Here is a 72089-nt window from a genome sequence, read left to right as displayed (position 1 = left end):
TTTGTTGCCTTTTCTAAGAAAATCTAGAAAACCACAGGTCATCAATTGGTTCACATAAGATCAGATCATGGAACAAAATTTGAAAATTCCAAATTCGATGAATACAAGAAAGGAACAAGGTTTGGATCACAATTTCTCAGCTCCCAGGACTCCACAACAAAATGGAGTAGTTGAGAGGAAAAACAGAACCTTGGAAGACATGGCCAGAACCATGCTAATCGCCAGTTCCTTGCCTAGGAACTTCTGGGCTGAAGCAGTAAATACAGCTTGTTACATTGTCAACAGAGTAATGATTCGAGCAATTCTAAATAAAACTCCCTATGAACTATTAAAAGGTACTAAACCCAACATCTCCTATTTTAGAGCTTTTGGTTGTAAATGTTTTGTCCACAACAATGGCAAAAGAAACTTAGGGAAGTTTGATGAAAGAAGTGATGAGGCAGTGTTCCTAGGATATGCTCCAAATAGCAAAGCTTACAGAGTTTACAACAAAAGGTCAATGTGTGTAGAGGAAAGTGTACATATAATAGTTGATGAATCTAACAAAATTAATGTAGTACAGGAACAAGAAGATTTCGAAATTGGTTTGTCTCGTGTTTCAGAAAATGATGAGGAGTTCCGCCCAACTAGAAAAACAGCCAAAGTAACTGTCCAGTAGAATCAAGCAGTTCCAATTCAAGTGGAACACCCAGAAGATCCAGCCCCAGAAGAACCAGAAACAGCATCTGAACCTGAGGAACTCCACGACATACAACAAGGAACTGAGGCCACAGAAGAAACTGTGGGAGCTGCTACAACACCAGTTGCACAATTCCAACCCAAACCTTGGAAGCATTAGAGTTCCCATCCAATGGAACTCATTATGAGTGACATTAGAAAAGGAACTCAGAAAAAACTAAGGAACTTCTGTGCAACTCACGCGTTCCTCTCCATGATTAAACCAAGGAACCACAGTGAGGCTTTGGAAGATGCTGACTGGATAATTGCCATGCAAGAAGAGCTAAATGAATTCAAAAGGAACAAGGTATGGCACATGGAACCCAAACCAAAACACCAAAAGGTGATAGGAATGAAATGGGTGTTCCGGAACAAGAAAGATGAATATGCAACAATCATAAGGAACAAGGCAAGGTTAGTCGTTAAAGGCTATAACCAACAAGAAGGTATTGACTTTGAAGAAACTTTTTCACCTGTTGCTAGACTAGAAGCCATTAGAATTTTAGTTGCTTTTGCTGCCTTTATGGGTTTTAAACTTTATCAAATGGATGTTAAGTGTGCTTTCTTAAATGGGTTCCTAGAAGAGGATGTCTATGTGGAACAACCTCCTGGTTTTGAAAATCTTGAATTTCCAAACCACATTTACAAGTTAGACAAAGCACTCTATGGACTGAAACAAGCCCCAGGTCTTGGTATGAAAGGCTATCAAAGTTTCCTTTACAAAATGATTTTAAAAGAGGAAGAATAGATAAAACATTGTTTCTAAAATCAAAAGGAACTATAACAAGTTTTTCAAATTTATGTAGATGATATATTATTTGGGGCAACTAGTGAAAACTTGTGCAAGGAATTTGCAAACTTAATGAGCAGTGAATTTGAAATGAGCATGAGGGGGAACTCAACTTTTTCCTCGGTTTACAAATCAAACAAACAGAGGAAGGAATCATGATCCACCAACAAAAGTATGTGAAGGAACTCCTAAATAAATACGAGCTAGAATCTGCTAAGGTGAATCACACTCCCATGGGAACAACTACCAGATTAAACACAGATCCTAATGGGAAAAGTGTAAATCAAACGAAGTATAGAGGTATGATTGGATCACTACTATATTTAACTGCTAGTAGACCTGCCATCTCTTTCAGTGTAGGACTATGTGCAAGATTTCAATCCAATCCAAAGGAGTCTCACTTAATTGCTGTAAAAAGAATACTTAGATATCTTAAAGGAACAGACGATATGTGCCTGTTCTATCCAAGAAGTGGATCATTCGAGTTAAAAGGATATGCTGATGCTGATTATGCAGGTGATTAAGTGAATCGAAAAAGCACATCAGGTATGGTTCAGTTCCTAAGTCCATGCATGGTTTCTTGGGGTTCCAAGAAACAGGACACTGTTGCTTTATCCACAGCTGAGGCTGAGTACGTAGCTGCTGCAACTTGTTGCTCACAAATTCTATGGATAAAACAACAGTTAAGGGACTTTGGTATTATTTATGATTGTGTTCCTATTTACTGTGACAACACCAGTGCAATTTGCATCTCAAAAGACCCGGTTCATCATTCCCGGTTCAAAGATATTCACATAAGACATCATTTCCTCAAAGATAATGTCGAGAAAGGCTTAATTAAATTGGATTTCTGCCAAACTGAAAATCAAATAGCTGACATCTTGACTAAGCCTTTAAACAGGGAGAAACATGAGAAGATGAGAATGGAACTCGGGATGATCAAAATAAGATAACTGCAAATTAGAAGTTCCTCCGAAAACAAAGACAACAACGATGATGCATGATACTGTTTATTTCAAACACAATTCTCGTGTGCAAACACAGTTGAAGCTTACCATTGTAAAGGATCGACTCACTCAACATTTAAACCTGGTAAGCATCTCCCTAATAAATTAGTAAATATTAGATAATTAATCAAGCATTTATTTATTTATTTAAAAAAAAAAATTGTTACGTATTTTTTAAAAATTCAAAAAACAATGTTAATCCTATTTTTCCGTTCCAAACAATCATTAACATAAGAGAAACTCTCCACCTTCCCATTCAACCCCCTTTTCCAAATCCTTCAACTCTCACTCGGTTTCACCACTGACCTCATAAATTCCCTCCACCTATAAAAGGGACTTCTCACCATGATTGCCTCAAGCCAAATCACCAAACACTCCCAACTCAAAAGAAAAAGGAACCCTAACTCCCCAATTCCGATGGAAACCTCACCCGCTTAGTCACCGGCCAAATCACCACCCCCACTCCAAATTCAACCACCTCCTGTACTCGCCCTCACCTACGGCGAGTGGACCGACCAACCAATGGAAATCCAAAGCCCCACTCCTCCACCCAGCCGTCGATCTTCATCAAGAACCAAAAGGCAAAAAATCGACAAGTCTGACAACACCACTGAGGAACCGGAAGCCGATACTCAGGGGGAAGCAGAAAAGTTGGAAGAACAAGCAAAGAATCTCACAGTTGGGTTTGTGATCAACTATGTGTGGTGCAAATCGGAAAACATGGAAGAGCTCGTCGGAATTCTCGACCACCAACGATGGGTAAGACTTTTTGACACACATGCAAGACTTCCAATCTATCCCCACAGCTGTCAATGAATTATGTGAAAAATTCGAGTGCAAAGAGGGGGTAGTTTCGAGTGTGGTAAACGGAACTCCAATTTCTTTTGATGCAAATTATCTGTCGAATTTGTTTGGTGTGCCCAATGAGGGTTTTGAGGAATATGTGAAAAAGAAAACCACCATCACGATTAATGAAGTCGATAGTAATCAAATTGTGGCTAACATAGGGGGAAACCTAAAAGAATCGTCCATCACTAACCACAACCTTCTTTCACCACTACAAAAATTGCTTTTCAACATTGTGTGGAGGGGGGGTAGTTCCTAGGACTCAAAAACGGGATGATGTCAATTTCTATGATGCATGCCTAATTTATTGTCTTGAATAAGACATCCCAATAAATTTTCCGGCCATCATGATCAAACATCTAGCCCATTGCATCCCCGGAAAATAAAAAATTGGGTACGGTTCCTTACTCAGTGCCATATTCAATAACTTTGCTGTTGACTTGAGCACCTATGAAGCTTCACCCCTCACCCCTGCTCAAATTGTCCAGGAAAAATTCCTAAAAAATCTGAAATTAGTTGTGGTGGATAATTTGTTAAGTTTTCCGGGTAAAAATGAGGTAGAGGTTGAAGTTCCTATTAAGGAGGAAACTGTGTCATTGAAGGCTAGGAGTGCTCCTCAAAAGGGTAAAAGGAAAAGCATGAGAATTGCCACTAGACCTCGCAAAGTTCCTGCTCCCCCAGTTTACATGGATATCACTTGTGAGGAAGAAGAAGAAGAGGAGGAGGACACAGGAACAATGTCAGTTCCACAGGAGAAAAAGGGACAGACAAAGGCTCTTAGGACCAAATCACCAGTTCCTAAGAAACCTTCGTCTGTTCCTGTACCCAAAGGAACTGGAACCATTCCTGTTCCTGCAGCTGTTCATGCCAAGGTTCCAGGTTCTCTATGTAATACCTCGTATTTTTATAATATTTATAAATATATTTTATTATATTTATAAAGCATTTTACGATTTATTAGCATTTAAATAATATTTAAATGTATTTAATGTATTTTAATTAATTAGAATATTTATTATTTTAATTAATTACGAAACGAATTTAATTCTTGAGTCGGGAAATTAAATGAGTTGCAAATGATTTTTAAAGCTTCGAGTTTTAAATAAAAAGTCCAATTCATTTTATTAAACGAGCCCAATCAAAAGTATGTAATTCAAGTCCTAAGCTAGCCCAATTCTTTTAATTCCTAAGCCCAACTTAAATATCCTAAACCTAGCCCATCAAGGGATTAGGGAGCCTATAAATAGGACTCCCCATCATTAAATAAACCCCTAAAATTTCATAAAGCCCCTTTTTGATTTCTTGCCCAACACTCCTCTCCTCTCTTTGCTCGGCATACCGCACGCACGCACACAGCCCCGTGCTCGTGCTGCTGTGCTCTCGTGCTGCTCGACCTCACGCCCAGCGCTGCACTCTCTCGCTCGTGCCCTCGCGCGCAGCGCCCACACCTCCCTCACTCTCTCGCTCATGCCCTCGCGCGCAGCGCCCACACCTCCCTCACTCTCTCGCTCATGCCCTCGCGCGCAGCGCCCACACCTCCCTCACTCTCTCGCTCGTGCCCTCGCGCACAGCGCTCGCACCTCCCTCGCTCTCTCGCTCGTGCCCGCGCGCACAGCGCCCAGCCACACTCTCTCCTTCTCTCGCTCTCTCCTCGCGCACAGCGCGTGCCCCTGCTGCCCTCGTCCTCGCGCACAGCGCGCCCCTGCTGCCCTTGTCCTCGCGCCCCGTGCCTCGTCCCTTCGCTGCTGTGCACACACACACGATTGCGTGTGTGTGTGTGTGTTGTTGTTCGTGTTCGTTTTCCAATCTCTTTTCGCCCAATCACCCTAATTCGTGATTGTTCCTTGCTATAGGCCGGATTGGTATAATTCTCTTCTTCCTTACCTATTCTATTTAAATTCCGTATTTTAAATTATTATATTAATATTGTTTTGAGTAATTAAAATCCTGGGAACCGGTTATGAATACCGTGGTTTGAGGATTTGTGTGTTGTGATTCATTAGGTTTGTTTTAATTATTAAAGAATGAATTTTCTGATTTGTTTATTTAATAAAGCATGGATTTTTATGATATTAAACTAGTGTTATTGGGATTTTCAAGTTAGGGTTTTAACCTAGACCTAATGAGTCGATTGATTAGCATAATTAGGTGATGATTTTAATTATGATAATCAATTATATTTTCAGATTTGAATAAAGGTTTAAAGTGTTGATTTTTATTGATTTTAAAGGCGGAAAAAGTATGTTTTTGTACTAGGGATTGATTTTGCAAATTGAGACGACTTTATTAATGAAAAACGATTGAATTCTAAAGTCTAAAGGAAGTTTTAAATTTTATAAAGTTGCTGGAAATTTAATGAACATGGAAATAATTTAAGTTTCATCATTTTGATGATAGGAGGTGATTTCTAGTTGAGTGCTCGTTATTGCAAAGTGGCCCCTACGCTTAGGTATTCAAGGTACGTACAAGTCTAGGGCGACCACACCTTTTTGTCTATGACATTACATGATTGTTGATGATGTGAATTACATTATGTGAAATCATGTTTATTTTGGTGAACGAGCATTGTTGTGTGATGTTGGATTTATTGAATTAATTGTTGAACAAGCATGTTGAAATTATTATGAGTATGGATTTCATTGTCAATCATGTTGTTCAATATTTATGCATGTATGGTTCAATTCACATGCAAGGGATGGATTAATTATTTGTATGCTAGTGTACAGGATGTCTAGCATACTTTGAGCCATTTATTTGTACCTCGTCGTACTATTTATTTTACCACATGTGAAGGGTTAGCTCACGTAAGCCACCGCACATGTAGGGTTCAGTTGGGAATATTATGTATGAAATGAATTAGGATTTGTCGTGCAAGGGAACAACCCTCATGTTAATATGCATGATGTGGAGTCTCACTTTGGTGAGGAGGAACATGGTAGTAATATCACAAGTGTCTTACTTGGTTGATCACAAGTCTTAAGGCATTAAAATAAGATTGTTTTGGTTGTCGTTTATTAATTGTATGTATGCATGTTGTCGAGTCTTGAGTTCGCCTCTATTAAAATATTAATAAACGTAAAGTGCAACCGGAACAAGCTTCAAAACTCTTGGAACGTATATACCTTGAGTATGAACAATGGGGGGAGTCTTGCCGGAAAGCTCGTACTCCTACTAATGATACAAGACGTTGTTTCATTTATATTATGCGCAGGAATTCCGTCGGTATGGCCCGACACTCGGTATGGCCCGATTTTATTATTATTATTATATTTGGTGTTTGGTTGGCTCCCATCACCTTTTTCCCTTTGTGGATTATTCTTTTGGCCCGTTCGAAGCTTATTCTAATTAAATTGTGAGTCAAGAGTCGAGTCAAGAGTCGAGTCTTGTATCTCATGATTGTTTGATTTGTTATTATATGGCTTTTGCATGTTGATTAGTATTTAGTGAGTGATGCATGCTTAGTTTCATTACTCTATGCTTGTAAGTACTCAGCTTTTGCTGACTACGTGCTTTGTGTGTTTCCGGTCATGGCCTTTGCCTTAATGACCTTATGATGATCCACCATTTGCACTTGCATTGTTGGAGAGTAGAATAATATAGAAGGTTGGTAGATCAAGTACGATCGAAATCATGTGGCTTGGGATGATTGAGAGAGTTGCATGTTTTCGTCTTTTGAAACTATTTCTTTAATATTTTAATTATGTTTGAAATGTTTGGATTATTTATATTTTGGGTTTTGGGCCATTATGGTTCCAAATTGTAGGAGGCCTCGATATTTTATTAATTATGGTTTTTAAAAGTTAGTTGACATTTAATTCCGCTGCGTAATTCTGGTAATAGCCTTAGCCGTTATCACGGTGGCGGTAATACTTTAATAATCCCTTTATTTTAAGTTGGAAAATAGTTTTATAAAAGCAAGGAATTATTAGGGTGTTACACTCTAGGAGGATTTACTGGCTTTACTAGTTCCTCTGGGTTTGGAACACAAAATGTCACTGCTGAGAAATTTCAGGAACTCCAGGGTACAATGGCTCGCTTGATGGTGTTGTAGGAAGGAACTGATCATCGAGTTCAACAGATGCAGGCTCAACTGAACGCATTGGTCTCTACTGTTCAAATACTCCAATCCAGTCTTCACCACTACTCCGATCAAGCCAACAACACTCGCTCTGAAATCCTGCAGAAAATCAACAACCTTGAGTCCTTCGAGGAAATTGTGGTGGAAGAAGCAGCAGTCTCAGAATCACCTCCTCAAGCCTAACCAAACAATCCATCCTATCTATCTTGCTATTAATGATTATGGAACATTTTTTTTTTTGGTTATGTACAACTAAACTATGGGAATCTTCCCTTTTTGGTTCGAATGTTTCAAAACTTGCTTGGTTTAGAATCTAAATATTGCTAGTTTATATGGTTGTTGCTTCTTGGATTATTTTGTTGTGTGAGCAGGTACAATACTTTGAGGCTAGCTTGACTTGCCAAACGTTGACCGTAGGGCACTGTGCTTGGGATATATGTATTTGCATTGTTCTTTTTGTTAATGTCAACAGGGGGAAAATCACTTGAGCAAACTTCTTAAGGCGGTCAAAACATGTTTTGATACTCATTCTTCAAGTGTCCTCTCCACTGTAAGGGCAATTTTTTTTAAGTTTATTTATTTATTTTAATCTACACTTCACCCAATCTATGTGGTTAAATCTATTGTGATGTGTTTAAACCTCTTATGGTAAAAAGTTTGCGGATGTTGTCATCACCAAAAAGGGGGAATATTGTTGACCCTAATTTTGGTTGATGACAAATAGCAAACTTCCTGACTAAAGTTCCTTTATGTCTACAGTAAAGTGTTCAAGTTCCAGAGAGGAACTAGAGATGGCTGCTGAAGTTCCTGAGGTGGAATACGCAGAGCTGGAGCAACAAAGTTGACACATATCAGAGGAACTATGGTGCACACTGTTAGGTTATGATTCATATGACAGTTCATAAATCATGCGGAAAAACCATAAAGCCAGGAAACATATTATTTACACATAATCATTTAGCATAGTTTAGATGCATACTCTTTGTTGCGTGCCTTCCCTAGCTGCGCCCGAACCGAACAAGAACAAGTCTTTAGGACTCCAAGTGTCGTCCCTCCGTAGATAGTCCACAGCACGTCCGGATCCGCCTTAAGATTGACCAACTAGAATCGCCCTTAAGGTTCTAATATTTTCGGTTGGGTAGGCAAGAATATTGGCTGATTTTTCTGCTTAAAAATCTTAGTTTTGAATACTTAAAAACTTGTATATAAATAATGAGCCCTAGGCCTTTATTTATAGAGTTATGGAAAAGGAATCGCAATCCTAGTAGGATACGAATTAATTGAAATTAGAATCCTACATGAATTCTATTTAATTAATTTATCTAATTAGGAATAGGAATTTAATCACACACTAACTCTTGCAGTTTTAGGAATCACGCATGAGCACAAACTCACACACACACACGGCAGCCACAAGGGCTGCCCATGCGCATGCGAGCAGCAGCCCATGCAGCGCGACCCACGCATCCGTGGCCTTGGTGCGCGCTGGGCTTGTGGCGTGCGTGCTTGCTGGGCGATGGCCCGGCTTCGTGCTGGGCCTTCGTCCGGCAGGCCTCGTCCGATGCTAATTCGTACGATACGCTTCCGATTAAATTTCCATTTCCGGAATCTATTTCCGATACGAACAATATTTAATATTTCCGATTCCGGAATTAATTTCCGTTTCGAACAAATATTTAATATTTCCGTTTCCGGAATTATTTTCCGATTCCGGTAATATTTCCGATTCTGACAATATTTCCGTTTCCGGCAATATTTCCGATTCTGGTAATATTTCCATTTCCAATAATATTTTCCGATACGTACCATGTTTCCGTTTCCGGCAACATCTACGACTTGGATAATATTCATATTTCCGATACGATCCATATTTCCGTTTCCGGCAATATCATCGTTTCCGGAGTATTCATTTCTTGCCTGTGACGATCTTAGCTCCCACTGAAACCAAGATCCGTCGGTTCCGAATATTCATAGATGGAGTATTTAATGCCATTAAATACTTGATCCGTTTACGTACTATTTGTGTGACCCTACGGGTTCAGTCAAGAGTAAGCTGTGGATTAATATCATTAATTCCACTTGAACTGAAGCGGCCTCTAGCTAGGCATTCAGCTCACTTGATCTCACTGAATTATTAACTTGTTAATTAATACTGAACCGCATTTATTAGACTTAACATAGAATGCATACTTGGACCAAGGGCATTATTTCCTTCAGTCTCCCACTTGTCCTTAGGGACAAGTGTGCATTTCCTAATTCCTTTGTCGCTCGATGCTTGCTCTTGAACATAAGGTAAGAGTTGTCATCCTTATTATGTCCAGAGGTGTTCCTCGGTTTCAGAGTTCAACTGATCAAATAAACAGATAATCATAGCCTATGATTCATCCGAGCACGGCCATGCATTTCACAGTTTCTAGCTCTCCGAGTGGCCTTGTACAACTTTTAAGCATCTCTTCCCGATTTATGGGAGGACAATCCCAATCTTGCGATCTTGAGATTAGACTTCGTTTGATAGGTGATTACCTGAGCGTTGCCTTTATAGCCTCCTTTTACGGTGCGACGGTTGGTCAACGTCAAAGCAACCAGTTCTCAAACAAGTAATCTCAAATCACTCAGGTATTGAGGATTTAGTGTCTAATAATTTAATGAAATTTACTTATGACAGACTTTCATCTCTTACAGTAAAGTTTCATAGGTCTTGTCCGATACTAGTCTTCCCAAAGTAAGTATCTATGCAAATGATTATGACATTGCCATGTCCACATAGTTCAAGAAACAGAACTACTAGTCATCTTGCATTCTAATCGTCTAACGTTTTCTATGCGTCCAATTTTATAGAAAACTCCGATTAGGGACCATTTTCAACCTTTGACATTCAAGTTCACTTGATAGACATTTCTTAGTCACAGGACTGGTCCTGACAGTCTATCTTGAATATATCGTCAAGTTGAAGGGACTCATCATTTAATAAACCACAAATTAAATGGAAAAATGAATTTCTTTCATTTATTGTGAATGATTAACCAATAATGTTTTACAAAGATTTAAACTCTAAAACTTTAAAACATTAAACAGAGACATCAAAGCCATTCTCCAATATGCTTGATTCCCATAGCTGCAGTGTGCGAGTTGTGCTTCGCTTGCGGCAGAGGTTTAGTTAATGGATCTGATATGTTGTCATCAGTTCCAATTTTGCTTATCTCGACTTCTTTTCTTTCAACGAACTCTCGTAGAAGGTGAAATCTACGAAGTACATGCTTGACTCTCTGGTGGTGTCTAGGCTCTTTTGCCTGTGCAATAGCTCCGTTATTATCACAATACAGGGCTATTGGTCCTTTAATGGAGGGGACTACACCAAGTTCTCCTATGAACTTCCTTAGCCATATAGCTTCCTTTGCTGCTTCATGTGCAGCAATGTACTCCGCTTCAGTTGTAGAATCCGCAATGGTGCTTTGCTTAGCACTTTTCCAGCTTACTGCTCCTCCGTTGAGGCAGAAGACAAACCCAGACTGTGATCTGAAATCATCTTTGTCGGTTTGGAAACTTGCGTCCGTATAGCCTTTAACAATTAATTCACCATCTCCACCATAGACCAGGAAGTCATCTTTGTGCCTTTTCAGGTACTTCAGAATGTTCTTGGCAGCAGTCCAATGCGCCTCTCCTGGGTCTGACTGGTATCTGCTGGTAGCACTGAGTGCGTACGCAACATCCGGGCGTGTACATATCATAGCATACATTATTGAACCAATCAATGATGCATATGGAATCCCATTCATTCGTCTACGCTCATCAAGTGTTTTTGGGCACTGAGTCTTGCTTAGAGTCATTCCATGAGACATGGGTAGGTAGCCTCGCTTGGAGTCCGCCATCTTGAACCTATCAAGCACCTTATTGATATAAGTGCTTTGACTAAGTCCAATCATCTTTTTAGATCTATCTCTGTAAATCTTGATGCCCAATATGTACTGTGCTTCTCCTAGATCCTTCATCGAAAAACATTTCCCAAGCCAAATCTTGACAGAGTTCAACATAGGAATGTCATTTCCGATAAGCAATATGTCGTCGACATATAATACTAGGAAAGCAATTTTGCTCCCACTGACCTTCTTGTATACACAAGATTCGTCCGCGTTTTTGATGAAACCAAAGTCACTGACTGCTTCATCAAAACGTATATTCCAGCTCCTGGATGCCTGCTTCAATCCGTAGATTGACTTCTTTAGCTTGCATACCTTTTTAGCATTCTTTGGATCCTCAAAACCTTCAGGCTGTGTCATAAACACAGTTTCTGTTAAAACGCCGTTTAAGAAAGCAGTTTTGACATCCATCTGCCATATTTCGTAATCGTAATATGCAGCGATTGCTAACATTATTCGAATAGACTTTAGCATTGCAACTGGTGAAAAGGTTTCATCGTAATCCACACCGTGGACTTGCCTGTAACCTTTTGCAACCAATCTAGCTTTGAAAACTTCAAGTTTCCCATCCTTGTCCTTTTTCAGTTTGAAAACCCATTTGCTTCCAATGGCTTGGTAGCCATCTGGCAAATCGACCAAATCCCATACTTGGTTTTCAGACATGGAGTCTAATTCAGATTGCATGGCTTCTTGCCATTGCTTGGAGCTAGGGCTCGTCATAGCTTGCTTGTAAGTCGCAGGTTCATCACTTTCAAGTAATAGAACGTCATAGCTCTCGTTCGTCAAAATACCCAAGTACCTTTCCGGTTGAGATCTATATCTTTGCGATCTACGCGGGGTAACATTTCTAGATTGACCATGATTCTCACCAGATTCTTCTAAAGATCTCTGAGTTTCATCCTGAATGTCATCTTGAGCATTCTCTAGAGTTTGTTGTTCGACTCGAATTTCTTCGAGGTCTACTTTTCTCCCACTTGTCATTTTGGAAATGTGATCCTTCTCCAAAAAGACACCATCTCGAGCAACAAACACTTTGTTCTCAGATGTATTGTAGAAGTAATACCCCTTTGTTTCCTTTGGATAGCCCACAAGGATACATTTGTCAGATTTTGGATGAAGTTTGTCTGAAATTAATCGTTTGACATATACTTCACATCCCCAAATCTTAAGAAAAGACACATTTGGAGGCTTTCCAAACCATAATTCGTATGGAGTCTTTTCGACAGCTTTAGACGGAGCTCTATTTATAGTGAGTGCAGCTGTATTTAGTGCATGTCCCCAAAATTCTAATGGAAGTTCGGCCTGACCCATCATTGACCTGACCATGTCTAGCAAGGTTCTGTTCCTCCGTTCTGACACACCGTTCCATTGTGGTGTTCCAGGAGGAGTCAATTCTGATAGAATTCCACATTCTTTCAGATGGTCATCAAATTCATAGCTCAGATATTCACCGCCTCTATCAGACCGCAGTGCCTTAATCTTCTTGCCTAATTGATTCTCTACTTCACTCTGAAATTCCTTGAATTTGTCAAAGGATTCAGACTTATGCTTCATTAGGTAGACATAACCATACCTACTGAAGTCATCAGTGAAAGTGATAAAGTAGCTGAAACCACCTCTAGCATTTGTACTCATTGGTCCACATACATCTGTATGGATTAAACCCAATAGTTCATTTGCTCTTTCTCCAACTTTAGAGAAAGGTTGCTTTGTCATTTTGCCAAGTAAACATGATTCGCATTTACCATAATCCTCTAAGTCAAATGGTTCTAGAATTCCTTCTCTTTGAAGTCTTTCTAAGCGTTTCAAGTTTATATGGCCTAATCGACAATGCCACAGATAGGTGAGATCTGAATCATCCTTTTTGGACTTTTTGGTATTTATGTTATATACTTGTTTGTCGTGATCTAATAAATAAAGTCCATTGACTAATCTAGCAGATCCATAAAACATCTCTTTAAAATAAAACGAACAACTATTGTCTTTTATTATAAAGGAAAATCCCTTAGCATCTAAGCAAGAAACTGAAATGATGTTTTTAGTAAGACTTGGAACATGGAAACATTCTTCCAGTTCCAAAACTAGCCCGGAGGGCAACGACAAATAGTAAGTTCCTACAGCTAATGCAGCAATCCGTGCTCCATTTCCCACTCGTAGGTCGACTTCACCCTTGCTTAACTTTCTACTTCTTCTTAGTCCCTGTGGATTGGAACATAAGTGTGAGCCACAACCTGTATCTAATACCCAAGAAGTTGAATTAGCAAGTATACAGTCTATAACGAAAATACCTGAAGATGGAACGACTGTTCCGTTCTTCTGATCTTCCTTTAGCTTTGGACATTCTCTTTTGTAATGGCCTATTCCATCACAATAAAGACAGCTTGATGTGGACTTGTCCTGCTTTGATTTAGCATTGCCCTTGGACTTTCCACCTTTCTTGAATGGTCTCTTTCTAGCCTTGAGTAAATCTTTGGCTTCACAGTCCAGTACTATTTCAGCCTTTCTGACAAGGTGAATAAATTCTGCAACTGTTTCTTCTCTTGGTTCACTTAGGTATAGTTGCTTGAAGCGACCAAACCCACTGTGTAGTGAATTGAGCAAGACAGAGACTGCCATCCTTTCGCTTATTGGTGTTCCTAGTAGACTTAGGCGATCAAAATATGAACACATAAGATCCACATGGAACCTCAGTGGGACGCCTACCCTCTGTTTAGTGCGAAGGAGCTGAACATGTGTTTCTTGGACCTCCATCCTATAACACCTGTTGGGAGAACTAACCTTTAGACCAGACATTGATTCAACCAACTCATGGACGTTCAGGTCCCTGTCCTCCGTACTTCCACGACAGATATCCCTCAGATTCTTGATGAGCGTAAAAGGTTCATAGGCTACAAACCTTCTAGCCCAATCATCAGGGATATTGTTCAGCATGAGACTCATAACCTTTTTGAGATCCGCATCCCAGGCGTAAAATCTCTCAGGGGTCATGTCTCTGGCATAGTAGCTTGGCATGGGATGTGACAGTACATACTCAAGTCCATTGAGTTTGACTATTTCAACTAGCTTAGCTTCCCATTCAAGAAAATTTGTCAGGTTCAGCTTGACCATAAGCTCAGAACCCATGATGATGTTTTGATTGTTGTTTGCCATATTAAAACTACAATTGAAAAAAATAAACAAATAAATAACCATTCACAGTTTCTCTTAATAAACTTAAATTCTAGCATACATGCATAATTCAATGTTTATTAAGCATTTTATTCAAGTTATGTGTTCCGGCAGGTGTGAATAAAATGATTCCAAGATCCTAAAATCATTGAAGAACTAAGCACAGTTTGTCGACTTAATCCTAGAACATCTTAGGTAAGCAAAAGCCTTTTGCTAATAGTCTAGAAACTATTCTTGGTTGATAGGTACGTCTAAGAACTTATTAGGTAAACCTATCGAATTTGCCACGACATAAAAGGACTCCTTACTTATATCGTTGAGTTTCACCAAAACTAACATGTACTCACAATTATTTGTGTACCTTGCCCCTTTAGGACCAATAAGTAACACCTCGCTGAGCGAAAACTATTACTAGATTGATGTAAAGGATATCCAAGCAAGTGTATATTTTGGCATGGCACCTTTTAACTCAATTTTTTTTTAAGTTTGGAACTTAAGGCTCTTACTATGTTGGTTAGATTTTAAGTGAACTAAAATCCTTAATCATGCAACATAATCAAGCTTTTGATCTCATGCATTTTAAGACATATTTAAAACAATAAATAACTTAAAACATGCATAAGATATTTGTGATCTAGTATGGCCCGACTTCATCTTGAAGCTTTGACTTCAAAGTCCGTCTTGAAAATCTCCGTGGGAGGCACCATTTTCTTCAAATAGGATAAGCTATAACTAATTACAACTATTTGATGGTTCGCAGACCATATTTGAATTGAAAAATAACTTTGGTGCTTTAGACCAATTACATTCAAATTAATGGTACGCAGACCATATTTTCTATCCTATTTGGGCCATACTAGTCACTTCATAACCTGCAAAACAGTACATATACAATATATACCATTCACCCATTCATTATCATGAATGGCCCACATAGCTGGTTAGTAAAACACATTATGCATCACGTAAACATTTGCAGCAATTAATCAAGGGCACCAATAATCTACCAATTATTCAGTCCTTATTAATTCTAATCAAGTTGTTTTAACCTTAAGGATTTGTAGACCTAATCAAGAGTTTATGACTAAAAAGCGCTCCCACTTAAACCAATAAATTCATATGCTTTACTAATTTTAAACATAAAATTGTATTTCTAGTCTAACCGGAAACATACAAATTTAATTAAAATTTAAAGCTCATATAAATTTATAATTGAATCCAAAAATTTAATTTAATTTCAGTCGCATTTAAATTAATTCATGATTTTAATTTTAGTAAAATAATTAGAATAAATTCCATTTATTATAATTATAATATTCAAAATTAAAATCCAAGAAATTAATTCAAATTATTAATTTTAAAATTAATTAAAATTACGTGAACTGAAATTTTCAAATTAAACATTCAAAACGATCTAATCGTAACGCAAACACCCTACGCGTTGCACGCCCATGGGCCGTACGCACACAGCCATTGCTGGCCATGTGCGCGCAGCCCATGCGCTCGTCGCATAGCTGCTGCTGTCCTATCGCAAGCCTCCGCACAGCGCCCCATCGCACGCGAGCTATCGCTCGCAGTGCGCGCGCGCGAGATCGCTCGCAGTGCGCGCGCGCGAGATCGCTCGCTGGGCGCGCGACATCGCTCGCTGGGCGCGCTGGCTCGCTCGCTGTGCGCGCGAGCCATCGCTCGCTGGGGCGCGACATCGCTCGCTGGGCGAGCGACATCGCGCGCTGTGCGCGCGAGTAGTGCTAGGCGCAGCGCTCGTGGCACGCGAGCTTGCGCTCGCTGCGCGCGAGGCTGCGCGCACTTGTGCGAGGCAGCGCGCGTTGTGGCGCAGCTCGCTTGCTGCCCACACGCGACTGCCTTGGCTCGCCCCTCCCCCATGCCCATTCGTTCATTGCTCGTGGCACACGACACAAGGCAGGGCTGCTGCCTTGTGCTCGTGCACTACGCCCTTGCTCATTGCATTCGTGCCGCACGGGCGACGAGTCCCTTGCTCGTCGTCGCATGCCCGCATTATACAACACCCCTTAAGGGTAACATGAAGCGTCCATTGCTTCGTGCGTGCAAGTTATTTGAACGAATCGCATAAAAATTTAAAATTTATATTTAAAATTAATGACAAATTAATAAATAATATTAATTTCATAATTTTAGGGCGAAAAATCGAAAATTTATTATCCAATTGATTTCCGATTGATATGGATTCAAGTCTAGGTCATAAAAATTTAAAATTTATCGTAAATTTACAATTTTTTATGGTGGTTTTTAATCATAGGTTTCTAATTAAATTACAATTAATTATGAAAATCAAATTAATTCTAAATTATTCTAATTTTCAACAAATTAATCATAATTACAAATTAGATTGCATAATTAACAAGACTAAGCATTCAAACTTGTTAAACATATGCAGTAGGTCAATCAAAAATTCAAGATTTATCAACAAGAATCGCAAATATTTAATTTAACATCTTAAATTTACGAAATTTTGCATTCGAAAAACTAAAACCTTCGAAAAGTCATAGTTAGGCTTCGAATTTGAGAATTCTGGGTTCGGCAGAAAAATACTCTTTTTGTCAAAATTTTAGAATGTCTTTTACATGCGGAATTGACACAAAAATCACTCAATTCGGATGAGTAATGAAGAAACTGCCGAAAAACTGCGTACGTATAATTAAATAAACGCAATTTGCAATTAATTAACAATTACGAAAATTAATCACCCCTTTTAATTCTTGCAAATTTGTAATATTTAACCATGTTCATGCAATTTAGATTATGAAAATAATAAGGGGCTCGTGATACCACTGTTAGGTTATGATTCATATGACAGTTCATAAATCATGCGGAAAAACCATAAAGCCAGGAAACATATTATTTACACATAATCATTTAGCATAGTTTAGATGCATACTCTTTGTTGCGTGCCTTCCCTAGCTGCGCCCGAACCGAACAAGAACAAGTCTTTAGGACTCCAAGTGTCGTCCCTCCGTAGATAGTCCACAGCACGTCCGGATCCGCCTTAAGATTGACCAACTAGAATCGCCCTTAAGGTTCTAATATTTTCGGTTGGGTAGGCAAGAATATTGGCTGATTTTTCTGCTTAAAAATCTTAGTTTTGAATACTTAAAAACTTGTATATAAATAATGAGCCCTAGGCCTTTATTTATAGAGTTATGGAAAAGGAATCGCAATCCTAGTAGGATACGAATTAATTGAAATTAGAATCCTACATGAATTCTATTTAATTAATTTATCTAATTAGGAATAGGAATTTAATCACACACTAACTCTTGCAGTTTTAGGAATCACGCATGAGCACAAACTCACACACACACACGGCAGCCACAAGGGCTGCCCATGCGCATGCGAGCAGCAGCCCATGCAGCGCGGCCCACGCATCCGTGGCCTTGGTGCGCGCTGGGCTTGTGGCGTGCGTGCTTGCTGGGCGATGGCCCGGCTTCGTGCTGGGCCTTCGTCCGGCAGGCCTCGTCCGATGCTAATTCGTACGATACGCTTCCGATTAAATTTCCATTTCCGGAATCTATTTCCGATACGAACAATATTTAATATTTCCGATTCCGGAATTAATTTCCGTTTCGAACAAATATTTAATATTTCCGTTTCCGAAATTATTTTCCGATTCCGGTAATATTTCCGATTCTGACAATATTTCCGTTTCCGGCAATATTTCCGATTCTGGTAATATTTCCATTTCCAATAATATTTTCCGATACGTACCATGTTTCCGTTTCCGGCAACATCTACGACTTGGATAATATTCATATTTCCGATACGATCCATATTTCCGTTTCCGGCAATATCATCGTTTCCGGAGTATTCATTTCTTGCCTGTGACGATCTTAGCTCCCACTGAAACCAAGATCCGTCGGTTCCGAATATTCATAGATGGAGTATTTAATGCCATTAAATACTTGATCCGTTTACGTACTATTTGTGTGACCCTACGGGTTCAGTCAAGAGTAAGCTGTGGATTAATATCATTAATTCCACTTGAACTGAAGCGGCCTCTAGCTAGGCATTCAGCTCACTTGATCTCACTGAATTATTAACTTGTTAATTAATACTGAACCGCATTTATTAGACTTAACATAGAATGCATACTTGGACCAAGGGCATTATTTCCTTCACACACAAGATCACCCATATTGGAGAAGTTCCCATATGCTGAGTTCCTCTGTTCCTTTAGAGGAACTCACCTGTTCCAGAGTAGGAACCATTGCAGCTGCTGAGTCGTAGCTCCAGTAAAAGGATTACACGAAGCTAGGTAGTTAAATACTCTTAGATTTTGTGTAAAATAATAATATTAGCTAAAAGATACATTATGGAACTATAGGATATTAACTTGAATTTAGATAAGATTTTATCAAATTATTTGGCAGCAAGTTTTAAGGAAATAAAACTACATAAATGTTTATCTTTTTATTTTACTAAATAAAATCTGATTTTATCTTTTAAAATCAAATCGGTTTTACACTTCCTAAAATTTCTCCTACATATTTGATTTAATTAAACAAACTGTTTTCTAACCTTTTGTACGTTTAAAGAGTCCAAGCCCACGATTTACTATAAGGAGTTACAGGGGAAGCGGTTTTCCCTTGCTCCACAAGTTGTGGATCGTGGAGACCAAGTAATGCAGGATTGTGGGTAGTTGCGATTTGAAGGGAACTAACCCTAAGGATTATCTCTATAAAAGGGTTGGTTGTTTTCTAATAAAAACACACAAATATTCCACAAGATTTCTTACTTTCAAAATGTCTTTAAAAGAGTTTATAAAACGATTTGTGTCCTAGCAAAATTCAAGTTCCTAAGTTCCATAAATATAAAAAAGCTTTATTATTATCTAGAGTCTTCAAAAACAAATTGTAATCTGAGTGAGAGAGGATTGAGTAATCTTGTAGAGACTTTGAGTTAAGTCGAGAAAGAGAGAAACGGAAGAGAGTGTAATCAGAGTTGATTAATGTCAGGAACTCGAGTTAGAAAGGAACTCGTGTTGTTATATTATTGTAATCGAGGAATTATTTTAATATAAAAGAGTTTTGAGGTTTTCTCTTCTTGATTAGTGTCAAGAAGTTTCCTCAAATTGATTAACTTTTGCTATTTTTCTGTTCCTTAAATTGCTTTAAGTTCGCAAAGAAACTCACTCAAGTTCGGAATAAAATTCACCCCCCCCCCTCTTGTGTGTGTTCCTATAAGACTATCACTAATGTATAATTTATACTCCCTCCGAACCTAAATGTTTTTCCCGTTTGTCACTTTACGCGGTTATTAAGGAAAAAGATACATTGTAAGATTAACTTATTAATGTAGTTTTATGGGGAATTGTTGCTTTTTTATTCCATTTTCACAAGAAAACAAAATAGTTGAGCCAATAGAATTTAAAGAATAAAAATGTCAACTCATTAATCCATCCAAACTTAAACCAACCAATGAGATTACAAGGTTTTTTATTGATAAACCAATAGAATTAGGAAAATTTGTCAAATACCACCCAACAAACTTAGCACTTTACGAGTTACAACCTTAAATTTTTATTTTTCTCAATTACAACCTAAAACTTTATACCCTCTTTAAATTACAACCTCAAACCACTTTCCGGCTAAAACAATCGGCAAATGATGTCAATAACATATTTCTCACAATTTTAATTGATTTCCAAAAACTAAAAAATAGATTAATTAAAAAAAATTGAAAAACAAATCCCAGTTATTGCCCCCCGAATACAAATTTACAACTTAACATCAAGCAATTCTCATCATTTTGGGTGATTTCATCGTCGTTTATCAAACATAACACATACAATTAAAAAGAAGTATCCCTCAAATATGACAAATTTTCCTTAGGATATAAAAAACATGGTCTTTCAAATATATGATGCAGGGGAATTAAACAACGGAGGAGGAGAAGGAAGAGGGATAAGTTGGGCTGTGCGGTTGGGCGGAGGTGGTTTGATTATGGGCGGCGGCGGATCTGAGTGGTTCATGGAGGAGCAGCCAGAAGGAGGGAAGGAGATCTGAGAGGGACAGAGAGGAGGCTGAGATGCGGGGCAGTTGAAGGAGGAGAAGAAGAGGGTCGCTAGTGGGCCGCCGTAGGTAGTAGTACTAGTGGTAGAGGAGGCGGAGGTGGTGGAGGTGGCGGTGATAAATAGTGATAATGACGATTTTGATTTTGATTTTGATGATGATGATGAGGAGGATTATAAGCAAAAGGAGTGAGTTTTGATGATAATAAGGAATTTTTTTGAATTTGTTTTGCTTGATTATTTTTTTATTTAAATCATACAAATAATAATAATAATAATAATAATAATAATAACAATAATAATAATAATAATGACATCACATCCCGATGGTATCATTATAATCAGTAAACACGTCGATTATTCTGAACTTTTCTAGAAGGCTAATGAACATACTGAAGATGGTATCATCATAAACCAAGAACCTAACACCAGTTTGTAAGTTCTTAAGGGGATCACAATAATGAAGCTTAATCACATTATCATACCTTAATGAGTTGATCAAGTTTTTGAAGTATTGTGCACTGACATTATTAGGCAAATCATTGACAACCTTAACTTGACCCCCAAGATAAGAAAATTTAGGATCACTCACCCACTTTCCACCATGATGCAATATAAGGAATATCCATATCTACATCAAAGAAAAACGATCATATATCAAGCACCATTATAATTAATCGTACATTTATTTTGAAGAATATACATAAATATCAAATAACCAACCGATCATATATTAAAACACACCATTAAATTAACGTAAATAAATATTTAAAGCGTATACGTAAATATCTAATACAATTGATTTTCTAAAAATAGTTAACAAGGAAAGTGATTATTAAGGCAAACTTAACAGATAATATTTCAACAGATAATAGTTGATGAATGCTTCACACGGGACTCTCAAAGTCTCAATGCATTATAGGACCCCTATATTTCTTACTGTAAATTGTGAAGGCAAATCTTCAAAACTCAATTAACTTCTGCATATTGTATCTTGCTATTACCTTTGGTTGTAGCTTTACCCAATGTGAGCGAGATAGTGTTGAACATCTCAGATATGCTAGTTGAATAATTGTTTTGGTCCCCAAGACAATAACTTCATAGCTAGTATAATCAAAGAATAGTCTCTATTTCCCCCTTTTCTTCCCTTAACGTAATTAAAGTACTGCTCCTATAATACAAGAATGAGAAATAACGATATACCTAAGTGATTATTAAGGAAAATAGTCAGAGCATAATTCCTTAATACAAAATGATATACATATTACATAGTGTGTTGAAATTCTAAGTCTACATAAAACCATATAATCAGCAACAATGAATGTTAAACTTCCTCTAAACCCCAAAAATGCTTATATTCTCAAAATCAACAAAAGAACCAAATTGCACGTCAGCTCACAAAACCAAAATTATAAACTTATTTTTAGCTTTTCAAGAGACCACCTAAAAGCTTAAGTAATTAACAGGCAGGGGTTCAAACAATTTCATCTTAATCACTTACTAGTTCTCGAACCCGCATTTTACTCGGTATTCATTATTTTTGAAAAATATTCTCATTGTTTGTTTTCTTTTTCGTTTAAATGCAATACTGAAATAAAGATGACGATTATTTCGAACCCATGCATGATTTCCTTCCAAAAACACAACAATTACGCCCAATTTACTACCCTCTTAAACAATTTCCCCTGTTCTACTAGTTCAAACCCTAATACGTTTATAAATTACGCCCAATTCATAAGCTCTTTTTCCCAATTTTTTTGTATTTTTAGATTAATATACAAACTCCCATAAAAACAAAGCTTAAACAACGTAAAATCACCAAAAAAAAAAGAAAATTGAACTTGCATCTTCAAACCCTAAACCCTAACATACCCAATAAAAATCAACTCAATTTTGAGGGAAACAAATTGCAATACACAAGTAAAGTACATACCTTTCACAATTGGTGCGAAGTTTCTGCGATTTTCTTGGATAGCAATTGCAGACGGCTTCAATATCTGACAAAGGGAATTTTGAGTTACAGAGGCGAGTTGGAAGACGAAATAAGCGGGAAGAAGAATTGGAAACGTTGCGTTCCTTGTGAACATTTAGAAGGAAAACTGATGTTATGTTTTTTTTTTTTTTGATGAAAAGGCAATCAGCCCAGAAGTTTTATTAAGAGGAGGCCAAACAAATATCAGCAGCTACTACATCTTCAATAAAGGTTGGACACCCATCCACCCAAATCCTAGTAGAGTAGTCTAGGGGTTGGAGATGAGCAATCATATGCGCAGCTTCGTTTGCTTCCCTACATACATGATTAAAAACAATAGAATCAAAAGAATTTGCAATTCCTAAAGCTTCCATAACGATGAGGCCAAGGTAAGACCCATCACACTTTCCATCCTTGAGCATATTCACCACTGTGAGGCAATCACTTTCAACCAGAACCTTTCTCTGGTTGCACTGCAGTGCCATTTTGAGTCCTAGAACCAATGCCTTTGCCTCCACTATGCTAGCTTCCCAAACTTGCTCCACTTGCTGACAGCCAGATCGAACTACCGTACCTTCATGGTCCCTTATTACCACCCCCAAACCACACCCTTTCTCCCCGAAAGTCGCACCATCCACATTCACTTTGAGCGATCCTTCATCAGGAGTACTCCATTTGGTAGCTCTACGTTGACTCCTAGGCGCCACATTACCCCCACCAGTGCCTCCCTTAACCTCCCAATAAGCCGCCAAGTATGATGTAGCTCCAGCAGCCACCTCTGCTGGATGTCTAGACTTACTACCATGTAGGACTAAGTTTCTCTCAAACCAAATTGCCCACGCAAAACAAGCAAACTTGGCCAAGTCATCTCCCCTAAACTTCTTTATGCACCCATCTACCCACTCTACTGGTTTGTCGCAGCCTATGCCCTGTGCAATCTCCTCCCAGCCTCCTTCCTCCCATATAGCCACAGCATATGGACAACAAACAACAGCATGAAAGTCTGTCTCTAGCTCCCTCTCGCACCGACTACATATAGGTGAGATGCTCTCCACTCTCTTATGCAGTCCCACATTTGTGGGTAGAGCTCTTCTGCACAGACGCCAAAGAAACATCTTAACTTTTGGAGGTACATCTATGCTCCAAATCCTCTTCCACACATCCGACTCCGTTGAGCTACTTGCTTCACCAACTATAGTATTTTTATAGAAGTTAATGAAATTATAACCACTCTTCACAGTGTACCTACCACACTTGTTGTAGCCCCATGTAAACATATCGTCTAGCGACATGAATGACAGTGGAATATTGAGAACCTCTACAGCTTCAAAGGGTAAGAAGCACTCAGTTACACGGTCCTTGTTCCAACCTCCCGTCTCTCTATCAATTAAATCCTCCACCCTCTCCATAGAACAACCCTCAGGCTTCCTTGAGATCACTTTGAAAGATGTGGGTCGGCTTAACCACGGATCATGATGTTATGTTCCCCATGCATGCTAGTACGTGTCAAAAAAAAAATTTATAGCCTGGGCCCACATTTAACCCACCTTGAGTTAACTATGATCAGAATTATTTTTATAGGTCCTAAACGGTGACTAAATAAAAGATAGGTTCTGATTGGTGATTAAAACCAAAAGAAAGGTCCTTATTTTGGGCTTAACTCCATAAAAAGATACAGAAAACCCAACCAACTCCACATTTCTCTCTCCTCCATCTTCATCAACATCATCTCTAGTACCAGGAAACGCAAATAGCCAAATACCATAGAGATATAAATAATGCACTGGAAATACATTTAAAATACCACAGAGATAAAATGAAAATACCATAGAGATGCATTAGAAAGGCATAGGAGATACATGGCGGTGGTGGTGGACTGAAATCAAACTTAGCGGCGGCGGTGGAGGAATCGTGGTGGTTGGGGATCAGATGAGAAGCATATGCATTCAATATACGATGGAGATATAGTGAAAATAAATTAGAAGTACATTAACTAAGTATCACACATACATCGACCAAGTATTCGAGGTACATCAATTGAGTATATGAGGTACATCGAGCTACCAATCCAGGTACATCAAGTAACTAAGCCTAGATATGGAAATTGATTTTAGGAAGAAGCAATTGATACTCTGTAAAACTGAATCTTGTTGCCCAGAAAAATCTATGGGATTAATTTGTATTAAATGGATGATGAGTTGAACAAAACGAGGAGAAAGAAGCTCAGTTGTTGCCCAAAAGTAATTGATTGTGGATTTGTGGGTAAGCTAAGAGGAGAGAGAAAGTGGGAGATTTGAATGATTTATGTTGAAGGTTATTTTTTCACATATCTGGGCACCATCAATAAGCTCAACAGAGCTTTATGTAACAGGGACAACAAGAGGGGGGAAGAAAGTGAAAACACGCGGCACTCTGATTTTTTCAAAAATTGCGATACTACCATTACTAAGATCGGGCAATCTGTTCCGTTAATTAACTTGATCGAAGGGTCGTAAATACTTCTCACGCTTCTCACCTTATATGTACTTCTCACGAGCTATACTTTGAAATAGTTACAGAGTAAATGAGCTAAGTTGGCTCATTTACTCTCTAAAACCTTATTTATTTATTTATTTATTTATGCTATATTGTTGCTATTTTCATTTTAATTTTCATTTTCGTTTCTATTTTAATTCTTAATGTTCTAATTAATTTTTTACGTTTTAAGTTACTTAAATTATTCAATAAAGTCGTTATTATTGAAATATAAATTTTAATAATGTTATTACACTTATTATTATTATTATTATTATTATTATTATTATTATTGTTATTATTGAAATATAAATTTTAATAATGTTATTACACTTATTATTATTATTATTATTATTATTATTATTATTAATATTATTATTATTATTAATATTATTATTATTATTGTAACACCCCATATTTTTAAGCCCGTTTTATTATTCTGTAATTACAATTATTAACGTAATTACGTCCTTAATTTTTTTCGATATATTTTAATTATCTTATTATGTCTACCATTTTATTGTGACATAATATCATTATTGAAGCCTAATTTTATTTTTGATAAATCTGATTTTCATTTTTGCCTTCAAATTTCTAAGGAGACCAAAGTCTCAATTTTCCTTCCTCTTCATACGTGTAATATGGAGTATTGGTCATTCAAGTTTTTGACTTTTTCCCATGAATGAGTCCAAGTACATGAGCTTGCAAAACCCACTTTTCTTTCCTCCTCCATACGTGTAAGATGAAATAATTTTTGGAGTGACAAATGTTCAAGATTTCCTTCTTTTTACATGACTCATCCATGTCAATAATCTGTATAAATAGCACTTCATTTTCAGCCATCTTTATGCTCAAAAATCTATCTCCATTTATGAGCTTGTTGATCAAATTTTCATTTGTTTATTCTCTTCTGTTTCGTGGGTTATGGCTTCCATGGCCAAACAATTTAACCTCCAAATTTCACCAATAATACCCAAAATAACCATCAATTAATTTGTAAAACCCGAAACCCGAAATCCCATTTTGCTCAATTTCTCTCTCCTGTACCTGTTGTTTCGGGCAGCCATGACTTGTTTCTTCCGCCACCTCTCTCCTCCTAGAAAAACGCGGCACGCCACCGGTGCTCCTCCGTGCTGGTGTTGCTTCTGATCTTCCATTGTTGCCGTCAAAAATGGCGAGCTACTCTTTCCATAGCTCTGTTCTTTGATGTTATATTGTTGCTTTTATTTCAGCTTGCATCATTACACAAATTGGATGGTACAGGCGTGTGCACGTAGCTCTAGGTGCACCGGGATCAAAACGACCAACATTAAACATAAAACGCGCGTTTTTATTAAATTCCCAGAAAAAAGAACAATGCCCTTGAACAAAAGAACAATTCCCCTAAACAAAAGAACATTAAAGGCTCTGTTCTTTTCAGCTATGTTTATCGCGTTTTTATTTGATTCGTTGTTATTTTTGCGATATATATTCTTCTGGGTTTTATATTTTGAATTCAAACTATGAAGAGGAGAGAGAAAGTGTGAACTAGGTTTTCTTAAATGGGTTTTAGAGAGAGAAAGTAATGAAAATCCCCAAAAATTTGTTGATTTTTCTGCTTCAACATCAAATTAAATTGATTTTTCTTCTTCAAACCTGAATTCTGCAGCTGGTAATCTGATTTTGGGAGGTAATTTTTCAATTTTGTAATAATAAATGGTATGTTTTGATGATTTTGATTTTGTAATAATTGTGTTTTTGATGATTTTGACTATGTTGATGATTTTGATTGTGTAATAATCGTGTTTTGATGAATTTGATGATTTTAATGAATCAAATTATGTAATAACACGCTGATTTTGTTGAAATCGTTGATTTTGAAGATTTTGATTACGTAATTACGATTTTTTTCCCAGAAAAGAACATTTTTACCTATTAAAGGAACATATGTTCGTATTAAAAGAACAGTTTCATTATGCTCGTATTAAAAGAACAGTTTCATTATAGTAGAAAAATAGACCATTTGCGTTTCATAATTTGTTCTTTTATTTTACTGTGTTCTTCTTTTTTATTATTTTCAATTTTATTTTCGTTTCATAACTTGTTCTTTTTATTTTATTGTGTTATTTTTCTTGTTACTTTTTATTTATCCTTTGTTTCTTTGATTGCGTTCTTTTTCTTGTTTTTATACATGTTAACCTATTATTTTTTTCAGATATTAAGAATAATGTGCTTGATAATTCATAACAGAATGATGAAAATGATGATTCCGAATCATATGTTATTGTGGGACAAAGTACTTGACTTGTTCCTTTTAGTCTCTATATTTGTTCTTTTAGTCTTTTCATTTGTTCTTTTTATAATACTCTGTTAAAATAACAAAATAAAAACACGTGCACAGTTCTCATTATGCACTCTTTAACAATTTTTCCTTTCTCCTTCTTTGTTCTTCAATTATTTGATTCTACTTCCTATTTGTTCATTTTCTATTTTTCAGCAACTATATATATAATAATTGTACTTATGAGTCATAACAATTAGTCATTTTATAAATACATTTTAGAGAGAGAAAGAGAAGATGATTTATATTCTCTCAACATAAGAGAGATTTTTTGAAAGAGAAAGAGTTAGATGGTGAGTGATAGAGTAAAAAAAACATTTTCTCCTTATTCTCTCTCTAAAATTCCTTCTGAATGTTTCTTGTTTGTTGAAAATGAGTGAATTAAGAAAAAACACTAGTTCAATTTGGTTAGTTTTCGAAGCAAGAGAATCTCTAGAGAGCGTGATATTTTCCGAGGATTGAGATCAGTTTTTTAAGATTTATTAAAAGATATTGATGTTCCTGATACATGTTGATCAAGTGATTAAGGTACGTTTCCTTGTTCTTTCCTCTAATGTTCTTTTTCAAGTTGTTATGTTCTTTTCACAACTTTACTTTTACTGTGTCATCAACATAGTTTGTTCTTTTAAATCAACATAGTTTGTTCTTTTATATCAACGTACATAGATTGTTAAAAAAGAACATATAATGGTTTGAAAAGAACAAATAACACTTAAAAAAGAACATAGTCCGATTTGTGGTAAAAGAACAAAAAACACTTTTTAAAAAAATATAGATTTAGTTTTAAGTGCATCAAAAAATCTTCGTTTCGTCTTTTTAATTAGAACATAAAATCGTTTGGATAGAACAAATAACACTTAATAAAAGAACATAGTTCTGATGCGTGGGATAAGAACAAAAATACATTTAAATAAAAATATAGATCTAGTTTTAAGTGCATCAAAATATCGTCGTTTTCGTCTTTTTAATTAGAACACTAAGTGGTTTGAAAAGAACAAATACAACTAATAAAAGAACATAGATTTGTTGTTCTTTTCGTCCCTTTCATTCTGTTCTTTTGTTTGATAAGGAAAAAGAAAATGTTGTTCTTTGTTCTTTTTTCTTCTGTTTTGTAAAAAAGTTGTTGTTCTTTTTTTAATTATTTTGTGTTCTTTTTAACTTATTTATGTTTTTTAATATTTAATAACATTATCGATAATATTTTTTTTTGTTTTTCTGTTGTATTTTTCACACGATGTTCTTTTTGAAAAATAATTGTTCTTTTTATAGTTTATCAGGAGAGAGAATATGTTATTTTCATTTTTGTATATTTTCCTTAGTTTTTTTAGCATTAGTGTTCTTTTCAGGTTTTAGTTAATGTTCTTTTCGTTTACTTTATTATGTTCTTTCTGTTTAGTTTGTTATGTTCTTTTTCGTTTTCTTTTAATGTTTTTGCGTTTTGGTGCAGGTGCACGTAGATCTACGTGCAGGCCCCTGCACCATCCGCGCGTTGGCATCATTAACCCAAAAGTAAAGAAAGGGAGTTAATAGTTTGAGTGGGCCTAAAGTCAAAAGTAAGAATATCATTTTGGGTGGGCTTTTGAAAAGTTAAGAGTAAGTATTTTCATATTTTGGGTTTATAAAGTTAAGCATTATATTTGGGATTTGATTTTGTCTAATATTGGGTTCTTATATTTTAATACAATGAGTAATGTAGAGTATCAATTTTGGTTCGTCCAGTGGAGAAGCATTTGGGATAAATACATGATGATACTTAATGGATTTGCCGAATGGATTAAGCGGTTGAGGTAATTATTATGTCTATTATTTTATTCTACATGCCCGTATATGTTATGTAATGTTTATGTCCAACATTTAAGTTTATATGCCCGTATATGAAATGTGTGACTATTATGTGATTATATGTTTATTATATGTTTTATGTGATAAATGATACTTCCTCCATTTTTTAATAATTGCACCATCTTGGTTTTAGCACTATTCACATATTCTTATATAGTTATTTTTTGTGATTTATATGTAAGGAAAAATATATTCATGTGGGATCTTGTTAGATTCGTCTCGAAATATACTTTCAAATTATCAAATTTTTATAACTTTTTAAAATGTATAATGAGAGATATTAGTGGTTTAAATAGTGCATTGGCAAGCGTGAAATCACAAATGGTGCAATTAAAAAAAATGGAGGAAGTATGATATATGTTTATGATTATGATTATGACGTTAAATACGTTGTTCGGGAATAATGATGATATTTATAAAGTTATTTTAAAGAAATATGATGTTGCTTTTGTCGGCCTGGAAAAGTGAACTGAACTAGTAAATGGGCGAGTTACAGGTAGAGGCAAGTTAAAGTTAAAGTTTGGGAAACAATTTCCCCCTGAAAAGATGTAAGAAAAGTCCCGCCAAAGCTTGTACTTGCCAATGAGCTGTAAAGGAAATTATTCCTTGCCGACACGGTTTTCAAGATAACGAGATTAAGTTAGTTATTTCCGAACAATAAATGCTAATGATTGATATGTGCCAAATGATTTTCAAAATAAAAGTTTTGACGGGCTGGAGTAATATTACTGAGTTTTCCACTCATTTTTTGAATTTTCTGTGTTTTTCCTGTTTTCTATTTTTATGATGATGCACAGGTTCGATTAAGGAGCTCAAGTTGCTCAAATGAGAGTTATTACTGTAGTTAGTGATTTATTATGCATATAGCGAGATGAGAAGTTATTTATTATGGAAATCCTGTTATTGAGGTTGTTATAAGAATATTGATTTATATATTTATTTATTTAAGAAATGTTATTTGAGGATTATTTTATTTTTGGGCCCATACCCACGGGTCCCAAGATTAATTAAGCTTAATTTCGCTGCTAATGACCAGTTAAGTACGGCTTATTACCGTTAATTAAGGTGTCGAAAAGTCAGGGCGTTAAAATTATTATTATTATTATTATTATTATTATTATTATTATTATTATTATTATTATTATTATTATTATTATTATATAAAATTTTCCTATTTCTTTCGAAGTAAATAAAAATGATTATTCGTTATTACTTTAATTACTTTGATTGTTATTTATTATAAATATGACGAGCTATACTATTTTCATGACAAGTTTATCAAAGAATATATGTTTAAGAACTAGAGTAATTAATGTCATATTTTGCAAAATAAACATATTTTTATACCGTGAGTAACTATTTCAAAGTATTTAATTCATTAAAGTATATATGTTCGTTTTATTGAAAGTTTTCTTATAAAATTATATTTTATCAAAGTGTTTTCTATAATGAAAGACTTAATTAAAGGCCAAGGGTACTTACATAAGATATAATTATTGAGTTTGAATAATTACTAACATCGCGATTAATTTCCTATATTACAAGATTCGTTTGTCGCAACTCAAGATGGTCGATCCATTAAAGTTAAGGAGTAAGAATTACGTGTTGCGGTATAAGGTAACATCTATTGCTTACACCCCTAATCCCCTTTGCAAATGCGTTTATGGAAACAGTTTATAAATATGAGAAATTCTTTATGATTTGTTTTATAACATAGTTCTTGATTGGATTGTGGGATGCTCTTTTGTTTCAATTATGATTTTATGAAAGTACAAATTTTTTCAATGAGATTTACGAAGCATGATTTATGATTATGAAATGCTATTCTGTCAACACACGAATAAGAAATGAAACATGATAATGAAAAGTGAAAGACAAGGTTCTAGCAGTATTCTGATCTGTTCTATTCTCATTTGGAATCTGATTATGGTCGTGCACGTACCCTCGTACACCGCTACCCCATGATGGGTAACGTCTGTTTCTATCTTATTATGATGGTACGATTAGGTAAGAGACTTCCTACATTATGTTCTTACTTGCCAGTAACCATGAATGAATGTTTTAATAATATAATGGAAAGCTATTATTTTTATCTTATATCACTGGAGAAAAAATCCTTATAGGTGGCTCATCAAAGCTTGCCCTTATATTACAAGTGCCACCTTTGGTGGTTAAAAAAAAAATATTATTAAAACAAAACTCTCTTCCCTCCATTTTGGAAAAGCGCAACTGTAGACACCTAATTTGTGTCTCCCCATTGGGATCATGATGATACCATTATCCTTATTAGGCGGTTGGAGCAACTCCATGCAGAAATCCCAATTGCTAAGAACATTTCGAAAATCCAAGAGCCAAAATCCAATCCCCGAGGCCGTTCCCATTCCGGAACTCAGTACAAAATACAAATTCCAAAAATCAATTTCAAAATCCAAGTACAACATAACCCAATGGACTATCCCATTGGTTTTACAATTCCTTTTCCAGTCGAAATGACACTAAGCAATCCAAATTCGGGCGCAGACCCACAAAACCGAGCAAGCCGGGCCTCGTCCAGTAAAACCGAATTCAAAAACCCGAAACGGCTTGTTTTTAGACGCAAACTAAGCCTTAATCATCAAGAAAACACTACGTGCCAACTTCGTACAATTCGGACGAAGGTACACCAATACAAGCCAAAACAAGGACGACATCTTTCGTCCTTGTTTGGCAGCTTCTGCGCCACGTCAGCAGCTGCGCTGGACGCTGGTGTGAGATGGCGTTTAGCAGCAGCTTATCCTATTTAAACCCCTAATTATGAGCATTATGGGGAGGCAAAAAATCAAAACACAACGTCGTAATACAAAATTGCCACTCAAATCAAAATACAAAAATCCTCCAAAAACACATTCAATTTTCAAGTTCTAAGCAATTGGGAGCTCTAAAAGGAATTCTTGCCTAAACCTAACTAGGTAATTCCGAATCCCAACCCTAATCAATCATGTTTCTTTGATTTTCTCTTTCAAAAATGGTTAGTAAGTTGGCATTTTTAATCCTAAAAGTGTCACTTACAACAATCATACATTTCTTACAAAATCCAAACTTTATGTGATACAAAAACGCAAACTTTCAAGATTCAATGATGTTCAAAGTTGTTTGTAATCACTTCTTTGAACTAGAATCACCTTCAAAACATGGAGTAATCAAAGATGATGCCTTTCTAATGTTTAAAGGTTTAATCTTTGAGATTCAAGACTCCACTTTTCAAATTTCAAGTTCAAGTTTCAAGATCCAATAATGTTTAGGGTTGTTTGCAATCACTTCCCTAAACTAGGATCATTTCAAAATAAGAGAACCTCAAAGATCAAACTTTTTCAACATTAAAAGGTCCAATCTTTGAGATTCAAGACTCTTAAATTCAATGTTTCAATTTCAAGTTCAATATTTCAAGTTCAAGTTCAATATTTCAAAGTTCAATATTTCAAGTCCAATATTTCAAGATTCAAACTTTTCAAGTTCAAGTTCTATGTTCAAAATCTAAGACACTTTAGGTCGAGCAACTTGACCTAAAGTAGAGATTTTTGCTTTGAATCCGTGTCGGGCGCACTTATTTTTAAGGAGTCGCTTGGCGTTCGGATCTCATGTGCTAAGATTCAAGTTCAATACCGCACTTTCAATTATACAATTTCAATACCGCACTTTCAATTATGCAATTTCAATTCCGCACTTTCAATTATGCAATTTCAATTCCGCACTTTCAATTACGCAATTTCAATTCCACAACTTTACTTGCCTAGTCCTTCTAGGCAATGTGGTTCTACCTCCTAGTCCATTTCTAGGTGGTCTTGTACTTTACTAATTCCGCACCTATTTTGCATTGTGATGTTGCTTTACTTGCTTATTGCTTTCATCCCCTAACATGCTAAATACAAAAAAATACAAGGTTACGCCACGCTTAACAAAGATAATTTCTTGGACAAACCGATCTTAGGTTCCCTTAAATTAACTTTAAAGCAAAGTGACCACAATACAAACTAGAAATTCGATTTGTTCTAAATTCAAACCCACATAGTCTAAACTAGGGTATTTTCGAAAATGTTGTGCCAGACATTTGAATCATTTTTAAAGCTCGCGGAATAAGCATCTCGTTCCCTTGCCCGGATCTCACCCATCCGTTTCTAAGATTCAATGCCTTATCCTAATAGAGTCATTTTTTGGTCTTTCCAAACGAGACCCTAAATAATGTTTGGTGGCAACTCCTTCAAAATACAAAGACACAAAAGTTCTAAAACCGCACCCCGTAGGAAGGGAAAGCAACGTACGAAAACCCCCTACAGCAACCTAAATAAAACATTTCATACTTGCTCCCTCCTCCCAGCTGCTCTCTCCTCGTATCACACCCAGCTGCTCCCTCCTTACTTCATCACTGAATTTCACTTCACTCGATCTCCTCTCCTCTCTTCTCTTCAGCGCCGCCGCGCTGTGACCACCGCTCCCACACCGCCCTGTCGTGACCGCAGTTGGGGTCGCTTCTTTCTTCTTCTATTTCCTCTTTATTGTTGGTTGTGTTGTTCTTTTCCACCACGTCGCCGCCGTTGTCGGTGGCCTCTGGTTCCAACCGTTGATGCTTCATCATCTATCCGGTAAATTACTCAAACTTCCTCTCTTAATTGATTTAATTGATTTTAATTTGGGGATTTTAATTGTGGAAGGAGCAGACTTTGGCCGGAAAACCTGCCGGATTTTTTTGTTAATACTGGTACACAAGGCGGCGGCTAGGAGACTATTGCGTAAGTTTTTCGAATTCAATTGAGATCATTGTATCTCCTAGTGAACTGTGTAGTCTGGAATTTCTTGTTTGACCTTTGTATTTTTGATGAGTTTTGAATTTCTTGGTTTTATGCTTTGTATGCAGTAATTAATTATGTGTTTGATGCTGATGGAACAATGTATCCTTTTTGCGTATGCATATATTTACATTTGTTGCTTAGCTTTTTGTTTGATCATCTCAGTATTTCCCTTTGTTACTCAGTTCGTATGGAGTATTATGCTTGTTCAATTGTTGAGTTATACTTAAGGTTATGGAGTTTGTGGGGCGAGTCAGTCTCGAAAGGAAGACTCTTTTTGTTGAGGGGGTGGGGGGTGGAGGGAAAGTGATGCTGAAATGAAGTGTAAACTTGCTTGGAAGCTGTCGTTTTCTTAGCAATTCTTTATATAGGTTAAGGAAATGCTTTTATAGCTTTTGCATTCTGTGTTATAGTTTAGATTTTTACAAGCAGTTGTCCTGGGCACATATTTTGTCTCCAAGTAGCTTAAATAACTTTCCATCCTTATTTTAAATAGTTTTTTTTCTTCCTTTTCTTGTCCTGTCTTTCTTGTTCTTTAATGTGTAACTTTTACAAGCATTTCTTGGATTTGATTGTGTTGTCTTTTCACAGTATCTTTTTGGTTTTATACATTAGCTGATATTTTAGGGTTCAAAATGTTGAGGAGAAAAATGGGGCCTTAATGTTGATCGATGTTAAACAATTATCTGTTCTTTGTAGGAGCATGTCCTTTTAACTTCATCGCTGCTGAAAGTATAATGGGAATAACAGCAACGGATTGCTTTACTGCGTTTGCTCCATATCTGGCTAATGTAGTATGTTGCCCGCAATTGCATGCCACCTTAGTTATTCTTATAGGTCAGTCGAGTAAAAAAACCATGTTGTTTGCCCTAAATGAGACGCTTTCAAAGCAATGCCTATCTGACGTTAACCAAGTATTGGCGAGCCAAGGTGCAAATGACAATCTTCAACAGATATGCAAAGTTTGGGAGTCCAACCTCATCGAAGGGTCTTGTCTTGTAAAAGATGTCAGAGAATTTGAGAAAACAATTGACACTTCTAAGCTTATGGCATCGTGTTAGAAGATTTATCTTGTTAATGAATGGTGCTCCTTAACTTGTAAGACTGCTTTATCAGAAGCTGCTAGAAATATCAGCTTGAAGCTTGGTGATCTTACTGATGTACCTCAACTTTCGGATATTGATGAAGATTGTAAAAGTATTGTTTTACGGTGGCTAGCTAGTAAACTCAGTCCATCCCGTGCAAAAGAAGTTATAAGAGGGTTGTCAAATTGCCATATTAACAAAGGTAAGCAGTCTGAACACATTATCAAATTTATCTGCGGCAAATTTACTCCTAAAAGACCTCTTGGAGAGAACTGTGCCTTGAAATTCTAGCATTATTTTAACTTAATTAGCCGTGTAGGGTCCCGCAACTTCTAGTAACATACTCCGTAGTATTTTTCTTCCTAAATTTTTATCTAGATTAGTATGCAGGATTGAAAGAGTGACTTGTAGTTGGGATGAACTATTACCACTAGCAGCAGTGATATAATTTTACAAGTAACTCTTAGAAAGTAGAAAGGACAAGAACAGAATGAACATTGTCGGTAATTAATCAAATGATGTGAAGAATAGTCTGCTTGTATGATTTCTTTGCAACGCTATCAAACCACAATTTCATTGATGGTACTTTAAATAGAATCAAACTTGTAATTATGTTCATTGATGGTACTTTGTAGTTTAAGATTGTTTGGTGCTGAAAGGAAAATCTTGTTTTGTTAAACTATAAATCTACATGGAAAATTATGAACATATTTGACTAAAATTGAATTAAATTAAGTAGTGATTTGCTTATTCTTCTTCTTCTTCTTCTTCTTCTTTAATGACCCTGTGTAATCTTTTCTCATCTCAGTGTGTCCTTTATCTTTCCCTGACACAAGACGTGTTGCTAAGAAGTGTGCTAATGTAATAAGCAACCTGACGGAATGTTATACTGCCATAGGAAGCTACGTGAGTCACTTGCAAAATCAGAGTTTTGTCACCAACTTGCAAGCTCTTAATTGTACTGCTGCACTTGGAATGAAGTTGCAAAGAAGCAATTCTCAGTCCAAGGTAATTTTTTTTTTACTTTACTACTTCCAATTATTTGGACTTGGCATAAATTGAAAATACAATGTTAATGTTGATTTTGATTTGGGTTTTAGTTCGGGTTTGATCTCAAGCACAATCAACTTTCCGGAATTGATTTGACTCTATAGTTTTTTATGGAAATACTTTGTAGATGTATTCTCGATCACAAAGTTGTACCATGTCATTTACAGCTTTGAAATTGTTAGCTTGTTTTAAGATTTTGCTAAATGCTATTGACTGATTGAGATAATTATGCATATGAATGCGGCATGATTGGTTGGAACCACTTGATTATTGAGTTGGGGTCACACGCTGTTTCATCTGTTTTATTCATGGAGCTTTAGTTAGTTTTAAAAGAGCGCTTTCTTTGACTATGGTCTAGCTAGAGGGGCGGAATTGGGTTTGATCCTTTCCAAACCAGCAGAATAGGCTACTGTATGTCGAATTTTCTTTGGGAGCTATGATCAGATTATCTTTAATCCTGTTTTGTTTAATTTATTTGCATTTAGTATTGTATGTGGACGCATGCGGGGTTAGTTGGACTTTCTAGTATTCCGATGATAATGTGGAAATAATACATGTTTAAGGATGATTTGAATCTGAAATAGATTTTAAGACTGTCCTGCTATGCCTTGTATATTTGGCTGGGATGCTTTCAGTTAGTGGGGTATTTCAAAGCAATTGCCAATGTTAGTTATTTCCCAGTCATAATGACAGGCTAAATCGCACTCCTATCAAAGATAAACCTAACGTTCACCAACTAAAAATATAGCAAGGGAAACAGGGATCGTATCCACAGGGAAACAGGCGTTCTTTCTACTATTAAATTATTAATCTAGACTACTGGTAACAAGAGTTGGATTGGTTTGTATATTAAACTAAAACAAGTAATCAAATCGGAAAATAACAATATTAAAAGAATCTAGGGCAGCGGTTCACCATAAATGCAGACCGGGATTGGACAACGGACAATAACAATCAATTAACAATCATAACTAGGAAAACATGCATCTCTTGAATCTTATGAATTCCTTAGGATAGAACAACTAGCGGGCTCTCGCTACGTACTAGAAATAATTCCTATCTAATAGCCACAGATCAAAAACATCAGATTTATACCTCTCGGCGCATAATCTAAAGTTAATCAAACTCAAATCAAAATAGTCCGGCCGAACAGAATTGACGAGCAATAATAATAAGCTATAGAAATTATAATCAATCAATCAATAATCAAGTCCACATATAATCCCAATCATGCATTCATGGATCCCCTAAACCCTAGAAATTGAACTACTCACTCATGATAATAAATAACAACGCAATTAACATAATGGAAAACATGATTAAAGCAATGAATTAAATTAGAGCAAGAAATAAAACCGAATTAAAGGACAATGGAATAATAAAGCTTGAATCTTTGATTAAAATTAAAACTAAGTGTTTTGAGAAATAGAGAAAACTAGAAATAAACTAAGTATTCAAAACTAAAATAATAGATGTCACTAAAAATATAAGGGGCTAGTATTTGTAGTTTGCCCAAAATAGAGCCCAAAATCGGAAATAAAAGCTCGCGAAATACGCTGGAGGTTGGCGTCGCCCGATCGGACGATGTGCTCGATAGTCGGCCCGATCGGGCGGTTGCAAAATGCCCAGAACAACGCCCAGAATGACCGCCCGATCCGGATCGGGCGAAGCCCGCCCGATCGGGCGCGTGTTGAAACTGCACGATCCTCTATCTTAAAAACGTCATATCTCCTTCGTTATTCGTCGGAATTAGGCGAGTGACCACTTTTTGGAAAGCTATTGAAGTCTAGAATCCAACCCAATTAGAATTACATCATTTGGAGTTGTAGAACTTGAGTTATGCTTAAAATAGTGGACTATAGTCATTTTTGTACTTCCTTCGTTATTCGCTTTGCTTCAAAACTCTTCAAACTTAATGTTTGTGCTCTCGAAAGTACATAATATCTTGCATTGATTCAAATGAGTAGTAAATGCACAAAAATATGCTAATTCCTACAATGATGAACCTGAAACTACAAACACACTACAAGGAGCACATTAGTACTAAAAATCGCTCCGAAGAGCTCATTTGAGATCAAAAAGTACTAAGGGACGGGGGTAAAAACTCTATATAAAACACACATATCACATAACCTACTAGAGGGATAGCGAATTACATAAATTGACCTTGATAAAGTCTCTGTTACTTACTTACTGCACCATATTGTAATTATTAATATAAAATGTTGCATGTAACTCTATTCAAGTTATTATGTTTCCTCTTGCTATGTTTTGCTTTAGTCTCTAGTCAAAATACTTAAGTAAATGTCTAAAAGACAGTTTTGAATGAGGTAATTGGTTGCATCTGTCAAGGTTTCCTCACAAGCTTCCTTTGCCGGAGAGTAATATTCGTGTCAGTTGTGCCTCTCTGCATCATCCTGTTAAAGTTGTTTTGGGACTGGTGATGAGCGACATTTATGTCGCTCTTAGCTTAGGATTTCATGTTAGTTTATTATGCTTTTTCATAGTTTTTATAGCTTTTCGTATGATTTTTATAAGTTTCTTTCCATCTTGTGCTTTATAGGTGATTATGGTGAATTATGATGGAAAACAAGTAGAATTGAGCCAAAACAGGGGATGTGCGACCGAACAGGATTTCGTGCGCCCAAACAGTGCTGAATTGGTGGACTCATGGAAGATGCAGCTTTGTGCGACCGAACAGCCCTTTTTGTTCGATCGCACAAATTGGATTTTGGAGACAGAATGCCCCAATTTTGGTAAACGACCGCACATGATTTCGTTTGACAGCACAAGAATTTGTGCGCCCACACATGATTAGCTGTTCGACCAAACTAAAATTCGAAGAAGACATGGGCCAAGAAAAGCTCATTCGACCGAACAAGATTTCCTGTTCGGTCGCACATGACGAAGGAGTTTGTCTTCGCTTCGTTTGCTCGCACATGATGAAAAATTTGCTCGAATTGGTTTTCTCTATTCGATCGCACAAAGGGTATGTGCGACCGAACACTGACGTGGGTTGCAGATTTTTGAATTAAAGCTTCTATTTGGGGAAACTTATAAATAGATTTTTCATTTTAATTTTAGGACATTCAATTTTAGATTTACATTTTTAGAATTCCAAAATACATTTTCAGCATTTCTAGAGAGAGAAACTCCTTTTCTTTGAAGCTTCAAGTTGTAATTTCTTCATCTCTCTTTCAATTTCTTGCAATTTAATTCAATTCCTTAGTTCTTTGTTCTTGCTATTTTGTTATTGTTCTTTAATTCTTCTTTGATTCTTGGAATCCTCTTTGCCTTGATTTTAGTTTCATTGATTCTCAATTTTTTAATTGATTTTGCAATTGAATGTTCTACTCTTTGATTCCTTCTTTCTACTCCTTCAATTACATGATTGCTTGCCTAGAATTCATGAATTCCCTAATTTCTAGCATGTGTAGTGAGTAGACTTAGGTTAGGGAAAGGGGAGAATCTAGGGGCTGAATTAGGGGAAATTGATGGTTGAATGTTGATTGATTGATGTAATTAAATTTGATTTGGTGATAGGATATCCATGTATAATTGAGTGGTAGTTGCAAATGCTATTTGATTGGATTTGATTGGATTGCATAGGCTAGGTTTGGCAAGACATTGTGAGCCTAATTTGTGCAAATGAATAGTGGTTCCTATTATATGCAAGTTGTTTAGTCTAGGATTAGGCGAAAGCTCTTCCATAGATTAGACGCTTCGCGTGCCCCATCCGAGAGGTGGCGGGCATGTCATTCGATTCTATTCCCCTATGCACTAAGTCGTTACATAATCATGATTGCTTGATTGTTTAGATCGTTTCCCCCGATTTCCCTAGCCTATCCCCGACTCCCTAGCATTTCCCTATATTGGTTAATTCGTTTAATTGTTAGCATAGTTTTCCTAGAATCTAATTCAAACAAACTCTTGTCCAAACTAGCTTAATACCTGACTCAATGCACACCGTTTCTATGGGACGATCCCTATACTTGCCGCTATAGTCCATATAGCCGGTTAGTTAGGAGTTTATAAATTTTGTTTGGTCGAGTGGTTTTCTTTTCAACGACGGAAAATCATCTTATCAACTGGTAACTGTGTCTTCTATGTTATGAAGGGTTTCTTGTAATTGACTTCTTAAGTAGTGTGTTATGATTAGTATGTGTAATTATTGTTCAAAGACCCCCCACCCCTGCTCATCTTTGTTGGATTGGAATTTCTATGCAAAGTAAAACTCACAAGTCTTTCTTTGACATTCACTAGGTCGCATCTGACAATGGGATCACTTCTGATTCCACCTCATCTAATCAGGGTGTCCCCAACGTCAAAGGTGAGACTGGTCAAGAGTCAGTTTCTGGGAAACACTACAAGAAATTTACCTTATCGTGGCGATTATTTAGTATCGAATGTATAAACGCTACTATAAGTCAATAGTATGTGTTAAATAATATAGACAATTATCTCAATTTATAATCTCTATGTTAGCCTTTAATTAATCAAGACGAAAAACTAATTAGATATTATTCCCAGTATACCGCCCTATTTTCACAAATTGCGCTCAAATTTTTCAGTCAAAACTTTTTCCCTCAAAACGTTTTCGCTCAAACTTTCAGTTCCCTCCACTGCCAAAAGTCTTCTCAAATTAGGGTTAATCAGTTTTCTCTTATCCTCCATAGGTGACACCAGTTGATACCAAAATCTTGAACTCGAAGCGCGGATTCTGGGAGAGGGTGTGAATAATTCGCTCAAACGTTAATTGGGTTTTTCATCCTGGATTCTTAACCTGATTTCACGAAACTCCATTGCAGCTGTTTCTTCACAAGTTCAAGGTAATTTTCCTCTTTTTTCATTTTAATTCTTTTCAAAATTTTGTTAAGTTTTCTAATTATTTTCGAAATTTGGTTGAATTTTCCCCATCCTTATCAAATTTTGGTTGAATTTTCCTAATTCTTTTCGATTTTTGGATGATAATTACATATTAATTTGGTTCTTGGTTGTTCCTTTGTCATCACTTCTCTCCTTCCCCCGAATTGAGGTATTCAGAGCAAACAAATTTGCCATTCTCTATTGATTTCACGAAGCATATCCAGGTAATTTTCCTCTTTTATATTCTATTTCTTTTCGAATTTTTGTTGAATTTTCCTAATTCTATTCTATTCACTGTTAAGTTCTCGTGAGTTCGTTATATTTTGTTTTCCATGTTGGTGATTAGGTGGTATCTAGGTATCGTGGGCATTTACTTGCTGAGAAAATATATGTTGAAGCTGTAGCTTTGTGTCCCAGATTGCTGCAAGGGTCTGCTTCAGCATGGGAAAGGTACTGGACTTTCATTGTATCACATTGTATGTTTTCCCCTTGGTATTGAGGGTTTGTTTTTCTTTATAGATGGATTATTTGCTTTGTTCAGCTTCGTCAGCTGCCAATTTTAACTCGTTACATGCCAACTGAGAACCCTAAACTCAGTGATACTTTATATGAGTTTGTTGTGCAGATTGTGCCTCAAAATTTGTTGCAAAGTTGATATGATTGTCATATACTCAAGATTTTTCCTTACATATATGTTATGATCCAGCTTGCCCTTGTGGCTCTTGCATTGAATCCTGCATACCACAAGGATTTCTTATCAGCTGCGATGTCTTGGTTGCGATTAGTTTACTCTGCCTTGACTATTTTGTCAGAGATTGAGCCTCAACTTAGAGCTTCCTTGATGACCGACAACCTGAAGGAGGTCATACTCTTTTTGCTCTTGCTTTCTGTATTTGAATGCAATGCTTCTCACATATTACATGTGTTGTTCTCAATGTCAAATATCCAGGCAGTGGCAGAGTTATACGTGAGAACCGGGCAAAACGAGAAAGGATTTTCATTCTTTACTGATGTAAGTATGTAGGCCTAAATATTTTTCCGATCCTATCTGTAGAAACGGTGAACATGCAGCATTGCGCTGTCAATAATGATGATCATTGCTTAACCAACTTTTTTCTGGTTGCCTCTTTTTTCAGCTTTTGAAACCAGAAGTTTTCGACTTCATTGAGAGACATAGCTTGCATGCCGCGGTTCGTGAAAAGGAAAAGTGATTTATCATGAGCTTTGGTATTGATTTCGAGTCCTATAGTGTGGTTTGTTTGGTTATGATTGTCTTTTTGCGTTGGAAGACATCAATGTTTTTGTAACTGCACCCTATCTGTTTAGTGGACATTCACCTGCAAATTTATGCTTGATTTGGTAGTCATAGTTCCTTAGACCTTTGCATATTGCTCACTGAAAGCTTTCTTTTGTTCATCACAGGTTGTCCAGTTGATGATGCTTGACACCAAACGTGCAACATCCTTGCTGATCCAACAAAGGGAGCTGATTACCCCATCTGATGTAGTGTCACAGCTTCTATAAGGTTGGAGATAAGTGTGATTTCAGACACTTTTTGCATGCTTTATTGAGGCCAGTCCTCATGCAGGAAGGGATTTCCATGATATGTAGGTATTGTCGAAAACCCAAATTCCTTGGCTAGGACCAATTTATAATATTTCTTAAGGATGCTTAGGCCTTGTGCGCTATTAAGTTCTCAAAAAACAAGTTTCGCCCAACTTTATTTTCTCCCCTTTTTCTATTTCTTGGGTGTGGGTTTTGGGGAATAAATCTGTGGTCGCAGAATATACACCGGGGAACTTTAGAGCCTGACCTTGCTCAGCCTCATCTTCTGGAGTTCACTTTTGAATCACGACTGTCATTCTGTTATAACATTATATAATCTGTGGTCAAATGTTTAGTTGTCTTGGAAAGTAGATTCTGTTCTCAAAATTTCAGCGGTTTCTCTATTTTAAAATCATGACTAGCTCTTCTATATTTTAAAATCATGAATAGCTTCTCTTTGCGGTATATGGTAGCTTTTATCTGCCATCTTAGGAGTCATTTGACCTATAGGATTTAGTGTGCTGTCTTATTCTTTGATTTTGGAGTGCTTCACATCCCTTGAGGATAACATTATATTCTTGAGTGATTTCTTGAAATTACTACTGTCTAGTTAAGGCAATTCCTGCCTGTTTGTGCTTGTATACCCAGAAGGAACATTGTTATCTGTTAAAGTATTGCTTCACTTGTCCCAGATATTGGTTTTTTCCCCATTTGTCTGGTAGAACTGTATTCTTGTGGTTGTGTTCTTAGCTATGTTTCTTTTTGACACTTTCATCTGCATGAAGTTAGAAATTCATTCGCCCAACTTTCTTTTCTCCCCTTTTTCTATTTCTTGGGTGTGGGTTTTGGGGAATAAATATGTGGTCGCAAACTGATAGCTAAATGCAAGTCTTGAAAATGAAAGTTTTGTATTAGTGGATTGATGAAAATGCATTGATTCCTAACAAAAATGATTAAGCGTGAGTATTGAGAAATGTGGCTATCGTTATTTTATTTAAATATGTCTTTTCTTTCTGTTCTTTATTCAGAAATGGCGAATGAGGAGGATGCAGGAAAAAACAGCAAATCGTTGATGCCAAAGCAAGAAACATTAGTCACAATGTCCGTTGTACTGAATGTGGAAGTCAGTCCATTGAAGATTCCCAAGCTGACATTGCCATCCTCCATAGAAGAGTAAGTCCTATTGTCTTATGTATCCATGTATGTACTTCATATATTTTGATAAGGGAGAAGTTAAAGTAATTTTGAGCAAGTCCCCAAATTTGTTAGATGTTGGAAGATCCATTCGGTTCCTTAATTTGATTGTAGATTACACATGTTTATGTCAGTTATTTTGTTCTAAATGAAGCAACTATGATATCTGGTTTAAGAATTCAGAGTTGTGATCGTTTCGATATAGATTCCTTAGCTGATTCTTGTATAACTAACTGTCAATGACCAATTTGATTGTTGTCTGTATCATATTGAAAATAAGGATAAGGTGATTCAATCACCCAATTGTCAAATGCTTCCTCTGTCAACAACAGTCTCTTTACGACCCTCGTGTGCTCAGTAGATATTTACCACTAGGACCCCAAATTGAATAAGAACCAGGGTGGTAAAGAAACTGCTGCTAAACCAAATAAATTAGTTGGGGTTTTTTTTCCAGGAAATTATACCAGCTAGATTCATCAAAGCAGCCTCTGCAGCACGATATTGGGCTTCCCTTCTGGGTGTACCAGTTCATTCACCGGTTTTCTCTCCAACTAAATAAGCCCACAAATTCGTCCAATAGAGAAGTTGAAGCAAGGTACATCGAAAAAAAATGAACAGACAATCTGCAAGCCTCTGCAGCTAGATTCATCAAAACAGCCTCTAGAGTACGATACATGGGGGTCATTAAATGCTAAGCTTAGGTAGCAACGCATACAGGCGGTAAGAATTGTTTACTTATACTTTATTTTTTTGTTGTTGGTTGTTAATCCATAACTGAAATGCTTGCTGGTATAGCCTTGGTGTCTCTGTAGCACATCTGTGTCTGAAATGCTTAATAAGCAGTTGGGAAATTATTAGTCATCCATCAATAAGGATTTCTTCTAGTATGAATTTAGAGCACCCTTTAGAGCAAGAATACTTAAAGGGCTCAATTCCTGCAAGCCTCTATACTGTTTATCATATGCATGAATGGTATCCCAGCAATAACTTGGTGAGGTTGATCCAATTTACCTATATAATTACAGAGCGTTGTTTATCACAAGAGTTGGCAACTATTTTTAAATGAAGCAGAAGTATTTGTGCTTATATTTAGTGATGCTTGAATCATTAACTCGGAGAAAGGGATGAGATAATTACATAATTTGTTGTGTGCAGTTATATCCTGCATGTTAGCTTATCCTATGTTGAGTTGTCGTGAGTAGTCCGGCCTACTTGTTATTTCACATAGATTCCTAAATTGTTGTAATTTGCCAAACTGCTTAAGTTTACAAAAGGATAAGGCTCATAGTTTTCAAACCCCACAAAGCTATCTGTTGGTCCTTGGCATGGGATTGCTGCAACTGTTGGTGCTTGCTGCAACTCTAATGTCATAGTTAACTTGTTAAGTTGTTCTTACTTGTGCGTTTGGTTGTGTGTTTTGTTAGCTCTCTTTTTTGGCTTTCGTTTGTAGTGGGTATGTTGATTGTTGTTGTTTCTACTAATTCCATAGACAATAGACTTAGCTATGACTTTTTTTTTACTGATATTAATTATCGTGCATTTTTTTTACGCGCAGATAACTCATGTGGAAAACGGTGAAGTTGAGCTCATTTTGAAAAGCACCTCATGTAATCGAATAATATATTAGTTGTTTCGTTATCATTGTAGTAGTTAAATAGTTATAAGTCTTTTAGATTATTAGACAACTTTTTATCACCTATGTAATAACTTATGACTTACTCCATATGATTTACTTATTTATAATATTATTTTCTTCTTGCAATTATCAAGCATTTTAAATTTATTATTTTCGTCAATATGCTTGATAATGGAAACTTTTGACAGGCCATTATAACATACTAAATTCTACCGTAAAATAACATAGTTCTTTTTGTGGCGATTATAATCGCCGCTATAGACTGTCAATTTGGATTGTTATCTTAGCAAATGTATCAATTACGAATTAATAGTATCACTTAAATTTGCAACAATAAGTAACCTATAGTAGTGATTATAATCGATACGATAGGTATCTAATAGCGTCTATTGCATTCGCTACTATAACTACCAACACCATCGATTCTTTTGGCGCTAAAACTAATGTATTTGGTATGTGAAATTAGGGAATTATAGCGATTATAATCGCTACAATAATCGATACTATTATACATAGTATTTCGTATCGATTGTTTTGGTCTACCCCATTGAATGTAATAATCGCTACTAAAGGCTACAACAACGGTGGCTACCGCCTCGAATAGCTAATTGTTGGGGAATGTTTTCGTAGCGAATATATTCGCTACTAAAGGCTAAAATAATCACCACGAAAGCCCTTTTTTCTTGTAGTGAAAGATGTGTATAATCCACCTGCTAGCTATTACAGTTATTATTATCCAGGTTAGACTTTTGTTGTACTTTCTTTCTGTGTACTTATTCATAGTATGCTTCCTGGCTGAAATGCTATGATGAAAAATAAGTTTGCTTGAAATTTAATGCAAGTGGTATTAACTATTACTTCAGTTACAAAACAAAAAAAGGAAAATTGATTAGAAATAATTCAGATAATACTTCGTCTGCATCTTTAATAAAAATAGAATTAACTAAGGAAAAACACAAAGTATAAGGGGTTGTTTGGTTGACATCTAAAAATGGGGGAATTTGAAATTCATGGGAATTTATAGATTGTCTAGTTGTTTGGTTGACATAAACATATAACTAACCATATAAATCATGAAAAAGGTTTAGAATTTGAATATAAGTTCGTTTGTTGGTAGTTGGGATCGAAAATGCCATTTTTGGCTATAAATGACCTATATCGACCCAAATGACCCATAGGCGTAACGAACTTGAAATGAATCTTAAAAACCTCTAACTAAGAATATTAAACATAAAAACGATTTAGAAAGTGTTCTTAGGTTCATTTGTTGATATTTGGGATCGAAAATGCCACTTTTGGCCATAAATGACCTATATCAACCCAAATGAACCATAGGCGTGCATAAAGAGCTTGAAAAGAGTTTTATAATCATATAACTAATCATATGAATCATTAAAAAAGTTTAGAATTTGGAAATAGGTTCGATGTTGGTAGTTGGGATCGAAAATGCCATTTTTGGCCATAAATGACCTATATCGACCCAAATGACCCATAGGCGTGCATAACGAACTTGAAATGAGTCTTACAATCATATAACTAATCATATGAATCATGAAAAACGTTTAGAATATGGAAATAGGTTCGTTTGTTGGTAGTGGGGATCGGAAATTCCATTTTTGGCCATAAATGACCTATATCGACCTAAATAACCCATAGGCGTGCATAACGAACTTGAAATGAGTCTTACAAACATATAACTAATCATATTAATCATGAAAAAGGTTTAGAATTTGAATATAAGTTCGTTTGTTGATAGTTGGGATCGAAAATGCCACTTTTTGCCATAAATGACCTATATCGACCCAAATGAACCATAGGCGTGCATAACGAACTTGAAATGAGTCTTATAAACATATAACTAATCATATGAATCATGAGAAAGGTTTAGAATTTGAATATAAGTTCGTTTGTTGGCAGTTGGGATAGAAAATGCCATTTTTGGCCATAAATGACCTATATCGACCCAAATGACCTATAGGCGTTCATAACGAACTTGAAATGAGTCTTATAAACATATTGATAATCATATGAATCATGAAAAACATTTAGAATATGGAAATAGGTTCGTTTGTTGGTAGTTGGGATCGAAAATGCCATTTTTGGCCATAAATGACCTATATTGACCCAAATGACCCATAGGCGTGCATAACGAACATGAAATGAGTCTTATAAACATATAACTAATCATATGAATCATGAAAAAGGTTTAGAATTTGAATATAAGTTCGTATGTTGACAGTTGAGATCGAAAATGCCATTTTTGGCCATAAATGACCTATATCGACCCAAATGAACCATAGGCGTGCATAACGAACTTGAAATGAGTCTTATAAACATATAACTAATCTTATGAATCAGGAAAAAGGTTTAGAATATGAATATAAGTTCGTTTGTTGGTAGTTGGTATCGAAAATGCCATTTTTGGCCATAAATGACCTATATCGACCCAAATGACCCATAGGCGTGCATAAAGAACTTGGAATGAGTCTTATAAACATATAACTAATCATATGAATCATGTAAAAGGTTTAGAATTTGAATATAAGTTCGTTTGTTGATAGTTGGGATCGAAAATGCCATTTTTATGTCAACCCAAATGAACCATAGGTGTTCATAACGAACTTGAAATGAGTTTCATAATCATATAACTAATCATATGAATCATTAAAAAGGTCTAGAATGTGGAAATAGGTTCGTTTGTTGGTAGTTGGGATCGAAAATGCCATTTTTGGCCATAAATGACCTATATCGACCCAAATGACCCATAGGCGTGCATAACGAATTTGAAATGAGTTTCATAAACATATAACTAATCATATGAATCATGAAAAAGGATTAGAATGTGGAAAGAGGTTCGTTTGTTGGTAGTTGGGATCGAAAATGCTATTTTTGTCCATAAATGACCTATATCGACCCAAATGACCCATAGGCGTGCACAACTGATTAGCGACATTTATGTCGCTCTTAACTTAGGATTTTAGTTCATTTTATTAGCATTTTATTATTATTTTTGTTTATTTTTATCGTTTTTAGTTCGTTTATCGCATTTTTGAATTAATCGTAATATTTTTCTTGTCTTCCGTAGATTTTAGTCCTTTTTGCTTTAAACGTGCCTTTTATTCGCATATTCATTGCGTAAGGGTCGTTTTGAGCATTGACGTATTTATAATGTGTCACTATGCTTGACGATGTTTAAAATGATTTTACGATTTGGAAAATTGTGATGCGAATTAATAATACGATTTTCTATTCTTAATAACATGTATTGCGATTTTCTAACATGCTATACGTTGCTTATTAATTTGCAGCGACGAGCTTCTAATGCACAGATTAGCAACCTCACGAGCAACAACATCAGCTACACGAAGCAATCTACTTAGCTGCTGTTGATTAAGCTTCGCTGCTGCTCACAAAGTGCGCGCAAAACAGCCCCTCATCATCTCAACTACAACAGCCTCGTGGACTCATATTCATGAGCTTTGAAATGTCTTGATAGCAGCAACAAAGGGGGTTAGTAAGGCCAGAACAACAGCACTCGAGCATCACAAGAACAGCAGCAATAAGCAAGCAGAATAGCAGCTATGCATCGCAAGAACAGCAGCGCGCAACAGAATTGGCACGTACAACTCTGTGTGGTGGAACAACCTTGCAGTGCGGTCGAACAAGCCCTGCTGTGCGGTCGTGGTACAGAGCTCGGGCGCACAGTTGGGCAGAATGTTTACAGTAGCTGCTGAGTTTTGTTGTGCAATCGAACAAGTATAGGTGTGCGACCGAACTGAACCTTGTGCGACAGAACATACCCTATATTCGATCGCATAGCTGCGCGGGTTTGAAGTTATAAAAAGAAATTCGCAGCATTGTTTCGAGTCAGTTTTTTGATGTCATTTTCATTTTTAGAGACTCATAATTAGAATTAGCTTAGATTCTAGAGAGAGACTTAGATTAGGGCTTAGATTGGAGGTTAGGATTAGGATTCTTAACTTCAAATTCTCCAATTCTTAGTGGATTCAAACTCTAAATTTCAGATTTCTTTTCTCTTTCATTTGAGTTTTGTTCTTCAATTTTGATGCAATTTCAACAATTCAAGGTATAATTCTTACTTTTCTGTTTAATTTGTTCTTTCATTCTTTAAATGCTTCATTAATTTCGTTTAAGCTTTGATTTCATTGTTGAATTCTAGAATTAGTTTCGTATTTTGAATTTTCTTGATTTTTCCCCCAATTTTGATATTTGAATTTTCTGATTTTTGTTGATTCAATTAGTTTCACTAATTCAATTAGTTTCAAGGTTAGGATTAGTTTTAGTTTAATCTTGATATTAATCATGCTTATTGAGTAGTTCATAGTCTAAAGATTTAGGTTGAAGCCTTGGGAATGAATTTGGGGAAATTGTAGGGAAATTCATGTTGATGTTGTAATTAAATTTGATTTGATGATAGGATTTCCATGACTAATAAATTAGTAGTTGCAAATTCTAGTTTAATTAGGATTGATTGGAGTGCTTCATCTTGATTTGGCAAGAGATTGTGAATCTCTATGATGCATGTGAAAAGTAGGTCTCAATTGCGAGTTGTCTAGTCCTAGGATCATGCGAGGGCTTTTCTTAGATTAGAGGACTTATCGCGCTCTATCCGAGAGGTGGCGAGCTCGTCAATTGTTTCTTTTCCCCTATATGTCAAGTCATTGCATAATCGATGTGTGTTGACCTTTGTCCTTCCCCTAATTCAACTTCCATTGCCGATTCCCGAAATCTCTAGAATTTCTTTACTTGTTCATATTTCATACTTTTCTTGCTTTCATTAGATTCATACAAAAACTCATTTTCCATTCGAACTAGCTTTTGAACACATTAGATTGAAAAGTCAAACATATTCATTCTCTTGGGACGATCCCTATGATTGCCACTATAGCTCATATAGCCGGTTAGTTAAGTGTTTATAAATATTGTTTGATAAAGGTGTATTCATTCAACGACGGAAAATACCTCTATCAAAATGGCGCCGTTGCCGGGGAATGGCATCATTGTTTGATTTTTCTTTCTAGTTCTCTAGTCTAGTTCATTTTTCATTTTCTTTTTTTTTTAAAACCAAAAAAATGGAAAATTCCTTTGTTTCTCAAAATGGTGAATCGATTACACTTGATGATCTTCTCTATCTCCATGATAATTTCCTAAGCTCTTTGAAAGTTGAATCTCCCAAATAATTGTTTGAGATGCTCCTTTTCATGAAGTATCTTGAAATTCAAGAAGTGTAAAGAATAGATTCTAGTTTGAATTTATTTGAGGTCATGTCCCAATAAGTTGTAAAAGGCTTTTGGGAATCTCTAACCTAATGCAAGAATCTATTAAGGATGTTTCGCGGAGAAGAGATGAGTTTGAGGCTATATTGCCACCTATGATACAAGACATTGAGGAGTTGAGTATTGAAGAGTTTGTTCCTACTCGTTCCTCTTTGAGTGAATGCCTTGATGATGGTGATGAAAATCTATTTGCTCCTTTTTGCCTTGAAGTGCTTAAGTCGATTCAAATTGAGGATGAAAGTGAATGTGCCAACCAAAAACTTTTAAAAGTGAATGACGGATCCTATGTTGAGATTTCTTGTGCTCTTTGTGATGTGAGAGAAATTATTTGTGAAACTTTTGTTCCCACTCCCTTCCCTCATTCCCCATTCCGAAAGAAGGAACTCAACATTTATCCTTCATTTCCCATCTCTTTTCCCTTTTTATCCCAACTCCCACCGCTTGAGGATTCTTTTTCCTCTATTGATCCTAATGATTTTCCTTCCTCAAAGGAGCAAGAACAAGGGAGTATTTTTTTTGTTTTTCATTTTGATTTTTCTTATTTTTAGTTCCCCACACCCCGTAGGCATAGAGTTGCATTCTACTTTGTGCTTGCTTCTCAATTGAATCTTGCCTACTTGTTACTCTTGGATATGTTTGCCATTGCATATGACAAACTATTGCGATCATTGTCGGGGTATTTACAAGAGGTAAAAGGCGTCAAGCTAATGACGTAAAAAGAGCTCTTCTCGGGAGGCAACCCGTGGGTTTTGGCCATTTGGCCCATGTATACTAATTTTTCTTGATTTTTGAAGTTTTTGTGCCTCAAGCTTTCTTGATGTGGAAATCTTTGCATTCACCTTTGCCGTGCCCGGTTATTCTTATTGGTGAGTTCGTTCGTTATTACGGTTCTTTGCGGGACTTGCACCCCACGTCATCACCGGTTATATCCTTCTAACTCACATGCATTCTTTGGGACTGGCATATTTCTTGTGGGGCATTTGGTTGGATGGGTAGCTGTGCCCCTCCTAGTTTCGTTTTAGGCCTTGAAGACATGGCCTAATTCAAGGTTGGGGGAAGATTTTATTGTTTGGATTGCTACTTTGATCTCCATGTGATGGATTGCTTGATTTTATGAATATTTTGGATTTTGTGCATATTTCTTGATTAGTGTCTTTGATTTTCCTTATTTTCTTTATTTTTCTTATTTTCTTTTCTATTTCTTTTTCTTTCTTTTTCCTTTTTCGATCTTTGTCAAGGCAAGTTTTTCTAGTTTTTAGGATTTATTCTTGATTTGGGCAAATAAAAATGGATCTTGTAGGCTAGAATGCTTTTATTCCTAATCGGTAGATGTTTGCACGGTTTTCAATGTCTTGGGTCGAATCTAGGATTTTGGTGTTAAGGAAGTCGGTTAGAACTTTGGGTAGCATGAGTCTTGAACCCTTGGTTTGTGGTAAGACGGTGTCGATCTCTCTAGTGACTTGAAACCGGAGAGTGTAGTATTTTCTCCCATTGGTGAGGATCATGTTCATATTAAACCAAACACATTGTATACATATATTGAGTGGCATGGATCCTTGGCATTGACATTCTCATATCCCGAATTTTACTTGTTCCTTCTCGAGACCGCGACCGAACTACTTTAGGGGACGATAGAGGCATTTCTTTCGGTGACTATTTTTCTTTTTAATTAGTTTAGGACTTTATTTTCTATTTTTCTCATATATTTTTGTTTACACTTGCCCCCTTGCTAGCCATTTGAGCATTTTCCCTTCATTTCGTATAAGCTCATTACAAGCCTATTAGCCTTTGTTTTATTTTCACCCTTAGAAGTGATAGTGAAGCTTTGAGTTATTTTGCTTGATGGTTTTGAATGATTATGCAATAATGAGGAATGATTGATATTGGTTGGAATGGAAAAGTTTGGGAAATATGTTGTATATAGTGAATAAAGAAGCATAAGCAAAAGGAAAAGGAGAAAGGAAAGTTTTGAAAAAGCCAAAAATAGAGAAAAACAAGGCAATGAGAAAAGTTTCAATTGAAACACAAAAAAGGAGAAAATCAAATCAAGAAAAGTTCAAAAAGAGTTTTAGTTTAGTTTTGTTGTTGAATAAGCTTGGGGGTGCCTCAAATAAGTGGTATGAGTTTGTTTTGGTTCGATTTGCTTGAGTAAAGTTCATTTCGCGCTTCACTTTGGGATTGAGCACCAATTTCCAAATTTGTTCCACGCCCTACCCCTAGCCTATACGATACACCCTAAAAATTCCTCTTGACCCTTTTGAGTTGAGTCATTGTCGGTGGAGGGAGGATTTGGTCAAATATATGGAATGGGATTGTCATGCTAAGATGTCGAATAACCTTCTCTCCTCCCTTGCAGTTCTTGTCTTTTCCGGCGTCTTCGCGGCGTCACGAGAAGCTATTCTTAAGGGTGGATGGGGTCTAGAGATTTGACGCGGTAAGATCGGTTGAAGGGGAATAGATAAGTGAAAACCCTTAGTTCTCTTTGCTTCACACTTGAATCCTTCACTCGACTTAGGACATTGGTTAGCGTGCATTCGTTTATTGGTTAGTAATAGTAGCATTCTTTCGTGCTCATTCCATAATAAAGGCCCTTTTCTTGAATTTTGTAGTTTTATTTTTACTTTCCTTTCTATTCTTTTCCTTTCTTTTCTTTTCTTTTATTTTATTTTTTTTTATTTTCTTTTCCTTTTCTTCCCTTTTTCTTGGTTTGTTTTCCTTTTAGATCTTACCTTGATTGTGTTTTTGGAAGAGTTATGGGTGGTTCTCTTTGGAAACCTTTGCGACATCCCACTCACCCTCATGAGCGATTGTGGGGTTTAAAGAGCTTTTTACATGTGCTTAAATGAAAACGTGATTCCTACGAAAGTGAGTTAGTGTGCATTCTTGTAGTTCTTATTTTCGTAAATTTGATTTTTAATAAATAAGCTCATTCTCCTTCCCGTTTCTCATTCTAGCCTGGGGGAGTTTGATGAGCGACATTTATTTCTCTCTTAGCTTAGGATTTTAGTTCATTTTATTAGCATTTTTTTATTTTTTTTCTTAGTTTTATCGTTTTTAGTTCGTTTATCGCATTTTTGCATTAATCGCAATATTTTCTCGTCTTGCGTAGATTTTAGTCGTTTTTGCTTTAAACGTGCCTTTTATTCACATTCTCATTGCGTAAGGGTCGTTTTGAGCATTGATGTGTTTATAATGTGTCACTATGCTTGACGATGTTTAAAATGATTTTACGATTTGGAAAATTATGATGCGAATTAATAATACGATTTTCTATTCTTAATAACATGTATTGCGATTTTCTAACATGCTATACATTGCTTATTAATTTGCAGCAACGAGCTTCTAATGCACAGATTAGCAACCTCACGAGCAGCAACAGCAGCTACACGAAGCAATCTACTTGGCTGCTGTTGATTAAGCTTCGCTGCTGCTCACAAAGTGTGCGCAAAACAGCCCCGCAGCATCTCAACTACAGCAGCCTCGTGGACTCATATTCACGAGCTTTGAAGTGTCTTGATAGCAGCAAAAAAGGGGGTTAGCAAGGCAAGAACAACAGCACTCGAGCATCACAAGAACATCAGCAATAAGCAAGAAGAATAGCAGCTATGCATCGCAAGAACAGCAGCGCGCAACAGAATTGGCAGCTACAGCTCTGTGCGGTCGAACAGCCTTGCTGTGCGGTCGAACAGGCCCTGCCGTGTGGTCGTGGTACAGAGCTCGGGCGCACAGATGGGCAGAATGTTTTTAGTAGCTGCTGAGTTTTGTTGTGCGACCGAACAAGTATAAGTGTGCGACCGAACTGAACCTTGTGCGACAGAACATACCCTCTATTCGATCGCACAGCTGCGCGGGTTTGAAGTTATAAAAAGAAATTCGCAGCATTGTTTCGAGTCAGTTTTTTTCATGTAATTTTCATTTTTAGAGACTCATAATTAGAATTAGCTTAGATTCTAGAGAGAGAATTAGCTAGATTAGGGCTTAGATTAGAGGTTAGGATTAAGATTCTTAGCTTCAAATTCTTCAATTCTTAGTGGATTCAAACTCTAAGTTTCAGATTCTTTTCTCTTTCATTTGAGTTTTGTTCTTCAATTTTGATGCAATTTCAACAATATAATTCAAGGTATAATTCTTACTTTTCTTTTAATTTGGTTCTTTCATTCTTTAAATGCTTCATTAATTTCGTTTAAGCTTTGATTTCATTGTTGAATTCTAGAATTAGTTTCATATTTTGAATTTTCTTGATTTTTCCCCCAAATTTGATATTTGAATTTTCTGATTTTTGTTGATTCAATTAGTTTAATTAATTCAATTAGTTTCATGATTAGGATTAGGATTAGGATTAGGATTAGGATTAGTTTTAGTTTAATCTTGATATTAATCGTGCTTATTGAGTAGTTCATAGTCTAGAGATTTAGGTTGAAGCCTTGGGAATGAATTTGGGGAAATTGTAGGGAAATTCATGTCGATGTTGTAATTAAATTTGATTTGATGATAGGATTTCCATGACTAATGAATTAGTAGTTGCAAATGCTAGTTTAATTAGGATTGATTGGAGTGCTTCATCTTGATTTGGCAAGAGATTGTGAATCTCTATGATGCATGTGAAAAGTAGGTCTCAATTGCGAGTTGTCTAGTCCTAGGATCATGCGAGGGCTTTTCTTAGATTAGAGGACTTAGCGCGCTCTATCCGAGAGGTGGCGAGCTCGTCAATAGTTTCTTTTCCCCTATATGTCAAATCATTGCATAATCGATGTGTGTTGACCTTTGTCCTTCCCCTAATTCAACTTCCATTGCTGATTCCCGAAATCTCTAGAATTTCTTTACTTGTTTATATTTCATTAGATTCATACAAAAACTCAATTTCCATTCGAACTAGCTTTTGAACACATTAGATTGAAAAGTCAAACATATTCATTCTCTTGGGACGATCCCTATGCTTGTCGCTATAGCTCATATAGACGGTTAGTTAAGTGTTTATAAATATTGTTTGATAAAGGTGTATTCATTCAACGACGGAAAATACCTCTATCAATAACGAACTTGAAATGAGTCTTATAATCATATAACTAATCATGAAAAACGTTTAGAATATGGAAATAGGTTCGTTTGTTGGTAGTTGGGATCGAAAATGTCATTTTTGGCCATAAATGACTTATATTGACCCAAATGACCCATAGGCGTGCATAACGAACTTGAAATGAGTCTTATAAATATATGACTAATTATATGAATCATGAAAAAGATTTAGAATATGGAAATAGGTTCGTTTGTTGGTAGTTGGGATCAAAAATGCCATTTTTGGCCAAATATGATCTATATCGAGCCAAATGAGCCTTAGATGTGCATAATGAACTTGAAATGAATCTTAGTAACCTCAGAAAGTTGTTTTCACTACCAATATAATTTCTTTTTGCTCTTATGAAACCTAATTTAATTTATTGGTTTGCATGTACGTTTTTCTTTTAAAGGTTTTCAAAACTCCAAGAGAGGGGCCCTTACCAAAGAGGAGTTGGATGAAGTTCGAGACAAGTGGGCTATATACTACAACGATTGTGTAAATAGAGCAGGCTTGTAGTTATCCGTGACTCTTACATTCCTTTGTTATTTATTGATTTAATTAATTACATTTGAATTAATTCGGTAATATTATTGGAAATTTGAAATTTATATCATTTTAAAGGAATGTCAAGCTGATGTTTGGTGAAACAATATTCTATAAATTATAATGCAGAATTTTATATTGCAAAATCAGAAATTATATTGCAGAATATCAGGAATTATATTGCAGATTTTTTTTTTTTAAAAAAAAAAACTCAAAAGTTGCCCTTGTTTGCAACAAGAGCAACTTACGTGAAGCTTATAAGTTGCTCTTGTTGTAAACAAGAGCCACTTATGTGAATCTTATAAGTTGCCCTTGTTAAGGATAACTTTTGATAATTTTACAAAAGTGACCCAGCCATAGGCTGCCCTTATAAAGGGCAACCTATAAGCATATTTTAAGTGCAACTTATGATGTTTTTTCCTCTAGTGTATGTTTATCTTTAATTGCAAAAGATTTTATGAAATGATTTGCAAAAAGGTTTTACAATATTCTACTCTCCTTCTGTTTGCAAATAAAATGAATTGAAATGAATTTACATTGTTATGGTAGTTGTTACTGAGCCTCGGCTCATGATGTTGCTTTTGGTTTTAGGTACTGAAGAGGACATCGGGATGGATTAGTGGTGAGGACGTATCCGTTAAAGCAAGGTTATTTAAGTTGAATAAGTTAGCTTTAATAGTTAATTATTGTACTAAAACTCTTGCTTTAATTCTAAGAACTATTATGGTTTGTATTATGACGATTTAGTTAATATTATGAGTCTTCTATTTCATTAATCTTAGTTTTGAATAATATTGAATTATGCGCCTTGTATCTCTGAATAGAGAGGTACGACATGTGACACACCGACTAAATTAGGATACCGCTGCTAATTATAGATTAATTAACTTATAAAATTGATTAGAAGTCGGGGCGTTACAAAATGAAATAGAAAAACAAAAAGAAAGGCTTTAGAAAATGAGCAAAATACGTAGATAACCGCGTAAGGCATATTCTAAATAATTAAAACCGGTTACCTTGACATCTTCCCACAATGTGTCTTTTATTCCTAGCAAAACGTCTTCCCAATCTTTAGTCACTATTAAGACTTTTGTGCGGCTTATCTCGCCAATATGATTCTTGAATTCTTTTGCCCATTTTCCCATGGGTCGGTTGAAGCAATCCCATGAAGGAAATAATTCATTTAATGCTAAGTCTAATAAATACGGTTCAGTATTAATTAATTATGCAAGTTAATAATTCATTGAGATCAAGTGAACTGTATGCCTAGCTAGAGGCCACTTCAGTTCAAGTGGAATTAATAATATTAATCCACAACTTACTCTTGACTGAACCCGTAGGGTCACACAAATAGTACGTGAACGGATCAATTATTTAAGTGAATTAAATACTCCATTTATGGATATTCGGAATTGACGGATCTCGGTTCCAGTGGGAGCTGAAATCGTCAAAAGGCAAATTATGAATACTACGGAAACGATGATATTGCCGGAAACGGAAATATGGATCGTATCGGAAATATAAATATTATCCAAGTCATAGATGTTGCCGGAAACGGAAACATGGTACGTATCGGAAAATATTATCAGAAATGGAAATATTGCCGGAATCGAAAATATTGCCGGAAACGGAAATATTACCGGAATCAGAAATATTATCAGAATCGGAAATAAATTCCGGAAACGGAAATATTAAAAATTTGTTCGAAACGGAAATTAATTTCGGAATTGGAAATATTAAATATTGTTCGAATCGGAAATGAATTCCGGAATCGGAAAATGAATCGAAAGCGCGGCGTACGAAATAAACATCGGACGAGCTCGCTAGACGCAAGGCCCAGCACGAAGCTAGGCCTGCACCTAGCATAGCCCGCGCAAAGCGAGAAAACGAAGCAGCAAGCCCGCGCCCCACCAAGGCAAGCCCAGCAAAGCGCAAGACGAGGCCAAGGCCAGCCAAGGCGAGGCAGCAGGCTGGCAGTGCCCACGCTTGGGCCGCGTGCCAACGCTGCTGGGCCGCGCGCGCGGACAGCGCCCCTTATGGGTTGTTCGTGCGTTTCGTTGTGTTCGTGCATGCTTCGAATTCTTAGGCGCTTAGGATTTGTCCGGTTAGATTATTTCACTAAATTCACTAGAGTTAGTCGTTTAACTAAACACTAAAAACAAAGGTTTAATTTAAGTCTAATTCTAATTGAATTAGATAAATTGAATCCTAGTGGATTTCTAAGTCCGATAATCCCACCCTATAAATATGTGATGAATAATCACAATTTATACATAATATTCTCAAGTATTCATATAGTTTTAAGTTTAAACTAAGCTTAATAATTTGTCAAATAATTAAGTACGAATAACATTAAAACCTTAGACTATATTCTAATTAATTGAATCTAAGGCGGATCCGAACGTGCTGTGGACTATCTACGGAGGGATGACACTTGGAGTTCTAAACTTGTTCTTGTTCGGTTCGGGAGCAGCTAGGGAAGGCACGCGTCACATGTATGTATCCTAGATTATGCTAATTGACTATGTGGCAATTAATTTGGATTCCTGGCATTATGTTTTTTCCGCATGAAATATATGTTTTATATTTGTCATAACCTAACATCCCATTCAATCACCCTTGGAACCCCATGCATGGATTTCAACCCTTTAATTTTGAAGGACCTCTTGGGTTCATTTTCTTCATTTGGGTCGCTTGATTTTGTGACTCGTTAGATCGCTCTGAATTTGCCTCTTGATCTGATGGCTCTTGTTCGTTTGGGGGATAAGGTGAAGCATATCTTCATCCTCCATGAAATCAGTACACAGGCTGCTGCTTGTTTTCAACTGTTGCTGCCAGAACTACTTCCAGAACTGATGCTGCTGCTTGTTTTCAACTGCTGTTGCCCGAACTGTAGTCTGCTTTCCGGTTCACCCTGCACCATAGGATCATGCTTCGAATTTACTTATAGATAACATGTGTACGAGCTTTTAGAGCAGCTATGTGCCATATTATCCATGTAATATATCACTAGAATAGAAGCACTCATCTTGAGTTAGTTTAAGTATATGCCATATTATCGTGCCATCATTAGGACCTCTTCACAAGTTCACATCAAATATTTTCCAAGTAATTTCAGACTGAACAGAAAGAAACAATTATGCTAGGTAATAGATGCTTATATGATCATATCAGTTAGTAGCAGTGATGATTCAACTGTATCAGATCACGATCAATCATACCAATTAATACAGGGAGACTGCCTAGTTGTTACCATGTTTCAAACCACATGAAAATCAAACAATTACGAAGTATGTATCATATGAACTTATCAAACAAGTGAATCTTAACCACACTGTATACCCGAGTTTGTATAATCTACACAGAAAAGCACCTCTACAATGACTATGATGACAAACAGTACATCAAGGATTTGTACGTAATAATTGTATTGATTACAGTTTGGAGAACCATATATAAATCTAGACATGTCAGTCAGAACTAGCCGAAAATATGAACTTTTCTAGAAGAGGCTCTATAAGATCTACAAGCTAAAGTTACCTCTTTTAGCACATACAAAGAGTAGTAATAAGCATAAGAACCAGTTCACAAGTTTACTGAGTAGGAGGAAATTGATTAATATGATTAAAATAAACCTTAAAGTGATATTGTTCCACTAAGACAGCAAGAAATGCAGTACAACATAAAGTGTTAATGTTCTACTAACACAACAAGAATAAGCCACAATCTAAAACGTATAGGGGGCATGCTAATTCACTACAACATATAAGATCAAAGAGGGTGAAAAATATCGCCCTCTTTGATCTAAATCTCGCCCTTTTAGGCTATTAGGGCGATTTTTAAATCGCCCTCCCATCGCCCTGTTAGGCTCGTTGTATTAGCTTAGCAGGGCAAGCAATATTGTTCGCCCTTTTTGATTTCAGTCAAAGAGGGCAATATTTTTCGCCCTCCTTGATTGAAATCAGAGAGGGCAACTTTTTTTCGCCCTCCTTGATTGAAATCAGAGAGGACAACTTTTTATCGCCCTCTTTGATTATTTCAAGAAAGGCACACTCTTTTTTCCCTTGTTGACAGGAATCAAGAAAGGCACCCTATTTCGCCCTATTTGATTGAATCAAGGACGACTTTTTTTTTGCGCCCTCTTTGCTTTAGTTTGCTTTTTTTTATTTCTATTTCTCTTTTAAATATTAGCCAATACATCAAATAAATTAACCTACATGGGATTCGAACCCACATCTTTGCGCATTTGCACAATGCTCTCCCATTTGAGCTAATAGGTTAGTAGTGCTACTTATTTATTAAAAAGGAATAATTACCAGTCTCACTGCTGTTTCAAACGCCACTGGAGCCAAAATCTGGACAGAAATTAGCCCTTAAAGTCTCAATGCTGTTTCACAGGACACTGGAGCCAAAACCGGCCAAAAACAATAGTTAGTGGATGCATAGTTGATAGTTGCATGCATAATGCATTGTGCTTAAAATATGGGGTTCTGGAGTTAAACTGTACAAGGAACAGATAGTATATGAATTATGATTCACAGATAAATAGAGGGAATGGAGTACTGGACTGTGATAAAATGGTGCTTCCACCCAATCCTCTGAGTGCAATAGAGACAAACATGAAGAAATGTATAAAGTGCAAACACACAAAAACCCCGAGGGTACAAAGGGATAATACCTCTCGAACAATATTTTTTCCGTGTTGAATTGGATGCATCCCTGTCAAAAGTTCTAGAAAGACAACTCCAAGGCTGTAAACATCGCTTTTATCTGTCAACTTGTGGGTCAAAAGTACTCGGGATCAAGCCTGCAAATGACATCAAAGAAGATTAGTTCACCGTTTTTACTCCATTTTTCTTTAGAACCAATTGGTGCGTAAAGGTAGCAGCTACTATGTTATAACATATAATATTTTACAGCCTCTGAAAACTGCACTTCTTTTACACTGGAGAATCAACATGGTAGGCTTGTTAGAACAACAACCCACAGTGGAGATATTTCAGTCTACTGAATGTCGAATTATATACCTCTGCATCAAGAAAAATGCATCTAATATGTACAAAACATAATTTTCAAGTTGGCTTCAAAGAAAACTAGACCTGACCATGAAAATATCCCAAACAGAATGAAATTGATTTCAGAGAATCACATAAACATACATATTGGTGTCATTCTATATGTCTTCCTCCTTAGTTACGTTAACTTCTAAATGCATCAACAATAATCCAATTATGAGGGTGTACTTCTGGTGACCTTAAGCAACCGGGTTAGCAGATTAAACCTCCCAATTCCTACCTCCAGTACCCCCGCTAAACCCTACCTCCAAAACCCAACTGACTTTGACAAATCCTTCGTCGTACAATCACTCGTAAATCATCTTAAAACTTCTATTTATCAGGATTTCTTACCAGCAAGAACAAAAAAAATCCCAAACATGAGAGTAATTCAATAAGCAGTATAGCTACACAAGATAACAAAATATTGATGATTGAGAACAATATACTAATATACCTTGTCTTTTTCTTAGGTTGTTGAGTGGTAGAGTCTAGTTGCGATAATGACGATTGAGTGTCTAGATTGATTGTTCTTTCTCCTGCAAAATCAAAATCAATATCAGAAGCTCCACAGAATGTGGTTAGTTTACAGATTCTAATAACAAAACCAAAAAGGCAACCGCTAATCAGAGTATCAAAGTGTGGTGGTTCAAGAATACACAAGTATCCTTCATTTAACTTGGACTTTACTGTTTTACGTCAATGAGATACTACGGAAGGTGTAATGTAAAATTGTTTCCATTCCTAAGTACATTATATATTATTAGAACTCAATTTGACAGTCTGCTTGTCTTAGCTTCTAAAAATTGTTGACAACCCGGGTACTTTTTCTTTAAGCCTACAGATTTCAGAAACGTACTTACAACTAAAGACTCTCGGAGTAATTTGTTTTAGGTCAAGCAGAGTTTAGAGCTTACACTTAGACAGATATGTGCAAGACAGGGATGAGAAAAGTTCTTAAACCCCAAAAGATAATCATATAAAAGGCCATTGCACATCACATGAACAGGTAACTTATTAGCAGCAGTTCCCAGCAGAAACAACAGACTGGGTTAGACCTAATTCAAAATGATCAGAACTGATTGAATTTTTATATAAACTACTAGACTATAGACTTGGATATACTAGGATTCAGAATAGACTGCAGTCATGTAATCATTTGTTCTGATGGCTTGTGCTCCATTTTCTTTTTCTTCTAGGAATTTTGTCTCAGCTTTAAGTTCCCGCTGCAAGTTATGAAATGTGGCAATAATCAAGGATCAAATGCAACCACACGAACTAACATAAGTAGTTTTTGTGTTTTTGGTTTTGAGATTATAAAAAGGGTACAATATAGGTTATGCATCAAAGAGGGTGTTTACAACTGCAAGATTATTTTCCATAGCCGCAATTTCAATTGGTGTAAGTTCAGACTGAAATAGAAGACACAGTAAAAGGGTATATAAGAATGAAAGCAAGTTAATCTTCTTAGCAGGAGTACGCGTTTAAGGCCAAAACACTTAAAAGCGTGTAGATGTTATCTTTCACTCACAAAATTAGTAGCATTAGGATTAGCTCCAGCTTTAAGCAATCATTTGATATTCTCTATATTGGCTTCATGTACAACAACAATCAAAGGTTTTTCTCCATGTAAACCAAGATACGGGTCAGCACCATTCTGCACCAAGTATAGCATGAGTACCAGCAATCAGAAGATGAAAGATAACTTCTAATAACTGAATAATCACAGGTGCTAAAAGAAGAATACTTAATATTTCTGCCATCCTAATTAAAGATATGAGATGCTTTTATATGATACAGAGTTAGTTGCATTCCTAAAGTAATCATAAGTTGATTGAACTTTGAAATGAGGACATATATGAACTTCAATCATGTAACATTTGTACTAAGAAAAAATCAAATAATTACCAGGACATCCTTTATTAGTGTGTTGTACTTTGGATTTCAACAACAAGGAAACAACATGCGCGCAAATTAGACTTTAGTGTGTTATTCCTATTTCTCAAAGAGCACACGAGAACATCAAAACCCCTGCCAAGTACTTGGTTAACGCAGAATATAACAGAGAAGGTACAAAATTTATATTGTCTAGAACCAAAGTTAGCCAACCAATTACACATCTAACCAAACAGCAAGCTCTTGTCACTAACTCCAGTCAGCTTGTTTAATGGTAGTGCCACTATCACAAGTACTACTCACGAAACTTGATATACAAAAAACAAATAACTACTGCTACATTTACATAGAAAAGATTATTAAACCTAGAAATCCAACAATTTTGTACCATGTTGAGAAGCTCAATAGAGTACATTCACCTAATTTTATCAACTGTAAACATCTAAGGCTAATATTTAGATTACAAAAGCTTGTTCAAACTAAAACCAAACTTATATCATCCAAAACAATCATAATCAAATCTGCTAAAAAATTCATAATCAAATATCCATCAACAAAATTCAGATAATCTCAATAAAATCAAATAAAAACAAACATTAAGGTTAAACCTAAATCATACAAAACAGCAAAAAAGATGGCCAAATCGTCCAAATTACAACAAAAAAAACGCAATAAAACAGAGAACTGGGCAACTAATGATGAACTAGAAAAAAAAAACTATATGAAACCAGTAATTTGCTTGTATATCTCCTAATTCGTCACTTAGGTTCAAAATTCAAATACCAGCTCACACAAAAAATACGCAAAGAGAAGAAGAAGTTGAGCAAATACCATACCACACGGACTTCGGAGGAGCTTCAGATATGAGCAAATACGTGCGATTGGACCAAATTTCAGGCGAACTCGAGCAAATTTCAGCGAATTCAACCAAATTTCAAACGAACACAACCAAATTTCAACCAAAACACATAAAATTAGGGTTAGCGAAATTGAAGATGGAGAGAGAGAAAAACTAAATTGAAGATTTAGGGGAGAGAAAGGGAGAAGAGAAGTTAAATTGAAAATTTAGGGAGAGAGAAAGCTAAATTGAAGATTGGGAGGGGTTTCATTTTGGGATTTCTTAGAAAGAGAATTTGGGGAGGACGGAAAGAATAGTAACTGGTTCCTAAGCGCTGAAGTTTCAAAGGAGTTTGGCATTTTATTTTTTACTTTTTTTAATAAATTGATCAAACAGGGCGAAAATAAAAATATCGCCCTTTTATTAACATCAAAGAAGACAAAGACGAAAATTTGCCCTCTTTGTTATTATCAAAGGAGGCGACGTACGTTTGTCCTATTTGATTTGTTCTACTAGGACGACCTTGTAATTGCCTTTTTTTTTTGGAAAAAATCGCCTTATTTACCACTAATTCTTGTAGTGATTATCACAACAATCGCACAACAAGACCAAGAGTAAGATGAAGAAAATATCAAAACAGAACTGACCTGATCTGAACAGACCAGGTCATCATGGTGGCGGTAATATTGTACTAATTTTTTTATTTAAGTAGGAAAATAGTTTTATAAAAGCAGGGAATTATTAGGGTGTTACAATAATACCTAAGAGTTGTATGTCGAGAAATGTAAGTTCATCAAATCTAACCCTTTACACAATGTTCTTGTGCATTACATGGGTCAAAATGCTAGTTTCTTAAATAATTATTCTAAATACTAATTATAAACAAATTAAGCTAAAAATTTAACGACCTTGCTGTACTTAAATTGAAACAGTACTCAGTTAAATTAGGCGGATCTTATGTTATAAGCGGTTGGGAGCATTTTATGAATTAGAGGTTATCTTCTAATCTTGCTGATGTACATTTCTCGGGGCCGCCTTTTACGTGGACTAATAAAAGAGAGAGTGATTCCCTAGTCTTATAAAGACTTGACCGAGCTTATATAATGACATATTGGTTTATTAGGTTTTCAGATAGCAAGATTATAAATCAGCTAATCTTAGTTTCTTACCATGCAGGTGCAGCTATTCTTTTTTAAACTGAAGGTTTATAAATTAAAAGGGATAGGCCGTGTTAATTGGAACATTGGTGCTTGTCTTTTATTGAAATCATAGTTATCGTGGAATCAGTTTGGAGGTAAAACATTGTAGGCTCCCCTAAGTACATTGTATCAAGAAGGTTAAGTACAACTCAGAATCAAATTTGGAAATGGTGTCTAAATCATAGAAGATGTTGGGGCATTGACTGGAAGTCGTTCTCAAATTCTTTATGCCAATAGGGTTTGGGAGTTACCGTAAATTCTTATATGTCAAGATAGTAGATGTGCAAGATCAAGCTAAACTTGTTTTCCAGTATTGGTTTCAGCGAATGAAAGATACCTGGGTAGCAAATGGAGATTATATTGTCCTTCAAAACTACTATACTCTAGGGTTAAGAAAAGGAATAATAATAATAATGGGATTTTCAAACAGCAAAATTCTAAAGTCCACATGTAGGAAGGCCATGATGAGGCTGAACATATTGGGGTTTCGGGTTTGAAAGATGTTTTCCGGGTGCTAAATCCTCCATTTAATTCCGAACAAACTGAAATATATTCTATGGGAAATGGATTTTCCATGTTTAAAACCGACGGAATTCAAAGGTTGTGTATGCTAGTTTCCCAAATCGAAATTAAAACTACAATGTTTTCTATGGGAGATTCCAAAATCCCAGGTCTGGATGGAATTTCGGTAGAATTCTTTAGAAGAACTGGGCAATTGTGGGAATATCTATTATTGAAATTATCTATAGGTTTTTAATTTTTATCAACTAGGTTTTTGTTAAAAGAATGGAATCAATCTCTGCTAGTTATGATTCTAAAAACAAATGAACCATAAGAGCTAACTCATTTACGGACGATAAGTCTTTGTAATACTATTTACAAATGTGTGTCAAAATGTTTGGATAATCGTCTGAAGCCTCTACTTACTACCTTCTCTGATTGATGAATCTCAACATGCGTTTATTCTTGGGCGTTATATGTCATATAACATATATCCTTATTTCACGAGTTACTGACATATAAAGAGAGCAGAAGGGGAACTGGACCACCGTTGGCTGCAATAGAAGTTGATATGAGTAAAGCCTATGATAGGGTACATTGGAGCTTCCCGCTGAAAGTATTAAGGGGTTAAGTGTTTGGGTTCATCTGATAGAACAATGTATTTCGACGCTCTCTTACAAGGTTCTTTTAAATGGAAGATCATCGCCTCAATTCAGGCCAAACTATGGTCTATGACAGGGAGATCCTTTATCACCATACTCATTCCTATTCTCTATGGAAATTTTAGATCGTATGGTGAAGATGGGTCAAGATATTAATTTATTTCAAGGAATCAAGACTGCAAGGCGTGGCCCACGTATTTCATATCTTTTCTTCGCGTATGATGCAATGTTTTTTTTTCATACCACAAAGGTGTTAGGTTATGATACATATAATTGAATATAAATCATGCGGAAAAACCATAAAGCCAGGAATCCAAATTAATTGCCACATAACAATTAGAATAATTTAGGTTGCATACTCTTTGTAGCGTGCCCTCCCTTGCTGCGCCCGAACCGAACAAGAACAAGTCTAGGACTCCAAGTGTCGTCCCTCCGTAGATAGTCCACAGAAAGCTCGGATCCTCCTTAGGTTTAATTAACTAGAATTGCGCCAAAGGTACTATGAAATTTTCGGTTTTTATGACAAATAAAAATCTGAGTTTTAAGCCTAAAACTTGAATGAATACTTGAATTACTCGTTATAAATTGTGAACTATGATCACCTATTTATAGGGTATGGAAATCGGATATTGGAAACAAATTAACTAATCTGAATTTGACTTAAAATCAATTAATTAACTTCTAGTAGATTTAGGAATTTAATCTTAAACGAATCCTAATCGATCAAGGTTTTGTACACAAGCACAAACACACACACGCACAGCAGCCCACGAGGGGCGCCGTGCGCGCGTGCGCGCGCTGACCCTTGGCCCAGCAATTGCTCGCAGCCCACGAGGGGAGCGCAGCTCGCTGGCCTTGCTTCGCGTGCCTGGCCTTGCTCATCGCTTGGTTGGGCTTGCTTGCTTGGTCGCGCGGGCTTCGCTAGGCGTTAGGCCTAGCTTCGTGCTAGGTCTTGCGTCTAGCAAGCTCGTCCGATGTTTATTTCGTACGTCACGCTTCCGATTAATTTCCCGATTCCGGAATTCATTTCCGATACGAACAATATTTAATATTTCTGATTCCGGAATAAATTTCCGTTTCGAACAAATATTTAATATTTTCATTTCCGGAATTATTTTTCGATTCCGATAATATTTCCGATTCCGACAATATTTCCGTTTCCGGCAATATTTCAGATTCTCGCAATATTTCCATTCCCGATAATATTTTCCGATACATACCATGTTTCCGTTTCCGGCAACATCTACGACTTGGATAATATTTATATTTCCGATATTTCCATTCCCGATAATATTTTCCGATACATACCATGTTTCCGTTTCCGGCAACATCTACGACTTGGATAATATTTATATTTCCGATACGATCCATATTTCCGTTTCCGGCAATATCTTCGTTTCCGGAGTATTCATTATTTACCTTTGACGATCTTAGCTCCCACTGGAACATAGATCCGTCGATTCCGAATATCCATAGATGGAGTATTTAATGCCATTAAATACTTGATCCGTTTACGTACTATTTGCGTCACCCTACGGGTTCAGTCAAGAGTAAGCTGTGGATCAATATCATTAATCCACTTGAACTGAAGCGGCCTCTAGCTAGGCATACAGTTCACTTGATCTCACTGAATTATTAACTTGTATAATTAACACTGAACCGTATTTATTAGACTTACCATTAAATGCATACTTGGACCAAGGGCATTATTTCCTTCAGTCTCCCACTTGTCCTTAGGGACAAGTGTGCATTTCCTAATTCCTTTGTCACTCGATGCTTGCTCTTGAACATAAGGTAAGAGTTGTCATCCTTATTATGTCCAGAGATGTTTCTCGGTTTCATAGTTCAACTGATCAAATAAACGATAATCATATCCTATGATTCATCTGAGCACGACCATGCATTTTACAGTTTCTAGCTCTCTGAGTGGCCTTGTACAACTTTCAGCATCTCGTCCCGATTTATGGGAGGACAATCCCAATCTTGCGATCTTGAGATTAGACTTCGTTTGATAGGTGATTACCCGAGCGTTGCCTTTATAGCCTCCTTTTACGGTGCGACGGTTGACAACATCAAAGTAAGCAGTTCTCAAACAAGTAATCTCAAATCACTCAGGTATTGAGGATTAGTGTCTAATAATTTTAATGAAATTTACTTATGACAGATTTTCATCTCTTACAGTAAAGTTTCATAGGTCTGTCCGATACTAGTCTTCCCAAAGTAAGTATCTATGAAAATGATTGCGACATTGCCATGTCCACATAGTTCAAGAAACAGAACTACTAGTCATCTTGCATTCTAGTCGTCTAATGTTTTCTATGCGTCCATCTTTATAGAAAACTCCAACCAGGGACCATTTTCAACTTTTGACATTCAAGTTCACTTGATAGACATTTCTTAGTCACATGACTGGTCCTGACAGTCTATCTTGAATATATCGTCAAATTGAAGGGACTCATCATTTAATAAACCACAAATTAAATGGAAAAATGAATTATATTCATTAATGTGAATGGTTAACCATTAATGTTTTACAAAGTATTAAACTCTAAAACTTTAAAACATTAAATAAGGACATCAAAGCCATTCTCCAACATGCTTGATTCCCATAGCTGCAGTGTGCGAGTTGTGCTTCGCCTGCGGCAGAGGTTTAGTTAATGGATCTGAGATGTTGTCATCAGTTTCAATCTTGCTTATCTCGACTTCTTTTCTTTCAACGAACTCTCGTAGAAGGTGAAATCTACGAAGTACATGCTTGACTCTCTGGTGGTGTCTAGGCTCCTTTGCCTGTGCAATAACTCCGTTATTATCACAATATAGAGCTATTGGTCCTTTAATGGAGGGGACTACACCAAGTTCACCAATGAACTTCCTTAGCCATATAGCTTACTTTGCTGCTTCATGTGCAGCAATGTACTCCGCTTTAGTTGTAGAATCCGCAATGGTGCTTTGCTTAGCACTTTTCCAGCTTACTGCACCTCCGTTGAGGCAGAAGACAAACCCAAACTGTGATCTGAAATAATCCTTGTCTGTTTGGAAACTTGCGTCCGTATAGCCTTTAACAATTAATTCATCATCTCCACCATAGACCAGGAAATCATCTTTGTGCCTTTTCAGGTACTTCAGAATGTTCTTGGCAGCAGTCCAATGTGCCTCTCCCTGGTCTGACTGGTATCTGCTCGTAGCACTGAGTGCGTACGCAACATCTGGGCGTGTACATATCATAGCATACATTAGTGAACCAATCAATGATGCATATGGAATCCCATTCATTCGTCTACGCTCATCAAGTGATTTTGGGCACTGAGTCTTGCTTAGAGTTATTCCATGAGACATGGGTAGGTAGCCTCGCTTGGAGTCTGCCATATTGAACCTATCAAGCACCTTATTGATATAAGTGCTTTGACTAAGTCCAATCATCTTTTTAGATCTATCTCTGTAAATCTTGATGCCCAATATGTACTGTGCTTCTCCTAGATCCTTCATCGAAAAACATTTCCCAAGCCAAATCTTGACAGAGTTCAACATAGGAATGTCATTTCTGATAAGTAATATGTCGTCGACATATAATACTAGAAAAGCAATTTTGCTCCCACTGACCTTCTTGTATACACAAGATTCGTCTGCGTTCTTGATAAAGCCAAAGTCACTGACTACTTCATCAAAACGTATATTCCAACTCCTTGATGCTTGCTTCAATCCGTAGATTGATTTATTAAGCTTGCATACCTTTTTAACATTCTTTGGATCCTCAAAACCCTCAGGATGTGTCATAAACACAGTTTATGTTAAAACGTCGTTTAAGAAAGCGGTTTTGACATCCATCTGCCATATTTCGTAATCGTAATATGCAGAGATTGCTAACATTATCCGAATAGACTTTAGCATTACAACTGGTGAAAAGGTTTCATCGTAATCCACACTGTGGACTTGCCTGTAACCTTTTGCAACCAATCTAGCTTTGAAAACTTCAAGTTTCCCATCCTTTTGCTTTTTCAGTTTGAAAACCCATTTGCTTCCTATGGCTTGGTAGCCATCTGGCAAATCGACCAAATCCCAAACTTGGTTTTCAGACATGGAGTCTAATTCAGATTGCATGGCTTCTTGCCATTGCTTGGAGCTAGGGCTCATCATAGCTTGTTTGTAAGTCGAAGTTTCATCACTTTCAAGTAATAGAACTTCATAGCTCTCGTTCGTCAAAATACCTAAGTACCTTTCCGGTTGAGATCTATATCTCTACGATCTACGCGGGGTTACATTTCTAGATGGTCCTTGATTCTTTGAGTTTCAACCTGAATGTCATCTTGAGCATTCTCTAGAGTTTGTTGTTCGACTCGAATTTCTTCGAGGTCTACTTTTCTCCCACTTGTCATTTTGGATATGTGATCTCTTTCCAAAAAGATACCATCTCGAGCAACAAACACCTTGTTCTCAGATGTATTGTAGAAGTAATACCCCTTTGTTTCCTTTGGGTAGCCCACAAGGATACATTTGTCAGATTTTGGATGAAGTTTGTCTGAAATTAATCGTTTGACGTATACTTCACATCCCCAAATCTTAAGAAAAGACACTTTTGGAGGCTTTCCAAACCATAACTCATATGGAGTCTTTTCAACTTTAGACGGAGCTCTATTTATGGTGAGTGCAACTGTATTTAGTGCATGTCCCCAAAATTCTATTGGAAGTTCGGCCTGACCCATCATTGATCTAACCATGTCTAGCAAGGTTCTATTCCTCCGTTCCGACACACCGTTCCATTGAGGTGTTCCAGGAGGAGTCAATTCTGATAGAATTCCACATTCTTTTAGATGGTCATCAAATTCATAGCTCAGATATTCACCGCCTCTATCAGACCGCAGTGCCTTAATCTTCTTACCTAATTGATTCTCTACTTCACTCTGAAATTCCTTGAATTTGTCAAAGGATTCAGACTTATGCTTCATTAGGTAGACATAACTATATCTACTGAAGTCATCAGTGAAAGTGATAAAGTAGCTGAAACCACCTCTAGCATTTGTACTCATTGGTCCACATACATCTGTATGGATTAAACCCAATAGTTCATTTGCTCTTTCTCCAACTTTAGAGAAAGGTTGCTTTGTCATTTTGCCAAGTAAACAGGTTTCGCACTTACCATAATCCTCTAAGTCAAATGGTTCTAGAATTCCTTTTTTTTGAAGTCCTTCTATGCGTTTCAAGTTAATATGGCCTAATCGACAATGCCACAGATAGGTGAGATCTGAATCATTCTTTTTGGCCTTTTTGGTATTTATGTTATAAACTTGTTTGTCGTGATCTAATAAATAAAGTCCATTGACTAATCTAGCAGATCCATAAAACATCTCTTTAAAATAAAACGAACAACTATTGTCTTTTATTAAAAAGGAAAATCCCTTAGCATCTAAGCAAGAAACAGAAATGATGTTTTTAGTAAGACTTGGAACATGGAAACAATCTTCCAGTTCCAAAACTAGCCCAGAGGTCAACGACAAATAATAAGTTCCTACAGCTAATGCAGCAATCCGTGCTCCATTTTCCACTCGTAGGTCGACTTCACCCTTGTTTAACCTTCTACTTCTTCTTAGTCCCTACAAATTGGAACATAAGTGTGAGCCACACTGTAT

General features: G+C 36.4%; 1 long non-coding RNA gene and 1 pseudogene across 1 annotated transcript; both read left to right on the top strand.

Moving 5' to 3' along the window:
• Positions 1–28867: 28867 nt before the first annotated feature.
• Positions 28868–59319, top strand: LOC130463921 (uncharacterized). Its single transcript, XR_008924135.1, has 5 exons — positions 28868–28968; positions 29072–29162; positions 30015–30125; positions 30763–30834; positions 56907–59319. It is a non-coding gene; the product is annotated as an uncharacterized lncRNA (long non-coding RNA).
• LOC110795955 (uncharacterized GPI-anchored protein At1g61900-like) lies at positions 32882–39396 on the top strand (annotated as a pseudogene).
• Positions 59320–72089: the final 12770 nt, after the last annotated feature.

The sequence above is a fragment of the Spinacia oleracea genome, chromosome 6 (genome assembly GCF_020520425.1).
Source record: "Spinacia oleracea cultivar Varoflay chromosome 6, BTI_SOV_V1, whole genome shotgun sequence".
Lineage (NCBI taxonomy): Eukaryota > Viridiplantae > Streptophyta > Magnoliopsida > Caryophyllales > Amaranthaceae > Spinacia > Spinacia oleracea.
This window is presented reverse-complemented; position numbering and strand designations above follow the sequence as displayed.